At 41.8% G+C, this 72,089-nt stretch overlaps 3 protein-coding genes and 1 long non-coding RNA gene across 8 annotated transcripts; 2 read left to right on the top strand and 2 right to left on the bottom strand.

Moving 5' to 3' along the window:
• Window positions 1-1,004: 1,004 nt before the first annotated feature.
• LOC138972733 (uncharacterized) lies at window positions 1,005-9,160 on the top strand. Of its 2 annotated transcripts, XM_070345391.1 has the most exons (6): window positions 1,005-2,115; window positions 3,382-3,732; window positions 4,206-4,292; window positions 4,553-4,702; window positions 5,524-5,688; window positions 6,667-9,160. In XM_070345391.1, exons 1-6 carry the CDS (start codon window positions 2,034-2,036, stop codon window positions 6,939-6,941), a joined length of 1,110 nt encoding a protein of 369 aa, XP_070201492.1. In that variant the 5' UTR covers window positions 1,005-2,033; the 3' UTR covers window positions 6,942-9,160. The 2 variants fall into 2 exon arrangements, with proteins under 2 accessions (XP_070201492.1, XP_070201491.1); XM_070345390.1 differs by lacking the exon at window positions 1,005-2,115 and having other exon boundaries at window positions 3,205-3,732.
• Window positions 9,161-15,125: 5,965 nt separating this feature from the next.
• Window positions 15,126-26,937, top strand: LOC138972731 (uncharacterized). 3 transcript variants are annotated; one of them, XM_070345388.1, is made up of 6 exons: window positions 15,126-15,165; window positions 18,289-18,511; window positions 20,183-20,386; window positions 20,661-20,696; window positions 23,514-23,597; window positions 26,003-26,937. In XM_070345388.1, exons 1-5 carry the CDS (start codon window positions 15,145-15,147, stop codon window positions 23,573-23,575), a joined length of 546 nt encoding a protein of 181 aa, XP_070201489.1. In that variant the 5' UTR covers window positions 15,126-15,144; the 3' UTR covers window positions 23,576-23,597; window positions 26,003-26,937. The 3 variants fall into 3 exon arrangements, with proteins under 3 accessions (XP_070201489.1, XP_070201486.1, XP_070201487.1); XM_070345385.1 differs by having other exon boundaries at window positions 23,510-23,597; XM_070345386.1 differs by lacking the exon at window positions 15,126-15,165 and adding an exon at window positions 16,588-16,760 and having other exon boundaries at window positions 23,510-23,597.
• Window positions 26,938-28,779: 1,842 nt separating this feature from the next.
• LOC138972732 (uncharacterized) lies at window positions 28,780-55,370 on the bottom strand. Of its 2 annotated transcripts, XR_011457731.1 has the most exons (6): window positions 55,214-55,370; window positions 53,618-53,679; window positions 39,625-39,867; window positions 38,043-38,159; window positions 30,825-31,195; window positions 28,780-30,744 (listed from the first exon to the last, which is right to left on the bottom strand). XR_011457731.1 is itself a non-coding variant. In XM_070345389.1 (5 exons), the coding sequence occupies exons 1-5, from the start codon at window positions 55,241-55,243 to the stop codon at window positions 31,060-31,062; spliced, it is 588 nt and encodes a 195-aa protein (XP_070201490.1). In that variant the 5' UTR covers window positions 55,244-55,370; the 3' UTR covers window positions 28,780-31,059. The 2 variants fall into 2 exon arrangements, 1 of the variants encoding a protein (XP_070201490.1); XM_070345389.1 differs by having other exon boundaries at window positions 28,780-31,195.
• A 7,094-nt stretch (window positions 55,371-62,464) lies between these two features.
• On the bottom strand, window positions 62,465-66,995 carry LOC138972729 (uncharacterized). Its single transcript, XR_011457730.1, has 2 exons — window positions 65,099-66,995; window positions 62,465-62,637 (listed from the first exon to the last, which is right to left on the bottom strand). It is a non-coding gene; the product is annotated as an uncharacterized lncRNA (long non-coding RNA).
• Window positions 66,996-72,089: the final 5,094 nt, after the last annotated feature.

The raw sequence follows: 72,089 nt of genomic DNA, 5'->3' as shown, positions 1-72,089 counted from the left end.
AAAACGAAGACAAACCCAAATTATGAATTATATATCAGGCTGACTTCTTCTAACATAGCACATGTTTTAGTTTTGACATGTTAAAATACGGGAATGCCAATTTTGACGGCGGGGGTAGGTGCAGAAAATGGCAAGGCACCACTCATCTTCTCAGAATGCCGTGCTGTCCTGAGCTCGCTTGAAAATTGCATGGTTAAAATTCTGAAGAATCGATTGGAGTTACGCCACTCAATTTCCCTTCCTTACGTCATTTTCTTTCAGTCTAATGATTATCAGGGCCGGACTATCGGGGGGGTTATGGGGGTTGCGCAACCCCCCCCCCCCCCTAGCATAAACATGTACCTCACTTATTTAAAACATTTTTTATTTTTGTTTATTTTATGCCGTTTCATGCAAGGAGCGACCATTTTCCTATCTCAGAATATGACCTACCCATCAGCTTCAGGGGGCTTCGCCCCCTGACCCCCACAAGGGGCTCTGCCTCTTGACCCCGCCAAGAACATCCCCCTGGACCACCACTGGCAACCACCCCCCCCCCCTCCCTCCTCTTAGCCTAGTCCGGCCCTGATTATTATGAATATGTCCCTTTCTCTTGGATAAGAAACAAATGCATATTTATCGTGGTCGCCGGTGTGAGATTGTGATGTTGGGGAATTTCAGGTGTTACTATTCATGAGGTCAGTTGAGTAATTGGATGTATGAGGTCACGTGAAAGAGGTAACGTATGTCAGCCTTGGATGAATTCAGTCTCGATTGGGTTGTTCCATCTTATTAGCAGGATTGCTTCGAAGAATATTTTGCCCGAAACTAGCCGGTAATAAATCCGTTATTCATTCATCTGCCGGCTTATGTTAATATCCTTTTCCTCGACATGATTGTTATCATTTGCCAACAGTCAGCATATTAGAAAAAAACTCTGGAAACCCCGAACTATAAGCAGTTCACAATTCTTCTTTTTTTGTCAATAAGAGAGTATTACGAGACTTGTGCCTTGTTTCGATTTGCCGCTTCAACGTTAAGAACCTTGCTTTTTCTTGCGGGTGTTATGGTGGATTCTTTTGTTGTTTTTGTTGCTGTCCTTACACCTGTTCCATAATTATGCTGGTGTGCTCTTACGCCGCCCAGGCTCAACTGATCCACATCTGAATTTCGTTCCGCTGCCAGATTTAGTTATTTTACAGACGTTCCATGGAGGGATGTCGGGTCGCTGCGGTGGGCTACCCTCTGAAGATGACACTGCACTGCTACTTCGACTGTGTTCAGTGGTGGTTCTGTCCCGAGCCAAAGGTCGCAGCCCACGACCTAATATGCCCCCTACTAACGACATTGACTGTCAAGTCGCGGAGCCAGACTGAGTGAGCGTCCCCTCCAGAAAGAACAGACCGCAACTACGTCCCTCCGTCGACCCCCCAGAACGCCCCACGTTGAAGACTGACAGCAGAACTACTTTTCATGGAAGGAAGGTACAGGAACACTGACACCAGGGTCACCATGAGAGCCCCGGGCGTGAAGGGCCACAAGAGCTAGGACAATTTATAATGCTGGATTATTAATAAGATGATGATGATTATAATGATGAGGCTACGGATTTCCAATTTGGTTTGCATCTACGTGATAGGGCAGCACTCTTCGCTTACTTTCATTATATATCCTGGCGTCATCCAGGCCCGAGAACTGCTGCACCTGCCGTGTTGGTCAGGTAAACAGAAACTGAGCACCCTCCAAGTCGCATTCGTGAAGTGAATGACCCTCGGCTGTGTGATCCCAGCCTTCCCATAGGACTTTTCTGGTCACATGTTTTAGGACAATGATTTACAGGGTGATGTACGACCGAAAGGAAAACAGTTACAATATAAATCATACAAACAGCCGATCTTAACACCCCGATGTGAAATGGCTAGTGATCAGCGAAATATTTCCTTTTGTTTGTTAGTGAGGAAATATATCAAAGTCCAATCAATTGTATCTATATGTTGATATTCTCTGCATTATCTGATAAGTAGTTGCATGCTGTGCACTATTGTTTCACAAGAATGTCCAATGTGAAATATTTTTGGTGTTTTTCTATTTTTCTAATTTTGTCTGCATTGGAGGCAAACGGATCGAAGGATTCTTGTAAGTACGGTAGTACAGATACTCTTGTGTTATTTTTGTATGTCCCAATATGTGTATGTACCTGTGTCTCTGTGTGTGCATGTGTGTGTGTGTGTGTGTGTGCGTGCGTGCGCGTGTGTGTGTGTGTGTGTTTGTGTGTGTGTGTGTGTGTGTGTGTGTGTGTGCGTGCGTGCGCGTGTGTGTGTGTGTGTGTGTGTGTGTGTTTGTGTGTGTGCGTGCTCCCCGAGGAACAACACAAAATGCTGACCTGACAATAAGCCAACAAACATCGTTTTTGTCATTATTTCGTATGAGCAAAAGTACGCACAATAACAGACGGGATCCCCATTCTGAACGTATTTTTTAGAATGCAATTCCGTTACATTAGTTCGAGATAACATGTTATACGTGTCTGTGACGTCAAAGGCAACTTCTTCGTCACTTTTCTTCCAGTCTAATATTTGACAGAGCTGCCATCATATTTGCGAGTTCCGTAAAAATTGACATATTCCTTTTTTTCAAAGTGATTTATGACTTTTCGTTGTGCACTTTGCGATTACAGAGATGAGTTGAAATTTGACCATAAGTTGCTGCAATAATTATTAACATTGAATCAGTCTTTGAGTGTGAATGCTTACAATCATCCAAAGCCGCGATGGTTTTACAAATAATCAGCCTGATTGGCTTTTACTTTGACAATCCACGTTTCGCCTGAAAGCTCAAACCCATTCACCACCTCAATTTGTTACATGGGGAACAGTGTTCAATATATTTTGTTTTGGTAATTGATAATTGCAAAGACAAGAGGTTTGTAGTTGACATCAAATAAGGGCACTATTCTTCATTTAAGTGGTGTTCTCTTTGTTAGCATTCGAACTCTGTTTTAATACCTTGTAGATGGCAGCTGCAATTGATTTATTTTACTAAAACAATTAAATCCATCAACAGTTTTTAAAAGCTTGCCATGTCTACTTGGTACACTGGACAACTTATGTGGCGAAAATTCCATTCCACACTTCAATATGGTTGTCTTGCTATACGTAGTAAGGATAGCTGACTATCGCGGATATTGGAACTAATCTCAACGAGAATAATTTCTACTGAAATACCTTTCATATAAACAAAACAAAAAACACTGCCATCAAAACTAAGACATATGCCCCTTTATAATGCATATTCGTATCCTTACTAAGTACACACAAATCCAGGCACTAAATTCTGTGTTAAAATATGCCAAGCAGGTATTGGAATTACAAAGATCCACACATTATGCTGACATTGTTGCAGGTGCATCTTTCAAGACTTATGGTGAGCCGGTCACTGCCATTGACAACACAAGTGCAACGCTGTTTTTCTCCGTGACCAACGTATGCAAAAATGACAGTGCTACGAAAAACATCAAAGTTCAACAAAAGAACGAACAACCTCCACACCTTGTGATCTGCAACATAGACCTCAGCAATGGAGGATGTGATGCCTCGCCGGGTTGCACGTGTGGTAGTCGGTCACACAATTACTCTGTCACCAGTCTCATCGAGGGTCCATTGCCACAGCAGTGGGAGCTGGTTGGACAACTTCAGAATGGTGAAGAGTTTCAGACCAACGTTTGGGTAAATGTGACACCAACTGACACTCTTGGTAAGTTTCAGGACACTTAAGCTATACTTCTGTATTGAGGGTATGGTGGGGAGGGTGGTTGACTGGTACGTTTAAATCAAAAACAGTGAAGTGGAAAGTGCAAGTGGAGAGTCCATCACTTCAATCATATTGTGAAATATTACGTGCGATAAAACTAAGCCTCAAACGAGTTTTTTTTTAAGCTAGCAGTCAAATGTATCCACAATTGCAATCGTCATTCCATAATATCATCAGCAATGCAGTTTAATGCATTTGGTGGCTCGGTTCGAATAGTTGAGAATGAAGTCTTTTTTGTAGAAATGCCAGGCACCGGTTTGTGCCTGGAGCGATACATCCCAGCTAAGTTATCAGAAGTAAATATCTGTCTGGTGTGTTCAAAACACCGAATGTTCAAGGAACTGATATATTTCACAGGGAATGTAATATGTTAATGTGTATATGAATATGAAAAATGCATTTGATTTAATCTTTAGGTACACAGCCTCCAGATGACATCGTTATTGATGATGTGACAACTTCTGAAGAGGGTTTCATTTCAACAGATACAATCGACGACAACGGTATAAAACATAGGCTGTAACTGTCTGTCTGTCTGTCTGTCTGTCTGTCTGTCTGTCTGTATGTCTGTCTGTCTGTCTGTCTGTCTGTCTGTCTGTCTGTCTGTCTGTCTGTCTGTATGCCTGTCTGTCTATCTGGCTGTCTGGTTGTCTGATTATGCTAGCTATCTTTTTTCGCTGTAAAACTGTTGTTGCAGTGAATTTGTTTTGACACTGTGCCTCTATGTTTCTAGCATTCATCATCTAAATTGTGATTCTGCCAGAGTTGGGGACCAGTTCGCCTGAGATGGGCGATAAAACCCCCTTCTTCATGACATCAATGTTTGGATTCATGCTTCTGGCAATCATTGGTTGTGTGTTTCTGATGGTTCTTGTGGTGGCCATACTCGTCGGATTTCTCTTCAAAAGAAGAAGTAAGATGACTAGTCAAGTACGTTTCAGCCACGTAAGTTATGGATGTCATGTTTAAGATACATGTGTTGTTTGCTGATTTTTGCTTTTATACATTGTATATTCAAGATTATAAAATGTGTATTTTCTCATAATTATTTAATTTACAGATTAATAAACAAAGTAGTTTGCGGTAAAATACGTGTTATTCGCGCATGTGCCGTTCACGGGTCTGTGTTTTTGTTTGCTCAGGTCTCAAGTTTATAAGCCTGCTTTTTCAAATGTATTCATTCCTTCGCATAATTATTGGAATTGACTAGGCATCAAAATATCGGAAGGATATCTCCCGAGTATCTTCATATCACTTCTCCTGCTGGTCTCTCTATGTTATTATTTTTCCATTGTACTTAAAAATTCGAACGTAATTTAAAGTTTGTTTATAATGTGGATCTGTCCACACACAAAAATACACGTATTTTACAATTGAAAACAAAACTAAACTAACAACTGTGTACCTGACAGCAGCCCTGAAAGTTCAACAAATGATGTACTCGCCTTTGGCTAGTGATTCTGAAAATGTACTAGCCAGAGAGCAAACTTTATTTACTAGACAAATCAACCATTTGTTTCAGCAACTTTACTCGCATTTGGCGAGTAGATGAACATTTCTACTAGCCAGTTACATATTCTACTCGCCAGTAAAATACTCGCCACTTTCAGGCTTGTTCAGACAGTCGTCTCCAAAATATCACAGCGGAGACTATTATTACTAGTGCATCAAGCGGTTTTAGTTTCAATGCGAAATAATGCGCATGAATTAAAAACATTGTTCTAACATTTGCAGGCCGGACAGAAAGTCTCCCACCGCCTCCCGCTCCTCACGCGTTTAGACCTCCAGCCCTGGACGCGGTCATGTTCCATGTGTCGCCAGCAGTACAGGACCATAGGGACTCTTTCCTTAGCGTGCAGGGTCACATCTACCATGAAATCTCTGACGACAGTGAACCTTGTATGTTAACTAGAGAGAGAGACAGACAGACAGACAGAGAGAGAGAGCGTGTGTGTGTGTGTGTGTGTGTGTGTGTGTGTGTGTGTGTGTGTGTGTGTGTGTGTGTGTGAGAGAGAGAGAGAGAGAGAGAGAGAGAGAGAGAGAGAGACATAGGCCAAGCCATAGGCCTGTCAGACACACACAGAGACAGGGGATAAGACACGATTTTGTTTACAAGTGCTATGCCACAGATAAGTGTAGAGCCTATCCTCTTTTGGGGAAGAACTACTTGGAAGAGGGTTAATAAGTTGTTTTTTTCTAAAGAGTGAGAGAGAGAGAGTAACAGAGAATGTGAGTTTGTTGGTACGTACATGCTTTGCTTTATTGGTGTACTGATCCACAAGAATATGCGTATTGAAATGCTCAAGTGTCACACACTGTTCTTTGATATAGTATTTCCGCTACTCAAACACCAAAAGTAATGCAAACAAGTAGCGTACAGGACGATATGATTATGTCCACACTTTCACAAAGGGTCATGGTGGTTTTCGTACAGAATGGGATTGTTTGGCAAACATTCACCTTGAACGAACACTGTGGAAAGCGTTTTGTTTTACAGTCTCGATGACTAATTGCCATCTTCATTTTTTGCAGCTGTAGGACACACATTTTATATTCACTAGTTACTTCCTCGTATGTTTGTTTCGTTCGTTGTTGTTGTTGTTTGGTGGTGTGTGTTTTTTGGGGTGGGGGGGTGTCCATGATGTTTTTTTAGGTTCAGTTACTTCATTTTGGTGGTATGAGTTTTAAGCGCGAAGTTTTGAAATTAATGTCAAGTGCCTGTGGTTAATTTTTCGCGTGTATTGGGGGGTGTTCTTTTCGTGTATGGGGAGGGGGAGGGTCTGTGTCTTTGTTAATTGAAGTTACGCAGGTTGCTTCAGAAGCAACTCGTTGCTTTAACAACCAAGCCATGATATTAACTCTATGATTTGTTTCCAGCTACTACTCCAGTTCTGAGTGAGGTGTACTTCGACTCCTCCTCTTTTTCTGACGACACTGGCCCTGAAGGCTACCTGCATCCAGTAGCGTCGGATTCGGAAACAGCGACATCGTCAAGAATCGTCCCTCAAGCAGTAGCGGGTGGAATTAGTCAGGAGGCAACGCCAACTGTCGTGGTTAAGACGGAGACGGGTGGAGCCGAAGACTTGTCTACTGTCGACATGGTGACGCCGAAGAAAGACCCACCATATCAAAACATTGTGAATATGTCGTAGATCAACACCCATCAACCAGGATAACATATTGCGCAGTGAAAAAACGCGCAGATACTCAAAAATACAAAGGAGGTTTTGAGAATAATACACATTTGAAAAAAAGTACGGAAGAAACTGAGTCACGGTTGAATGTATGTATATTACAGGTTATTGACGCATTAATGGTCGACGATCCAAAGATTGAAACGAGGGTTGTTCTAGTCGGACTTCACGTGGGCACTAGTTGCATGCAAAAACTAGTCTGACACATTGACTGTGGGGAAGATCAATCAGTTTTAAGAGGAACTAATTTAGTTTGAAATGCTTGGTTCTGTGTTATTGTTTTACGTGAATGCTTACATTGATTAGCCCTATTAAACCTAATGGAGGTTTCACGCACTCTGATTATACCATATGTATACGGCTAACTGCATGATTCAATAAAATAAATGTTAGTGTGTTATGTGTGTTATGGTAACCACCGACTTTTAATTTACATGTGTTGAGAAACGTGCACTCTTTATCTCGCTCTTCAAAGTTGCTGGTTTGGTCGTGCAAGCCAGAGGGCCCACGTACCTGTTTCCTGAACTGAGAAGGTTCAAATCTAAAACTAAACCATGAATGTTTCGTCGAACAGAGCACTCTATTCAGCTTGATTGAAAAGAATATAATTGCTTTGACCTAGTTTATGTGTGCGCTGAAGGCGTTCGTCGATAGGCTTTTTAAAAAAAAGCAGCTGTGCGAGTTTTCGCGAATCTGTCTCGTTGCTCAGCTGTCTCGTTGACATTGTTGTCCTTGACATTCTGTATGGTTGAATACCACGGAACTATTGCGTGGGAGCTGAACGTATGTTCTAGTCAGCGATACAGGCACCTGCGGTCGCATGATAAGTTCACTGAAACCTGTAAGTGTAAAACGCTAAAATACGAGTACAGGAAAATGTATGCATCACAAAGGAAAGAAAATCAAAAGCAGCTTTGGAGTCACAGAGAGAGAACAAAATGTTATTAGTCGATATCCGATTGTTAGTTATCTCATTCTTAAATCAGTAACTTTATTTTGTGGGTATGAGTTTTAAGTGCGATTTTTTAAAATTAATGTCACGTGCCCGTGGTTAATTGTCCGCGTACATTGGGCTGGGAGAGATAGAGCGAGATGTAGCTCAGAGAGAGAGGGGGGGAGGAATGATTATAGATTCGACTACGATAGCAGTTCTAGTTTTCTAAAAATAAATATTAGTAAGAGTGTCGCAGTTTCTGAAAATTCAGGAGTTGAAAAGTGAAGAGTAGGAATCTAGTCATACTGCGCATTAATCTAAATAGGCCAACGTGCTCAGGTGCACCCATACAATACAAGAGAGTTGTCGATATAAAACAGTGTCTACATACCAAAAGACTGAGTATCTTAGTTTCTCTCTTCTTCTGTTCGACTTAAGACGCAGTGACCCACTCAAGATCAATTTGACACCTCTAGGACAGATAATTATGTCACCCTGACTTTCGATATTTACATTGACCTAGTTGAGAGCTAGTGGGTCTGTATTTTATCCATGTATGTCAACCCCAGTGACGGCCTTGATGATGGCCCAACCTAAGTTACCTTCACTTTGTTGTGTCCCCACTTGAATAAAGATCACACATGTGTGCCATATTGGTTGTGGTAACTTTAACTCAATTTGGCGCATTTTAACAGATGACCCCATTTCGGAAACCCATAGCATTGTACCTTTTGGTCAAGGTTAGGTAATTTTTGATGAAGACTAAAAAACAAACATAGCAAAAATGATTCGTCCCACTGTGAATGATCAACAAAACTGTATCTTCAGTAGCTATTCATGATTTGTGTAAATTCAGTAGAGGAAGCTCAGGTAAGGTACTATTCTGTATCATGTAGAACTAGCTTTGCTTGACTCCCCAAACAAAAGTACAATAACTCTACAATACGAAACGGCGTGAATTCTTCTGAATTAAGACGAATGTCGATCATCTTGGACACTCTATTCCTTTCCTTTTTTATCGCACCGTTTACCGAGAAATATTAATAACTCAGTGATTACATATCAAATTCAACACGTTGTCTTTAAACATGATCAGATTATTGAAGGTGATCCATTTTTCTTCTCTTTAAGAGAGACAGTGACAGAAAAAGAGAAGTTAAGCGGATGTTAATACTATGTACCTGCTTTTTTAGTTCATTGTCATTCATTTCTTAGTGTGTACAGATTACAATAAGGTGTTTGATACTATAGAGTTATAATCTCACTTTGCAGTATATTTTCAAGCAATAAAACAACAACATGCCTGTCTGTCTATTTGTTTTTCTGTCGTTCTGTTGGTCCCGTTTAGAAATCGCTTCTGCAGCTGTTTACATACTTGCGCATTACCACACTTACGACACCATTCAATCAGTTAATCAATAGACTGTCGGCTTGACATATCATAAGGGTGTCCACATGACTAATGCCCTGAATTGTTCTCGAACGCCGAAGGGAAAATATGTGACCCTCCACCACGAAATGAGTCGCATGTCACCTCGCGGGGTTCTGCGCTAGGCTTAATATAAGTCCGGGGTGTGTCTGGTAACAGTGTGAGGGTCACCTTAGTCACAGGCTTATAACTCAAACAGTTTTTGCTCGCTTCTAAAACGGTTTTCACCACTGGATAGAGCATAAAAAATCCTTTAGGAAAATGTAAAACTATGAAAATCATGCAAAGGTGACATGCGACTCATTCCGTGGTGGAGGGGCACAAATATTGTGTTTCGCTTTGCTTTCACATGCTCTAATCGACACATTTACAGCACACACACACACACACACACACACACACACACACACACATACAGTCACACACACACACAAACACACACACACACACTCACACACACAGTCACACACACACACACACACACACACACACACACACACACACACACATACAATGTCAAAAGTTATGTGGCCAAGATACGGACTGCAGTTCGGTTTACCACCAATGATCTTTAGACAGGCTTTAACAACGGTGCATACCTCCACTTGCACAAATACAAAAATGTAACAGTCTAGGTGCTCTTAGGCAGAGTAAGGCATTAATTTCTTCATGAGGGCGAACCAGTTTGTCACCATGGGTTTGGGTTCGAGGCGTAGATGGGTGATTTGTATTTTACGAAGTACCGTTCAGTGCAAACTCTAAACGGGCGAAATCGCAGTATCGTCTTCAAATTTACACAGAACGATTTGCTTTTAAAGACGCGGCGTTTTCAACGGAATCTAATGACTTGGAAACACCTAGATACCTAGAACGCATACCATCGAAGACATGACAGTACAAAATAAACCTCTCAGCATAAAAAATTTCTGAGAATAAAGTTTTCGGCAACGCAACAGACGAAGAAGGTACTTAATGAGACGCTATCTGTGAGATTAATGCATCAAAAATCCTCGCTCTGCACAGAAAAGGTTGATGTTGGTATGTTTCCAAGTGGAGGGTAATATAATCTTGTCGAATGTTAAAGCCTTGCTTGATCTGTAATAGTGAGCGAAACTGTATCAAATGTTTTCGTTGGAAGATCTGTGCCTTTTATGACAAAGATCAACATTTTTGCCAATTCTTTAAAATAAACTTTGCACTGATTAATGTTTATGCAAGAGTACGTATATGTGCATTCCTGGCAAAAATGTTTGTATGGAGGTATGAGAACAAAGCATAGTGCTATTAAGCTAAAGAAGATGCACTCTTACAAGTACTCAAAACATCTTTTGTCCTCGAGTAACTCTTGGTTTGGTAAAGAAAAGTTCACAACATATTTTGTCCGCAACTCTTTCTCTTCAAACTTCAGAACTTCTTGCCGTTGCTGTACACAGTATTGTGCTGAAGAATACATAGACTATAACTAAGCAGTAGATTCTAGTCTGTAATTAGTGGCCTATACATGTTTTGAAGTGTCCGCGAGTAAATCTGTCAAGAAATAAGACAAACCACGTATCTACTTATCTCACGGAACAGAAACATGACCCAGAGTAAATATGATACAGCATGATAATTGCATATCTGTTGAAACAGTTGTCAACTTATAAGTTTAAAGATTGCTTCTAGTCACAGCAGGTGCATGGTAATATATCTAAAACTACATACTACAGGTAAAGATATACAGTAAACTACCTTGTATACGCCCAGTATCGCGTAAACGCCCACCCCCTACTTTTGACTAAATTATCGTTATTCTAGCAAAGGAACCGCTCCTGCAAAGGATATAGTACATAGTAAACGTCCACCCTCAACTTTAGGGCAAAATTGGTGAATAGGGGGGAAGCGGGGGGCGTATACAAGGTAGTTTACGGTATATATAGATACGGTATATATATATAAGGACACTTACAAGCTGGGGTAGATCATACATGTATTAATACAAAGAGGAATGCGGATGACAATATTCATCTGTGTGAACACACACACACACACACACACACACACACACACACACACACGCACGCACACACACACACACACACACACACACACACACTATTTTTCTTAGTTTGACATCTCCTTTTTACCTTAACATCGGCGGTAGAAATACTAATCAAAAGTGATCTCGTTATCCTTCGTTTATTACTTCTTGTGAGAAAAATAATCGATTGGATTCTTATAAGACGTAGTTGTCGAATGTATGGATCGTCATGTATTTTATTGAAAATATGTACAAGTGATTTGATCATATAACGAGTCAAATAAGTTTGTACTTACTTTGTACATATTATTCCGTGGTATTATTGCATGGTTGTGTTTATATGACTATTCACACTGTTGTTCTTTCGTGTTGGTTAATTGTTTTCATTCATCAATATTGTTTTTCTCTTTAAAAAGAAATGTCCTGCTCATTCAGCCTTTCCCCTGTGTTAAAATTGTCCTTGAAGAAGGTACTTGTTTCTCGTTACAATGCTGTTCCTTGTCACAAATGTCTTCCTTGTCACAGTTTTTGACCTTATGCTGTGTTGTATTTCCCCCAGCTGGTGGTATTGAATACCTAATTGGGAACCAGGAACGCGTCAACAAGAAAGCTTGAAACCCCACGTTGTTTATGTACACACGGACGACGACCTTGACCCTGCATAGATTACATACCGTAAGCTTATCCGACATTGCTTATGGCTGCCTGCCGAAGCCACAATTTTATAAAATTAAAAAAATTTACTGTATAATCTATAGAACAAGAGGCGAAGCCTTCAAGGCTCCCGTAAGAAATCGACAAACAGTAACACAAACTCAATCACTCCGTCACACATACGCACACACAGTAAGCATAGACACAGTGCAAGAGTGGGAGACGCTAGATCTAGATCTGTCTGTCTGTAGTCTACTTACGGGGACACGACTGCCACTGAGATCGACACTGCCCTTTCGACAGCGCTTCCTCGCGCAGACACTGAAAACACGCTGTGCAGATCAACCTGTAGGAAATCTCCTTTGGTATCTTCTTTATTCTATTTTTTCTGGAGCCGCTACGAAACCGAACAATGTGAAATCGTCTTCCCCGAATCGGCGAATGCAGCTCGGTTAGAACTGAGAAGTGAATCTATACCACAATGCTTCACGCGATCTGACCTAACCTTGACCCCTGACCTGGTCTACATACCACACACAACACAAACCAGTCACCTATTTTTACCCCCCCCCCCCCCCCAAAAAAAACCCACCACCACCCGTTTTCTTTGGATACACACTTTATCTACCTACGTGCCGACGAAATGTTGATCATTGCTTCAATACTTTGAAGCTGTTGCTTGGATAATAACCCGGTAAAATTAGTATTTCGGTGTTCAGTCAAATGTTAAAGTTTCTATAACACACGCACGCACACACGCACGCACGCACGCACAGACAGACAAAAGTTAGCATCGCATAGGCTACACTTACGTGAGCCAAAAACAACCACTCATATGATATCAGCAAGTATTTTCAAAGGAATCACACCACACAACCAAATGGCCCTGATATAGCGCTTCACATCCTTTCATACGTCATCATGTAGCCCAGGCGTTTGTCTTGAGTACAAAAAGTCAATTACTGTTCTGAGACAAACAGTGCATAAAACCGCTTCACATACACACAATCACGCACAGACATTTCTATCATGTGCACTTCCACTCTGTCAATATTCATAATAAAGATTCTGTCTAACCTAAAAATGTATTATGCAGAATAACATACAACTTGCGTTGACTGACAAAATACACATCCGTATAATCATGGCGTGTCGGACATGAATACGTGTGATCATATCTAAATCACATAAAACACACAATGAAAATGAAAATAACGAAAGGTGAAAGCCACGCAACATCAAAAGCAGAAGAACAATTACCTTACCAGGTGAAGATTTACGTAAGTTTTACCCAAGCGTCTGTGAATTACTGAAACAGGTACACTTAAGTATGGCCGCCGCAGTCTACTAGTCATAACCCTTTCCGACAAAGTCGACAAAGCATACCGCTGTGGTTTCCCAAAAATATCTCTCGCACTATCATATTTCTTTCTCTCTCTCTCTCTCTCTCTCTCTCTCTCTCTCTCTCTCTCTCTCTCTCTCTCTCTCTCTCTCTCTCTGTCTGTGTGTGTGTGTGTGCGCGCGTGCATGCCTGCGTGTGTGCGTGCATGCCACCGTACGGGGTGTGTGGGGGAGGGGGTGATTTGTTGTTTTAACGTCCCTTCCATCAATCTCGGCTATCCAGGAACAATGGTTTGCGTGAAAGGAACAGAGTAAAGTTTAGGTCAGGCAATCGATAGCTCTGTCATGACAGGGTGTTGCATTCTGTTTGGTGTAACACGATAACTTGTCCCAACTCGCACTCGATTCATTTCGTCACACAGTCTAGTCATCTCAGTTGCTCTACATATTTGAACCTGCTGGCGTATCGTGCCGGTGTTATGATACAGGCGTGACGAGACTCCTCGTTTTCGGCTGCTCTTTTCATGCCAGTAGACTTCTAATTCTAACAGCAGTAATTACGAGCATTATGATTTTTTAAAAATCTGCCACTTGGATCTAGAGACACGAAAGATACCACAGTTGTGGCAACTTGGTATTACATTTTATTCCCCCCTCTGCTTCTTTACCTCTGTAAACTTGTAGGGGTAGTTATTTTTCGATAATGACCCAGCAACCAAACAAATAACGACCCAGCAACAGCCTGAATCCTCGATAGTGCAATGGGTTGAGAAGTTGTTCTGTTTCGGTACCACTTTTTGCGACTGAAAAGTTCCGAACGCTCTTACGTCAATCATTCAATCAATATGAAGCTTATATAGCGCGTATTCCGTGGGTACAGTTCTAAGCGCTTGTCGAAGTACGAAGTATACATCTCTGGAGCAAACAATACAAACATACCGCATTTAAATTAACAACTACAGGCCTGAACACATGAATCTTCATATAAAATCCATGAGTTCGGTTGTTTTCTGAATCTAGATTTGCCGTGCTCAAACGTTCATCACAAGCAATTTCCCGCAAGGCAAGTAACTCATACTTTGTCTAGCGACAAGAGTAGTTCCCCTTCTTTTCACTCAGTTTCTTCGACAACAGACTGCAATCCGACGGTCAGTTTTCAACAATATTTCATTTAATAAACAGATCACACGCAACCAAATGCACACATCTCATCAATTTAAACAACATAAAGCGGTTTCATACACTATTTTCCCCAGAAAACTAAACTTCATACAGTTTTTAACGTTGGAACACGGGTGCAAAAGTTCGTCTGCTAGTCACATTTGACGAAAGAACATTATCCTAAGCGATACCAAAACATATACAGAACACACAATATCTGCCTTCGCCGCCACAGCAGCATAACAGCATATCTGTGTACTTGATTTTAGTTCAAAATAGGAAAACTGACAAGAAGTGTTAACAGAATGGAATGATTTGCACGGAACTATACAACCGCGCATCAATCGATCCCCTGCGCAGGTTGACTGGTCGAGTGAATAGGATTCGATCAAACTTTCGCAAAAAAACTCCTCTTTTCTTTGAATAACTGAAGAAAGGAGGAATAAAGAGGTTACACACCTCGTCTCAGTGATTATAAAAAATAATGGTCTTAGTTCGCGGTCATGAAAAAGCTCGCTAAAGCTCGCATTTTTCATGATCCACTAACTTCGACCATTATTTTTAATAATCACTGAGACTCGGCGTGTAACCTCTACATATTCAGCAGCGCAAAAAGAACCAGATGACGAACTATCGACTAAAGGTATGTTTGGATTTCAGTACGAATCGCACTGGCAGTATGATCGCTCGACTTGTTGAAAGCCTTTTGTTGAAAGTTTCTACAGTGCGGTAAACTTACATTGTGGGTTTGTTTAGGTTTTATTGGCTGCGTTCTATCTGTGTAGTGGAGTTGGACTGTGGCTAAATTTACTTGCATAAATTACTCTGACAACTGTACCAAGCCTAGAATATAATGCCAGTAACTCCAGCACTAAGCAAGCTTGGATTACTTGTTTGACAATGTGAGAAAGAGAGAGAGAGAGAATATACGAATACGAAAGTTTAATTGCTAGGCCATCGGCCCCTTGCAATGGGGAAGGAGGGGAAGGGAAATCGGTGTACACATAGTTTCGAAAACATGAAACGTTTAACGATGCACCGATCAGAGAGAGAGAGAGAGAGAGAGAGAGAGAGAGAGAGAGAGAGAGAGAGAGAGAGAGAGAGAGAGAGAGAGAGATCAAATCAAATCACATCACATTTTATTTTTCGAGGGTTGTGGCATAAACAATACAACGAGCTTTGTTTCAACCAGCCCTCGCCCAGAGAGGGGACTACTCTTAATCACATATTTACACAGACATTCACGTAGAACTAAAGTCGAGAAAAACAACAACATATGAATATTTACACATTACATATTATACACAAATATACAGCGTCGTATATGTAGAGAGAGAGAGAGAGTCAGTGACTGTTGTGTTCGCGTGCCTATGTGTATGTGAGTGCGTGCGTGTGTGTGTGTGTGTGTGTGTGTACGTGTGAGTGTGTGTGTGCGCGCGTGCGTGAGTGCATGCATACGTGCGTGCGTGCTTGTGTACGTGTGTGGGTGCATGCATGAGTAAGGGGGAATGCTATCGGGAATGTGCGTGTGGGGGGGGGGGAGGGTGTGATTGGTTTCTGACTTTTAACGTCCCTTCAGCCGATTAGACTATCCGGGAATGATGGTTTGTGAAAGGAACAGACAAACGTTTAGTTCTGGCAATCGATAGCTCTGCCTGTCGTGACAGAGTGTGGCATACTGTTTGGTGTAACACGATAAGGCCAAAACAAAATAGGTCTGTTTACGGTAACCCGACCGACCCTATTTTTTTCGCGCGACCCTAGACTTTTTTTGGCATTTGGGGAAAAAAAAAAAATTCTTTTGTTTTTTTGGCAAAATAACGTAAAAATATGGTTTTTTGGAGAAAAAAAAAATCCCGACCTACCGACCCTATTTTTTTGGCCTATGTTACCGTAAACAGACCTATTTTCTTTTTTGGCCTAACTTGTCCTAACTCGCACTCGAGCACATTTCGTCACAGTCTATAGTAATTTCAGTTGCTCTACATGTATGCACCAGTTGGCTTATCGCACCGGATTCGATACAGGCGTGGCGAGACTGCTCGTTTCCGGCCGCTCATTTCAATGCGTTATGCCATTAGACTTCTAGTTCTAACATTGAGCAGTATAGTTACAAGCAGCAGAAATAGACTTTTTTACAATCTGACACTAGGATAGAGACACAAAAGATACCACAGTGGTGGTGAAACTTAGTATTATTATTCAGCAGCGCAAAAAGAACCTCATGACGAACGATCGGTATGTATGAATTTCAGTATGAATCGCACTGGCAGTATGATCGCTCTTTTCGCGACATTTGTTGAAAGTTTCTTTAGTGCGGGAAACTTACATTGTGGGTTTGCTAACGTTTTATCGTCTGCGTTCTGTCTGTGTAAGGAGTTAAACCAAGTTTACTTGACACGGTGGATTGCGTTGTAGCGTTTATGATTGTATACGAGACCTACTACGAGTAAAATGTTATATCTTTTACATATATTCAGCTGTTATGCGATCTTCGTGAAAATATTTCAAAATTCGTCACTGGTTGGTGGACGTAAGCTTACATCCCAAAAACATCTTGACCACTGCTGATAAGTTTTCTACAAAGTTTGTTAAGCTTTTTGTCATCGATTAAACGTTCCAGTTACTGCTTTATTTCATGTTTGTGCCTAGAGTTAAACATTAAAGCCAACAGAGGCAGTGTGCAAGAATTAAATGCAGTAGGCTGTTCGATGTATATATGTGTTTGATCTCCTACGCTCAATGTGGCTCTTTGTTGATCCTTTGTGGATGTTATGGCCTTAAAGCGCCACACGTCCGTCTCCAGGGCACAAAACCTTGTTATAGAAGAAGGCTACAGAACTGAATTTAGCAATGCTCGATGCAGTCAAAGACACACAGAAACATATCAAATAACCAAAGGGAAGTAAGCGCTCTAAGGCCTAAAAAAAAAAAAAGGTGTGGTTACGGTAACCCGACCTACCCTATTTTTAGGGGCCGACCCTATAACTTTTTATTACAATTGTAAAAAAAAAAATAAAAAAAACACCAAGAAAACGAGTGCAGAAAACGCAATGAAAGCGAAAGCGCTCGAGTCGCACACTTATTTCCCTGTCAAGTAGGTTTAATTTGTACACATTAGAAAAAAAAGTTTTTAAAAAAAAGTGATTGCCTACCTTCCTACCCTATTTTTTTGGGCTATGTTACCGTAACCACACCTATTTTTTTTTTGGGGGGGGGGGGCCTAAATGCATACGACACGTGTAATCGAGTAATCGAACCAGTCTCCTGGCACCTGAGAGAATAACAAGCATTGAAATGAACAAGCGACTTTCATCCCAGCTTACTCCATTACACATGTCGTATGCATTTAGAGCGCTTACTTCCCTTTGGTTATTTGATCTATTAATAGCGCCCTGCCTCATTTGGTTAAGACTTTCTCAAAGAAACATAGTTACATCTGTCGCACCCACATACATACCCGCCTTTGTTGGTATTTACACTTTTTTTAAATACATATATGTGACTCTCCACCACGGAATGAGTCGCATGTGTCACCTTTGCATGATTTTCATATTTGTACATTTTCTTAAAGAGTTTTAGAAAAGAACAAAAACTTTGAGTTTGAGTTATGAGCCTGTGACTGAGGTGACCCTCACACTGTTACCAGACACTCCCCGGACTTATATTAAGCCTAGCTCAGAACCGCGCGAGGTGACATGCGACTCATTTCGTCAGTGGTGGAGGGTCACATATATATACTGTACTTCTTTAACTGTTTTGACAGGGCTACAAAGTATCAACTATGGGCAACATTACGTGCCTCACAGCGTTGCTCATCACGCTGTTAGCCAGGGGGACATCTCAACAGCGGGTCACCTGCGATGCTGGACAGTTCAAAGTGGGGCAGAATGCGTCCGTGACCTGCAACTTCAATCACAGCGTGGAAAACACTGGACATCAAATTTCCGTCATGCATTATCCCTTCAATGCCTCAGATCGTTTCTCAGGTGAGTTTGTTTTTGTTTGTTTGTTTGTTTGTTTAACGCCCAGCCGACCACGAAGGGCCATATCAGGGCGGTGCTGCTTTGACATATAACGTGCGCCACACACAAGACAGAAGTCGCAGCACAGGCTTCATGTCTCACCCAGTCACATTATTCTGACACCGGACCCACCAGTCCTAGCACTAACCCTATAATGCCAGACGCCAGGCGGAGCAGCCACTAGATTGCCAATTTTAAAGTCTTAGGTATGACCCGGCCGGGGCTCGAACCCACGACCTCCCGATCACGGGGCGGACGCCTTACCACTAGGCCAACCGTGCCGGTCTTAAGTAAGTTAATTATTTTGATAATTCATCTGTAGTTAAGTGCGTTTAAGTTAAGCGTTTCATTTGTCTATAAATGAACATATGGATTGGTAAAGAGTACTCATTTGTGTTTGGTAAAACCTTTTGAAAATAATTCTGTCAACAGTTTTGCTTACAGCTTTGACAAATGCTGAAGGGTCAAACCTTGGAATTGAAAACTTTGCTTCACTTTTCATCTTATCACTATTTTAGTAACTTGTTGTAACTTCTCGCCAAGAATAAATAGCAAGGGTGGGTGTGGGGGGGGGGGGGGGGCAGATAAACAGTCGAGTTTCTTCTAAAAGCGCATATATTGTCGGGGAAAGTACAAACTCCAAACATTTATCAAAGCATTTGTCAAAACATTTGTCAAAACATTTATCAAAACATTTGTCAAAACATTTGTCAAAACATTTATCAAAACATTTGTCAAAACATTTGTCAAAACATTTATCAAAACATTTGTCAAAACATTTCTCAAAACATTTGTCAAAACATTTGTCAAAACATTTATCAAAACATTATGTAACTTAAGTAAAACCAAGGACTTAAATGTAAAAGGCAGACATACATGTTCACAACATTAACTGTATAACCCTCTTCTTCTCTGTCTTTGGGTTGCTTGTTGTTGGGGTTTTTGTTTTTTTATTAGGTGGTCAAATAGGTAACCACAAATTCTTAAAGGTACTGAACTTGTCAAATCCAGGTGCACGGAGCCCCTGGGGCTTTTAGTCATACCTCAGGCGGCTATCCGTTAGAAGAACTACCAAGTTTCATTGACTTGCACCCAAAGAGTCAAGAACTGCGATTTTTTTACGAATTAATTTCGTACTCGGACCCGGCTGGTCTCGACCTATTTTTGGATCTAAATTTAGATCAGGTAGATCACCACATCATGCACAAAAAGACAGTCACTAGCAAACTATGTCAGACGTCATCATGAGTTTGTGTAAAGCAAAATGGAGGCCGGAATCACTCAGTTGAATCGAACTCCGACCAAACACCACGTAATAACTAGGTTAAGTTATGCACCCGCGTGAACAAGAAACTGTCGAGCTTCACAGATCTCGTCGTTGGGTAGTTTTGGTTTTTTTTTACTACCATAGGAGGATTTGTGAACTGTAAATGCACTCAGCTGCAACAAAAACGCAAAACGAAGGCTGTGAGCTGCACTGAGCCTTTAAAACGTGGTAATGTAGTGAGCGTTTTTTTGTCAAGTAGCAATGGCAGCTACGCTTGCATGGTCCGGTTTAATCCGCCTTTTGTTGGCTACCGTGACTCTTGATTGCTTTCTTAGATAATTTGGTGTGTGTCCTCATTTTGTAAACAGAAAAACGCATTCTCAGGTGCCTTCGCTCCAATGACCTACAACCGATCTGCGAGGTGGCAGAAGGGGTTCTGTGGAACGGCAACATAACAGATCGCTTGACACTCGATATCCCTGACGTGACCGCAGACTTTGATGGACATTATTTGTGTCAACTGATGCCACCAGACGGCATGATCATGACTGTCTGCAGTCTGACTGTGGAAGGTAATTGTTTTAAGGACTTAAACAAATCAATCATCCTTTGAAAGTACCACTAATTTTGTGTTGCTTGTATTGTTTGCACTTCAGGTAAAGAACATGAACTGATAGTTAATGCGCAAGATGACCTTGAATCAAAGTTGGATGATGGTTAGTAACTTTCAACGGTTTGTTATGTTATCCATAATTCAAAAGTACATGTACCATATTTCCTGCTCACACGATCATGTTCATCTATCCCTGTGCTTTTTTTCATAATTGATGGCCGTCTTTATTTCAGAAACACCTGCGCAAAACAGCAGTATCGCACGGTCAGGTAAGTTCCTGCGACCTTTCTTTTATTATTTGCAGTTTTCAAAAAGTAGAAGAGTGATAAATCTACATTCACAACTGGCAGGCTGGAAATGGGAGAGAGGGAGAGATCAGACAGATATACAGGCAGACAGACAGACAGACAGACAGACAGTTAAACAGAGACAGACAGACAGACAGACAGACAGACAGTTAAACAGAGACAGACAGACAGTTAAACAGAGACAGACAGACAGATAAACAGAGACAGACAGACAGATAAACAGAGACAGACAGACAGTTAAACAGAGACAGACAGACAGTTAAACAGAGACAGACAGACAGACAGACAGTTAAACAGAGACAGACAGACAGATAAACAGAGACAGACAGACAGTTAGACAGTTAAACAGAGACAGACAGACAGATAAACAGAGACAGACAGACAGTTAGACAGTTAAACAGAGACAGACAGACAGATAAACAGAGACAGACAGACAGTTAGACAGTTAAACAGAGACAGACAGACAGATAAACAGAGACAGACAGACAGATAGACAGTTAAACAGAGACAGACAGACAGACAGACAGTTAAACAGAGACAGACAGTTAAACAGAGACAGACAGACAGATAGACAGTTAAACAGATAGACAGTTAAACAGAGACAGACAGTTAAACAGAGACAGACAGACAGTTAAACAGAGACAGACAGACAGACAGACAGACAGTTAAACAGAGACAGACAGACAGATAAACAGAGACAGACAGACAGACAGACAGTTAAACAGATAGACAGTTAAACAGAGACAGACAGTTAAACAGAGACAGACAGACAGTTAAACAGAGACAGACAGACAGATAAACAGAGACAGACAGACAGATAGACAGTTAAACAGAGACAGACAGTTAAACAGAGACAGACAGACAGACAGACAGTTAAACAGAGACAGACAGACAGACAGACAGACAGATAGACAGACAGACAGACAGACAGACAGACAGACAGATAGACAGTTAAACAGAGACAGACAGACAGACAGACAGACAGACAGTTAAACAGAGACAGACAGACAGACAGACAGACAGACAGATAGACAGACAGACAGACAGACAGACAGACAGTTAAACAGAGACAGACAGACAGTTAAACAGAGACAGACAGACAGACAGACAGTTAAACAGAGACAGACAGACAGATAAACAGAGACAGACAGACAGATAAACAGAGACAGACAGACAGATAAACAGAGACAGACAGACAGACAGACAGTTAAACAGAGACAGACAGTTAAACAGAGACAGATAGACAGACAGACAGACAGACAGTTAAACAGAGACAGACAGACAGATAGACAGACAGACAGACAGACAGTTAAACAGAGACAGACAGACAGACAGACAGACAGATAGACAGACAGACAGACAGACAGACAGACAGACAGACAGACAGTTAAACAGAGACAGATAGACAGACAGACAGACAGACAGTTAAACAGAGACAGACAGACAGACAGACAGACAGTTAAACAGAGACAGACAGACAGATAGACAGACAGACGGATAGACAGACAGACAGACAGACAGTTAAACAGAGACAGACAGACAGACAGACAGACAGCTAACGACGTTTAAAGGCATTCAAAATGTAAGTTACAACTTCTTTGAAGAAGAAGAACCAGGGCTGGGCAATGGGAAGTTACTCTGCAAACAGACAAATACTTTGTCACATCAATGGAGAGTCAGTTTTTGTTCCGTTGTGTCTTATAACATGCTTATAGCACGTTGCTGAAAGGAGAGGTAATCTTCATATTTGGTAACAACGATCACCACTCTTAAATGTTTCCGATACAGTTGTGTTCCTAACAAGGACGTTCTTTGGTATTTGTGACCCTCCACCACGAAATGAGTCGCATGTCACCTCGCGCGGTTCTGCGCTAGGCTTAATATTAGTCCGGGGAGTGTCTGGTAACAGTGTGAGGGTCAACTTAGTCACATGCTTATAACTCAAACAGTTTTCGCTCTTTTCTAAAACGGGTTTCACCACTGGATAGAGCATAAAAAACTCTTTAGGAAAATGTAAAAATATGAAAATCATGCAAAGGTGACATGTGACTCATTTCGTGGTGGAGGGTCACATTTGACAACAACTTGTAAATTCGTTAGGCCTATTTAATTTCATTATTATTATTATTATTATTATGATCATTTTTATGCGCCTAATCTAGATATAGCCCTAGGCGCTTACATATTAATTTCTGCCGTTTGAAATGGACTTTTTTACAGACAGACAGACAAACAGACATTTTTTACACACAATATATAACGCATTCACATCGGCCAGTAAAGCTCAGTAGCCTATTAGGCGAGCATTCACCTTTCACGGCCTTTATTCCAAGTCAAACGGGTATTTGGTGGACATTTTTATCTATGCCTATACAATTTTGCCAGGAAAGACCCTTTTGTCAATCGTGGGATCTTTAACGTGCACACCCCAACGAAGGGACCTCGGTTTTTCGTCTCATCCGAAAGACTAGCACTTGAACCCACCACCTAGGTTAGGAAAGGGGGGAGAAAATTGCGGCCTGACCCAGGGTCGAACACGCAACCTCTCGCTTCCGAGCGCAAGTGCGTTACCACTCGGCCACCCAGTCCGTTACCACTCGGCCACCCAGTCCGTTACCACTCGGCCACCCAGTCTCATACGGCGGGTTGAGGAGGGGGGGGGGAGAATACTGTTTTAATTTCAAAAGGCTGTGGGTGGAGGGGTGGGGGGGGTAAAATACTGTTGTGCTTTCTCAGGTATGTATTGTTTGTTATTTTTTCACTTTTGTTTTCAGGCAGTTGGACGGCCTTCATCATCGTTACGTCCACATTCTTTGGCTTGGTTGCCATACCGGCTTTGATCTTGTGCATCTACATTATCTGGTAAGCATGCCCAATACATACAAAAAAACCTTATTGGGTTGTTCACTTCCCTTCCAACGGACCGTCACATTGAACCCAACTCCCCTCACCCCCCTCGGGGGGTCTGCCATGATTCAGGTCTGCCATGATTAAGGTCTGCCATGATTCAGGTCTGCCATGATTAAGGTCTGCCATGATTCAGGTCTGTCATGATTAAGGTCTGCCATGATTAAGGTCTGCCATGATTAAGGTCTGCCATGATTAAGGTCTGCCATGATTAAGGTCTGCCATGATTAAGGTCTGCAAGCCTATCCAATTTGCTGTTGACATCCAGGTGTTTGCTGTGTGATCTTTTAGAAGATATAGACGTTGAGTTGGGGTACCCCTCTCAGGGGCGGATCACATCATTTTTAAGGGTTTCGATCTTCATCAAATTTCATTTAGGGAATATCGACGACGCGAAGCGCCCGAACCTTCAAGGGGGTACCAAGGGCATGCCCCCCCCCCCCCCCCAATGTCCATTTAGGGAAGATCGTCGAGGCGAAGCGCCCGAACCTTCAAGGGGGTACCAAGGGCATGCCCCCCCCCCCCCAATGTCCATTTAGGGAAGATCGACGACGCGAAGCGCCCGAACCTTCAAGGGGGTACCAAGGGCATGCCCCCCCCCCCCCCCAAATGTCCATTTAGGGAAGATCGACGACGCAAAGCGCCCGAACCTTCAAGGGGGTTACAAGAGCATCCCCCCCCCCCTAAATATACCTTCCAAAAAGTTAATCTAAGAAGACAAATGTATATCAAAACAACGAAAATTGACCGATCTAGTGCAACCTGAGCCAAAATATTACCCAACTACCTTCCAAAACCGTCATTTAGAGAACAAAGGCCGGCTCTGAGGGGGATCCGGGGGCATGCCCCCTCCCCTCCCCCCTGTAAATCTGAGCCATCAATGTTTCTTTATTTTCAAATTTATTTCTTTATTTTTATTTTAAATTGTGGTTTCACTTGGCAGGATCGTAAGAAAGCTACACGAGTTTACCTAAACCTGCTAAGTTCAGTTGCTACAAAGTAGACACATAGCTTATTGGAGAATACACTCCATTCAAAACAATTGCAAGTCCAAATCTTGGTTGGGTATGTATCAAAAACAAGTTTTTGAACAGAACCTTATGCTACATATCTGTAATTTGTTCACGTTCAATCAGTCATCAACCCCTAATCAAAATACAAATCACTAAGAGGAAAAAGCGTGCTAATTGTGGTCCATGGTGGCCAAAAGCACAACACTAGGAGGGGAAAACACATGCGTGTCCATTTAGAGCAAGCCTTTTTAACGAAAGTTTTTGATTTAGCGCTATATAAATGTTCTTATTATTATTATTATTATTATTATTATTATTATTATTATTATACCTATGTACCTTATAAGCTACTGCAAACTTATAAAACGTGTATTTACAATTTTCCGAAGGGTAGGGAGAGTTTCACTTCGCAACAAATGGCCTCAAACGCTTAGAAAAGGATGTCAGTCTTTCAATTACAACTATTCTTAAGCCCTAAACATAAACCAACGTTTTGAGGTGTGTGTGTGTGTGTGTGTGTGCGTGTGTGTGTGTGTGTGTGTGTGTGTGTATGTGTGTGTGTGTGTGTGCGTGCGTGCGTCCGTGCGTGTGTGTGTGTTTGTGCGTGTGTGTGTGTGAGTGTGTGTGAGTGTGTGTGTGTGTGTGTGTGTGTGTGTGTGTTTGTGTGTGTGTGTGTGTGTGTGTGTGTGTGTGTGTGTGTGTGTGAATAGAATATATAGAATAGAATACAATAGAATAATCTTTTATTGCCACGAAACCTTAAGGCTTATACGGCACAAACCAAACAACATAAATAAAAGAAAAATCATTATTTCTTCTTCAGAAAACAATCATGTATATATTTACCAAGCTGTAACTGAAGTGTTTCATCATGTATTAATTGACTAGGTAAATTGTACAAGTGTATTGAATTATTTATATGTTTCATTAATTCATTTCTGATATCATTATATGCAATGCATTTGTCTAAAAGATGCATTTCATCCTCCAATGTCCCACGCTTTAGACATATAGTCTGTTCTCTTTTGGTATGTTAGTATATCTCCCCGTTTCAATGTTCAAGTCATGAGCACTTATTCTAAGTTTACACAATGCTTGCTTGTATTTTGTATCTGCTATTGATAAGTATGCTGCGGTTTGATAACCTTTTACTGCATTTTTGTAAAATAATAATTTGGATGAGCTATTTACTTTTTCTTTCCAATATTCTATATATTTTGTTTCTAATTTGTACAATTGTTACAATGTGTGTGTGTGTGTGTGTGTGTGTGTGTGTGTGTGTGTGTGTGTGTGTGTGTGTGTGTGTGTGTGTGTGTGTGTGTGTGTGTGTGTTTCTTTCCCCGTTAGGAGGAGGCGCTACCGCGATGAAAAGCAAAGAAACAGACTTGGGTGTCCACTGAATTGCCGGACACGTCAGCCGACAGACGAACCCGAGAAGACACATAGCCTCCCCGTGCAGCAGTGAACATGAATATCGACAAAAAAGGAACTCAGATAGTTAGGTTCCATGAGATGACGAGTTTTCCAGCTAAATATCTAAGTATGAATCTCAAATGTGCTCAAAAATCACACAAAACATCAAACTTTCAGTAAGATGAACCAAATGGTCAAATGGGCAGTCGGGATACCGTCAACAAAGAAATAAATTAAACAAAACAATCATGAAAAAATGTTGTACAAGAACAGCAGCCACTTTGGGGGGAAATATTTGCTCAGCCTTTTATCACCTGGCGCATCCAGGCTTCTAGATAGTCTTTGTTTGTTTGTGTGTTTGCTTAACGCCCAGCCGACCACGAAGGGCCATATCAGGGCGGTGCTGCTTTGACATATAACGTGCGCCACACACAAGACAGAAGTCGCAGCACAGGCTTCATGTCTCTCCCAATCGCATTATTCTGACACCGGACCAACCAGTCCTAGCACTAACCTACATACTGCCAGACGCCAGGCGGAGCAGCCACTAGATTGCCAATTTTAAAGTCTTAGGTATGACCCGGCCGGGGTTCGAACCCACGACCTCCCGATCACGGGGCGGACGCCTTTACCACTAGGCCAACCGTGCCGGTTTCTAGATAGTCTGTCCACGTGGTTTTTGTTCTCTTGCATAGGAAATGAGCTACTTCTGATAAAACGTAATTAGGAATATGACGTAAAGAAGTGACGTGAGTAGTCTCCAATGGAGAAGAAGGAGATTCGTTACATTAGGCACAAAAAAGTCTGTTTACGGTAACATAGGCAAACAAAATAGGGTCGGTAGGTCGGGGTCTTTTTAATTTTTTTTTTTTTTTTTAAAAACCATATTATTTTTTAAGTTATTTTGCCAAAAAAAGCAAAGACTTTTTTTCTTTTTTTTTCCCAAATGCCAAAAAAAAGTATATGGTCGCGCGAAAAAATAGGGTCGGTCGGGATACCGTAAACAGACTTTTTTTTTTTTTGGGGGGGGGGGGGGGTTCCTCTCCTGGCATTATACGTATTACAAGCCCGCAATGACGTGTTGTATCACTTTATTCTTCTTCTTTGTTCATGGGTTGAAACTCCCACGATACTTTACGTGTATGACCGATTTACCCCGCCATTCACGCAACCATACGCCGTTTTCGGGTGATCGAAATCCAGTGGTCAGATTTTATTTCATCATGCCTCCACGCGTTGGGATGGTTGTAGCGACGCTCACTTGAACAAAAAGGGAATTGTTCTTCACTGTTGCACAACTAAACTTATCATGCCCGGTTCGCACACATCAACAGATCAAAAACTGAGTCGCTTATTTTTGTTCTCTCTCTCTCAAAGATCAGTTATTGTTAAATCAGGCTGAGTTAATGCTTTTAAAGTAAACCGTATCTTCTTCTTCTTCTTCTTCTTCGTTCGTGGGCTGAAACTCCCACGTACACTCGTGGTTTTGCACGAGTAGAATTTTACGTGTATGACCGATTGTACCCCGCCATTTAGGCAGCCATACGCCGCTTTCGGAGGAAGCATGCTGGGTATTTTCGTGTTTCTATAACCCACCGAACTCTGACATGGATTACAGGATCTTTTACGTGCGCACTTGGTCTTGTGCTTGCGTGTACACACGAAGGGGGATAAGCCCCTAGCAGGTCTGCACAAAAGTTGACCTGGGAGATCGGAAAAATCTCCCCACTTAACCCACCAGGCGGCCGCGGCCGGTAATCCACCAGGCGGCCGCGGCCGGGATTCGAACCCTCGACCTTCCGATAAAGAGGCCGACGTCTTACCACCCCGCCACTGCGCCCGTCTAAGCCACAGACTGCCATGGCTCAAACACCTGTAATCACCAACTATCCCGTATCGATTGATTTATACAATACCAGCCAAGCGTTTTGGGATCGACAATTTAGAATTCGCAGCCATGTGAGAGCGTTCAAACACGATGAGCAATGTGTTTGTGTATATGTGTGTGTGTGGGGGGGGGGTGTGGCGCGCACACGCGTGTGTGTGTATGCATGTATGTGTGAGTGTATGTGTGTGTGTGTGTGTTCTTTCTTTAGATGTACGCCCATATATGCATGGCTTTTTCACTTTCTTTATACTGACATGTAATTTTGAATGTTTTCGTCTTGATTAAAGTTTATATATCCTTACTGGTAATGTAGTACTGTGTAATATTGTATATTTGTGTTGACATCTATACATTTTCTTTGTGTCTGTTTACGGTTGTCTGTTTTTAGGTTGTCTCCATCTTTATGCCTTAGTTTTAGCTGGACACATTGCAAGACTCCATTATTGAGTAATAAAGCTCTCTCTCTCTCTCCCTCTCCTTTTGTCTTTGTCGAACAGACGCACAAACAAATCCACACTGTTTGTGTGTATGTTTTCCCCCTACCAACACAACCACACTCATTTCGACCCACCCTTTATTTCTCTCCTGAAAATAACATTCGTATGCACACATGCGCGTGCAAATACACACCTACATAGGCCTATATTCATTCACACACACACACACACACACACACACACACACACACACACACACACACACACACACACACACACACACATACACACACACACACACACACACACACACACACACACACACACACACACACACACACATTTAAGTTGTATTTCCGATTTCTTCTAGACAAGTAAAACACCAATTTTACTGTGGTATATATTTATTACAAAGCACTTGGATACGAGAAATATTGAAACATGTACATTTCGCTCCTTCCGGGTCAAGTCTAAATTCATGGCATCATCAATTAGTTATGCAAAACAGCTTGATAACTTGCGCATATGATTTTGATCAGAATAAGCATGCGAAACTAGTCAGGAAAAGCTGTACTGCATATTGATTGCAGTCTGTAGAGGTCATTGCTGGAACAGCAGACACGTCTCTGTGCGAAGAACGCATGTTCGACGAAACAAAAACTCTACAGCAGAAAAATAAAGAAGTTATATTAAAATGTAAGTAATATTTATACAAGGAAAAGCATGACAGGTGTAATCCTTTGTGAACTATCTGTGTAAATGGTTTTTAGTGCAATTCTTAATTCTTAGTAAATGTGATGTATTTTATGTCTGTAATCGCCTGACACTGCATGGCAATTTTCCTTGTTTTCATATGGACAGTAAAATCTTGAGTCTTGAGTCTTGAAATATACGACTTATATAACCTCAGGCGGCAGGAGATTAGTTCGGCATAACTCTGACTTACTCTTCTTGAACAGGTCGTCTATATTTAGAGCGCTTACGTCCCTTTTGATTTTCAGATCCATACTATCTTTGCTTTTAAAAACAAACCAGTTTCGGCTATTCTTAACACTTTGCATGTTTGACTTCACCTGCCGCAGGCATTATGTTACACTCTCCAAAAATCGACCGGATCAAAAACGGATCTCTTACCTTTAGAAGGGGCTATATGTTATTCTGGTTCTATTAAAACAACTCTGCATACCATTCTGTCCGTGACAATTAATTTTGTTTGCATATCTGATATACATGTACAACTTGTTTTTGTGTGACATATTTTGCGAGTCTGACAAACCAAAAAAAAAGTCGTGTAAGGCGAAATTACTACATTTAGTCAATCTGTCGAACTCACAGAATGAAACTGCACTGCATTATTTTTTCATCAGTCCCCCGCACGATGAAAACGCAGTGAAAATGACAGCCAGAATAGCGCAGTAGTGGTTGCACTGAGCAGGATGGCGAGCTTTTCTGTATCTATATTCTGTTTAACTTTATGAGCTTGGTTTTAATCCCAAAAAAACATATAATATATTGCTATTTCATATGTTACGTAGATTTCCATTGGTCCATTGGACCGCCCTGATATGGCCCTTTGTGGTCGGCTGGGCGTTAAGCAAACAAACAAACAAACAAACAAAATTGGTCCATTGGTCAATTCAAAACCAAGGACACTTCAATTTAAAAACAAACAAATATATATGAAAATGTAATTATCCCAGAATTTAGTTGAGCCAGTGACTAATTACTTTTTGAAAGAAAAGACATTTGGAAATACTGGACAGTACAAGAAAAGAGTGAACAAAAAGAAATAATCATCAGAGGGAGGGATATGGAACAGCCAAAACTGAGACAAATACTCTTGTAATTTCTTAACAGTGAACACAAAATGTCCAGAGAAATAGCAATATATCTAACATTGACGGACTGTGTGATAATATCTTCTGCTATTGGTCTGTTTCGATATCATCACACAGTCCGGCAATATTGGGTAATGTTTTTTTTAATCAGGAACTGACAAGGTAGAAGATGAAAATGTTTTAAAATCGATTTCTGACATTTTAATTTTAATTAGAATGTTCATATTTTTACTTTTTTGAGCTTGTTTTTAATCTAAATGTATCATAGGAATGTGTGTTTTTTGGATCAATTGCTAAAACTTTAATTTTAATTGCACAAACTCATTAATTGATATTTAAGCCACCCAACTGAAATGCAATACCAGTTATATTTCATTTCTCTTTGTACAACACCGGATTTTTTCCGTCTTCCATGCCCTAAATGGCTTTGATTGATTGATTGATTGATTGTTGCTTTTTGGGTCCAGCGGACCATATAGGCCAAATCAGGACCCCACAAGTTATACATTACACCTCGTCGCGATATAACCTTCGTGGTTGAAAACGACGTTAAACACCAAATAAAGAAAAAGAAAAGAAAGAATACATTACACATATTTAAATTAAACTAATTTCAATAAACAAAATCACTAAATGGCTTTGCCGTTAGGGGTGGGGGGGGGGGGCTTAAATTTCTTTAGGCCCCTGGATTTTTGGGACCCTCTACAACTCCGCCGACGGGGTCCATGGACCCTCTAAAAAGTCAAAGTGGGGGTCCCAGCTAGGAGGGGCGACCGTGGGGAGTCCTGATTCATAACTAATCGACTTATGAGTGGAGCTTTTCAGGATTCAATAATTAATGCATAGGCAGCTGCCTGGCACACGCACCCACTCGCCACTGTATCTGCCATTCATCTTCACGATAGCTGTTACCACGTAGTCGATCTGTTTGCACGTGCACTCTCTTTCGCAATCGGCCCATTGGCTGTAGACATAGAGAAGACACATTATTCCCCCCTCTGCTTCTTTCTCCTTGTAAACTTGTAGGGCTAGTTATTTTTTCGGTAACTTACCCAGCAACCAAAATCACTTACCCAACAACAAGCCTGAATCATCGATGGCTCACCGGTCCATGAGCTAGACATTGTGGGAACTACTTTATAAAAAATTCTGAACACTTTAATGTACGAAATATACATCTCTGGAGCAAACAATACAAACATACTGCATTGAAACTAGCAACTACGGGCTTGAACACATGAACCTCCATATAAAATCCTTGAGTTCGGTTATTTTCTAAATTCAAATCTAACGAACAGTACAGAGATACTCTCTTCAGATCTCTTATGAGTGCAAGCAAACTCCCAAAGCAAGTAACTCTCATACTTTGTCTAGCGACAAGAGTAGTTCCCCTTTCAAATTTTTGTGAGTCGCTTCGACAAAAGACTGCAATCTGACGGTTAGTTTTCGACAATATTTCATTTTATAAACAGATCACATGCAACCAAATGCACGCATCGCATCAATTTAAAGAACATCAAGCGGTTCCACACACTGTTTTGCCCCAGAAACCCGAACTTCATACACTTTAACGTTGGAACACGGGTGCAAAAGTTCGTCTGCTGCTAAATTAGACGAAACCAAATTACCTTAGCGATATCAAAACATAAACTGAACACACACTATCTGCCTTTACCGCCACACCAGAATACCAACATAACTGTGAACTTGATTTTAGTCCAAAACAGGGAAACTGACATGAAGTGTTAACAGAATTGAATGATTTGCACGGAACTACACAACCGCGCATTAATTCATCGCCTGCGCAAGGTAGACTGATTGAGTGAATAGGATTCGGTCAAACTTTAGAGAAAAAAAAACACCCTTTTTCCTTTAAAAACAGAAGAAAGGAGGAATAAAGAGGTCACATACCTCGTCTCAGTGAATATTAAAAATAATGGTCTCAGTTTGCGGTCATAAAAATGCTTGCTAAAGCTCGCATTTGTCATGATCCGCTAACTTCCACCATTATTTTTAATAATCACTGAGAATCAGCATGTAACCTCTACTAACACGCATTCAGTGAAAGTGTATGCAAGTGGCACAGCATGAAAGACAAGAATATAGCACAGCGGAGTTAGTGCTGTAAATAGAGACACCACTTAGTAAAAGAGAGAATATAGATAGGGGCTTGAATGCATAGCCCCTCCATACTTTTAGGATTTCATAGCGCTGTGGAGCGCATAGCTATGAAACGCACTATAGAACTCAGCGGTCCGCATGCATGGGGACAAATAGTGCCTGCAATAGGCCTAACTAAGAGCGGCTCTATTTTTAACACGTAGATAGTGGAAGGGATTCCCCGTCATCCTGTGTCTCTGCGCATGCGTCAAGCTTTGTGATGCTTCGCGGCGGGTCAGTTTTACACCATTTGCCGCAGACAGTTTGGCCGGAAAGCCCGTCCCGTGATAAAACTTGGCTTTCGTGGTTTGGAAACTATATCCATTCCGGTACCCTCGCCATAAAGGTATAAGTCACTCTCTTGCTGGTTATGCATGCTGTGTTTGATGTTATAAATTCCCGTATTATTATTATTATTATTATCATTGTCATTATGTGTCACGATTTAGTGACATGGTCACGATTTAGTGACATGGTTCGAGGAAGAGTAACTCTGTCGGGTGCCTTTCTCGAATTGCGACAGAAAGCGCCTGTGCGTGAGTCTGGGCTACGGCAGATTTTAGCTGACCATGCATAGCGAGCACGAGAATTTCGTGTCGCACGGATTTCACGGGGTTGATTTCTGCTGTCGAGGCAGAATTGTCGATAACTGAACTGGGGTAGTGACAAGGTGAGTCACGTGATTTTGTCAAGGTTGTCTGTCTGAGACATGTTAACTACACACTCGAAAACTCAGCGCTGGGGAGAACGGTCGGTGTCTTATATTTCCTGCTAGTTTGATGGACTTCATCGCTTTGAGTTCTGCATTGATATTCAACGCGCCGCTCTGCATGCACAGGGGGGCTTCAGGAAACTACAGCTTGAGACCACTTTCTCTCCGTTCACATGCGGTCTGACGTTGACGGGTCGTCAAATTCTCTGCGCCGTGCGTGAAAGGAATTTCACCGCATAAAGGTTTCGGCAAGAGGGTGAATGGGGTATCGCTGTTGACGAACAGGTGCCATTCAAAGGAGGAAGCGGTTTTCGCTTCAATGAGAGTGCTACCTACATAGGCTTTTGAGGTAATAAATCATTATTTAACGCTGTTGACGAGTCTGTGTTTGTGGAATAAAATACTCTCTGTTGTTCTTTCCAGGTTAGCGCATAATTTGCTCTTTGTGACGCTGAAATACTAATCTGTATATGGTTTTTGCAGATATGGAGAGAAGGAAGGAAATAGCTGATTTGTTGTTGTTAAAGTTCGTTTGTGCAGGCCCACGTGCTCGATGAAATATGTAAAGATGACATGTTTAAAGGTGGAGGTTGAGGGGTAGCTTGGCATGTTTAGTGCACAATGCTTTTTGTTGCAGCCTTTCTACTTTCGTCTTTTACAACGGAACGTTTCTGCTGCCTATCTGCGGGATGCTGTTATCTGCGGGACGCTACGACAAGTGATGTAACTAGCTAACCGGCTAACCAGCTAACCAGCGACTGGGTGTGGCTCCTGATGTCTCCACTGTTCACTGCTTCGTCGCCACGCTAACCTTCACTTCATTCGACGGAGCAGTTGTGGAGACTATGAACTAATTACGGGCCGCCCACTCAGTGGCAAAAAGCTAAGTTGCACCATGTCTTATGCACCCTTATTACCACCAAGTCATCTGTGATATTCATGATTATACTCGAGTGGTGACAGCGTGGGGTGTGTGACACCTGCATAAATTAGCACTTTTAGGCAGATCAGACATATTTTCCTAACTTTACACGGGATCAGCGTGTTACTATAATTTTCTACACTTAACTGACATTTGTTGTCAGTGATCAATTGTTTTTACGTTTTGAACGTAAAGAGAACATTATTTTGAGTGAAGTCTCGAGGGAGGTGGCGAGTTATTACATAAACAGGCGTCTGAAACTTATACTTTTGTTGATTCTATTTAATTGTATGACTGCGAGAGTGGATCGTGGTGTGGTTAGTTAGTTAGAAGTAACTAACCGTTTCATAATCACCTTATGTGATATAGTGAAACGTGACATTATGTACCGCGATCAGTTCGCCACACACATCTTGAAAAGATCCACATGCGTAAAAACTGACCCAAACACGACTACAAAGTCAAGATAACCCGCAGAACCGGCGGCAATGCACCCTTTCGATTCGGCAGTTCGAGTTGCTCTTACAGTTCATCCGTGATTGCAAGAATGTCCTGCCGACGAAAGCGGAATTTTCTGTACAGTTCCACGTCGTCGTAACGATTCAGTGGATGTAGGCGGTCAAGAAAGATCCGGTTGCTTCTCAAATTTCTTCTCATCCTGAATCGGCATGAAAGCAGCCGCCATTTTAAACGCTCCAATAGCCGGTTCCATAACTCTTATTGGAAGTAGGGGCCTGCTATAACTATATGGATGGCATAAGGCTCTATGCGCGGTCCATGCATTATGATTAGAAATAAGAGACTTTATGGAGTCCACAGACTTTATTGCAGTGATGTCATCAATTTAGGCTCCTATGGAGGGGCTATGCATTGGGCTCAAGTGCGCGTTCCTGCGTTCTATACGCACTAGAAGCCGAAATCACGAACTAGAAATTATTTGACGGGGTCCCGGGACGCACGTAACGTAGAATGAGTGGTAACGCACTTGCGCTCGGAAGCGAGAGGTTGCGAGTTCGACCCTGGGTCAGGGTGTTAGCAATTTTCTCCCCCCTTTCCTAACCTAGGTGGTGGGTTCAAGTGCTAGTCTTTCGGGTGAGACGAAAAACCGAGGTCCCTTCGTGTACACTACATTGGGGTGTGCACGTTAAAGATCCCACGATTGACAAAAGGGTCTTTCCTGGCAAAATTGTATAGGCATAGATAAAAATGTCCACCAAAATACCCGTGTGACTTGGAATAATAGGCCGTGAAAAGTAGGATATGCGCCGAAATGGCTGCGATCTGCTGGCCGATGTGAATGCGTGATGTATTGTGTAAAAACAAAATCCATCTCACACGGCATAAATATATCCCTGCGCCTTGAATATGTGCGCGATATAAATTGTATACAAAAAATAAAAATAAAAATCCCTGCGCTTAGAACTGTACCCACGGAATACGCGCGATATAAGCCTCATATTAACGGGGCGGGGATATAGCTCAGTTGGTAGCGCGCTGGATTTGTATTCAGTTGGCCGCTGTCAGCGTGAGTTCGATCCCAGGTTCGGCGGAAATTTATTTCAGAGTCAACTTTGTGTGCAGACTCTCTTCGGTGTCCGAACTCCCCCCCCCCCCCCCCCCCCCCCCCCCCCCCGTGTACACTACATTGGGTGTGCACGTTAAAGATCCCACGATTGACAAAAGGGTCTTTCCTGGCAAAATTGCTTAGGCACAGTTAATAATTGTCTACCTATACCCGTGTGACTTGGAATAATAGGCCGTGAAAGGTAAATATGCGCCGAAATGGCTGCGATTACTGGCCGTATAAAATTTCATCTCACACGGCATCACTGCAGAGCGCCTAGAACTGTACCCACGGAATATGCGCGATATAAGCCTCATTGATTGAATGATTGATATTGATTGATTGATAGAATGAGCGGTTCCCGGGACGCACTCGTAGAACGAGCGGGTCCCGGGACGCACTACACTTCTGCTATTGTGCGTACCGTAGGTTCTCTTTTCAGATTATAATCGTCAATCAAGTATAGAGGGCCCCAAAGGGTTTAAAATCGTGATCGTGATTGGCGTTTTTTGACCTTTCTGTGACCGTGATTGCCGAAATTTCCATTTCTGTGATCGTGATGGGACTTTGCCCGTGATCCGTGATGACAAAAAAATCAAGTCTCGTGATCGTGATCGTCATTTGTGTTCGTGATCGTGATGGGCATTATTGCAAAGCATTTTATTTTCAACGTACATTTTTCACAGCTGTATCACTCTATGATCCTCTATTCGTCAAGGTGTTTGTGATCGCGAAAACAAAAATCAAGGTAACTGTGATCGTGAAAGCTAAAATTTCCCTTCCCGTGATCGTGATGATACCCCCCCCCCCCTTTGGGGCCCTCAGTATAGTGCAAGAAAAACTGTCAATTTCACGCCGAACGACATGGAAAAGTGTGAGTGTGTTTCATTTAACAAGGTAGGGGAAGGGCTCCTAATATGGACCACTGTTTGTTTCATGCTGATAACTAGCTTGTTTTCTTGCGAAGAAGTTTCATTTTGTGTTTGGTAGTTCTTCTCTTTTAGGTTAACCGTTTGGCCTAATTAGAGTGAAATAGCTTTTATAGACATTCAGCAAAAATGGAATACCGAAAAAAATCACAAATGGTCCATATTAGGAGCCAGTGAAGCGGCCTTCACGAATCACTGTAAAAAGCCTCCTGTACTTCAAAATAACATGAAACAACTTAGTGTACAAGTCAGACTAACTAAAATATGCTTTAGATTTATCTGTTTCGGGTTGATGAGAGCATTATTTGAAGCACACCAGGAAACTAAAGAAGCTTATCAAAAACGGAGTGACGGGCGCTGTGGCGGGGTGGTAAGACGTCGGCCTCTTAATCGGAAGATCGATGGTTCGAATGCCGGCCGCGGCCGCCTGGTGTGGTGTGTATCTATGCCCATACAATTTTGCCAGGAAAGACTCTTTTGTCAATCGTGTGATCTTTAACGTGCACATCCCAATGTAGTGTACACGAAGGGACCTCGGTTTTTCGTCTCATCCGAAAGACTAGCACTTGAACCCACAACCTAGGTTAGGAAAGGGGGGAGAAAATTGTTAACGCCCTGACCAAGGGTCGAACTCGCAACCTCTCGCTTCCGAGCTTAAGTGCGTGTTCAGACACCGAGGAGAGTCTGCACAAAGTCAAGTTGACTCTGGGAAATAAATTCCTCGCTGAACGTGGGGATCGAACCCACGCCGGAAGCAACAACTGGTCTTGAAGCCAGCGCCGCTACCGACTGAGATATTTCCCCGCCGCAGAACCAGAATTGGCTGTAACCTGACACCTGGACACTAGAGAGGACAAGCAACTCGGTCATATCTGATAAACCAAGGTAGGTAAGCGCTCTCAAGACATAGGACGAGCAAAAGAGTATGTGAGAGTTATGCGGAAACAACCACTGAAATGATCAAGCGACTTTCATCCTTCTTTCAGTCATATCCGCCAACAACAAAAAGATGACAGTTGCATGTTCATTTAAATGCTTCTTAATATCTCAAGTGAAAAGAAAACTCGTTCCTTTTAAACTCATAAATGTGTGTCTGTATTTCGAGTGTTTACTCCCCTTTGTTATCAAACTTCAGATTAGAGAGAATTTTCAAGGGTCCAGGTACCCTAGTCAGGTTTAACGGTTTCAAGTTGCTTAGGATTAGTCATTTAAGATGACGAGCTTTGTACCACTTACTGCCTAGTCGTCATTTTCAGAAGAGTGGAGAGCGGCAACTCATGTAAATGTGGTACGACACAGCAAGCCATGTAGTATCCTCTATTTCACATCCTTTACATTACTTGTTATTTTAAGAGTGTTAACAGGGAATACTCATTTTGAATAAATCTGCCGCGACTGCAAGTTTGACAAATGGCAAGAAATCCTTGTTTTTAAAAGGTATGTTTCTACCTTGGATGATTCTCTAATCTCGTGTAAAATGTTGATAGATTTGGGATTACACAATCGCTCACATAATATACTCACCAGCATTCCTGGATGGAAAAATACTGCTTGTAGTTCACGAATTGAGCCACTTCAACATCTGCATTATGTCCAGGCACTGCCAAGGGCAATTTGTAATAATGCTTGAACACTGTGTGCCTGTAAAATAAACGCAAAAAGAAACAAGTCGCGTAAGGCGAAATTGCTACATTTAGTTAAGCTGTGGAACTCACAGAATGAAACTGAACGCACTGAATTTTTTCACAATGACCGTGGTTCGCCGCTCGTGAAAAACGCAGAGAAACTGACGAGCCTGTTTAGCGCGGTAGTGGTTTCGCTGTGCTGCATAGCACGCTTTTCTGTACCTCTCTTCGTTATAACTTTCTGAGCGTGTTTTTAATCCAAACATATTATATCTATATGTTTTTGGAATCAGGAACCGACAAGGAATAAGATGAAATTGTTTTTAAATCGATTTCGGAAATTTAATTTTGATCATAATTTTTATATTTTTAATTTACAGAGCTTGTGTTTAAATCGAATATAACATATTTATATGTTTTTGGAATCAGACAATGATGAAGAATAAGATGAACGTAATTTTGGATCGTTTTATAAAAAAAAATGTAATTACAATTTTCAGATTTTTAATGACCAAAGTCATTAATTAATTTTTAAGCCACCAAGCTGAAATGCAATACCAAAGTCCGGCCTTTGTCGAAGATTGGTTTACAAAAATTTCAATCAATTTAATTGAAAAATGAGGGTGTGACAGTGCCGCCTCAACTTTTACAAAAAGTCGGATATGACGTCATCAAAACTTTATCGAAAAAAAGAAAAAGATGTCCGGGAATATCATTCCCAAGAACTCTCATGTAACATTTCATAAAGATCGGTCCAGTAGTTTCGTCTGAATCGCTCTACACACGCACAGACACACACACACACACACACACACACACACACACACACACACACACACACACACACACACACGTACACACACGCACGCACACACACACAAACACAAACACACACACACGTATACACACACACACACACACACAAACACACACATACACCATGACTCTCGTCTCGATTCCCCCTCTATGTTAAAACATTTAGTCAAAACTTGACTAAATGTAAAAACGCCCTAAACCATAACGCAGTCAGGATCTTACACCTAACAAGACGCGTGAAGCGATATCAAAACATAAAATCAATCTGTTGGGCCGAGTGAAACTGAAAAATAAAAAAAATTAAATGTGAAGCGATGATGATCAGAATGGAGTTATCTTGAAATCGCTCTAAACGCACACACATACACATACATGACAACCCTTGTCTCAATTCCGAGTCTATGTTTCGACGAAATGTAAAATGGACAAGCACAAAATACATAACAGACAGACGAGCACACAAAACTCACGCATGACACCACCCCCACCCCCCACCCCGGCCGCCCTCCACACACACACACACACACACACACAGACATACACGTACACACATTTATACAAACGCATGCGCTCACTCAATCACGCACACCGCAAAGACGACTTTTCACACACACACACACACACACACCAGTTATGCTACAGCACCCAATCCCAAATCAACTCACGAACGACAACAGCCATTGTGAGTGTAGTAGTGCTTGTTATCCGTCTTGCAATACGGCACCTGGCTGTTGTTGCAGAAATGCGAAGTTTTTGCACAGCGGTCATCGTCAGGGAGGTTGGCTTGGTCTGGGACATTATTATATTCCCATTCGAACACTTCCTCTTCTATATCGTCTCTGAAGAAGCCCGGGAACCGGTTGATAACGCCCTCGTGCTCCAAGCTGGTGGTGTGAAGCGCAGAGACACTGCAAACAATGCCGTTTATGGTTACTGGGAAAGTGAGAAACAGAAGGTGTGAAAGAAAGAGCAGAAAAAGAAAAACCTTGAGGGGAGAAATAAAAGGGGAATAGAGTGGGCTAACTAACCAGCGCATCTGAACATTTGACCAACCAGGGCCCGTATTCTTGTAACAGCTGCAACTCATATACCGGCCTGTAAAACCACTTCCGCTCGAAAAAAAACTCAGGTCTTAATTGCCTATATTGGACATGAATGGACCTTTTTCACTTAAATTTTGGCGCATGCGCTGTGAAGTTTATTGTCAGATCTACCGGAACTAAGGGGCAAAAGGAAAAATCGACAACGAGGCTTGGTGCAAAGTCAAGTGCGGCGACGACGAGGCAAACTGTTGTGTTTGCAACTGCAAGTGCAACAGTGGAATGAAGAAAGAGAAATACGGTGGACAGAATTTGTCATTGTATGGCTTTCCGATGGGTGCAAGTGCGAAGGCGCAACAGCGAAGGACGCGATGGGTGCAAGCAATCCGACGACAGGGGTTTGTCGTGCCATTGAAAAGTCTGCTCGAGTCACTTCGTGTCTGGCAATGGGTCAAGATACTCTTCTCGTTGGTGTGTTTTATAGACCACCGAGTGCAACCGTCGACCATTGGCTTCTTATCAACGATTCCGTTCAACTTGCCATGAATACCCCACATAAGTTTATTATCTTTGGTGATCTCAACGCTGATTGTACTGTTAACCCCCCGTTTCATCTGCGGGAATTAATGAACACAAACAGTTTATCTCAGTTGATATCAGAACCCACTCGAATAACCGATACCTCGTCAACTATAATTGATCTGGTATTAACTCCGTGTCCTAACTTGGTAAAAAGAGTTGGTGTTCTACCACCTGTATGCAGTGACCACTCGTGTCCTTTTGTATATTTGAATTATGACTTACCGTCGGGTGGTTCATTCAAACGAACACTATATAATTATTCCAAAATCGATGTTGACAAGTTGTTGCAAGATATGGAAAGTGTAGATTGGAATAATATAGTCGATTTAGAATCCATTGATGACGCCGCTGAAATGTTTTCCGATAAGTTAATGATGATAGCTAAAGAATGTATGCCTGTAAAGGTAGTGACAATGAACGGACACGATGCTGTATGGATCACCGAGGAAATCAAAAAGTTGATTAGGAAAAAGCAATATATTCACGCATTAGCCAAACGTCTGGATACTGTATGGTGCTGGTCTCTTTTCCGACGGTTGAGAAATAATTTGACTGATGTTATAAGAAAAAGGAAAGAAGAGCACATTAGGGAACTAGAAAATAGAATATTGTCACCTCATAATTTTGGCAATAAAGACTGGTGGAAGGTAGTCAACTCTTTTTTGAAAAAGAAAGGAATGAGTACAAATGAGATTCCGCCGATTGAAAGCAATGGAATTGTGTATTACTCTGCAGAGGACAAAGCCGAGATTTTTAATGAAGCATTTCTACGACAGTCGCATTATACAAGGTCATGATGATGACGTTCCACCAGTTGAAGAAGAGCCCATTTCCATTAGTCCTCTCGTGATAACTACCGAAATGGTGTACGCTGTTCTAAACAACCTCGATGTTAGGAAAGCAGTAGGTCCTGATTTGGTTCACAATAAACTTCTTAAACTTGCTGCTTGTATTATTTCAAATCCGCTTGCAACCCTTTTCCAGAGATCGTTGGCTGAGGGAAAGTTTCCGAAAATTTGGAAAGTAGCTCATGTGAATCCCATTTATAAGAAAGGTGAAAAAGAACACTGCAGTAACTATCGTCCGATCTCATTACTTAGTTGCATTGGAAAAGTATTGGAAAAATGTGTTCAAGCCCATGTTTTTCGATATCTCACAGAGAATGATTTATTAACGGTTTCTCAGTCAGGGTTTATTCCTGGTGATTCAACTAGTTTTCAGTTGTTGAGTATGTATGACGATTTTTGTCAATCCTTAGATAAGCAGTTGATGACTCAGGCTGTTTTCTGTGATATATCAAAAGCCTTCGACAGAGTGTGGCACAAGGGTTTGTTGCATAAATTATATGCTATAGGCATAAGAGGTGTTTTATTAAAATGGTTTGAAGATTATTTGACAGGCAGGTTACAAGCCGTTGTTATCCAAGGCAGGAAATCGACATACGGACGTGTTTGTTCAGGTGTTCCCCAAGGTTCTGTTCTGGGGCCCTTGTTGTTCCTTGTGTACATTAACGATATTGTCATTAATATCGAATCTGTCATTAAACTTTTTGCTGATGATACCAGTTTGTATCTATCTCTAAATGATGCAAACACGCGGACACAGATCTTAAATGCAGACTTAGCCAAAATTGCACACTGGGCGGAAAAATGGAAAGTTAATTTCAATAATTTAAAAACAGATTTGATGACCTTTTCTGGAAATAGAATGCCTGAAACCCTTCCTCTTGTATTTGATGGAACAGTTCTGAGAGAAAACCACGTTCACAAACATCTTGGTGTACTGATTCAGAGCGACTGCAAATGGGAATCACATGTTCAGTCAATTATATTTAAAGTACGTGTTCTTCTCTCATGTTTTCGGTCCTATAAGTATCGCCTTAGCCGAAAGGCACTTGAACTTATGTATAAATCTTTTATTATTCCCCATTTTGATTTTTCTGACGTCATTTGGGATAACTGTTCTGACAGATTAGCTACTTTATTAGAAAACTTGCATCTTGATGCCATAAGAACCATTATAGGTGCAGTTCGTGGCACGAGTCACCAAAAATTGTACGATGATTCAGGATTTACAACACTGAAGGAGAGGCGAAAAAGACACAAATTGATTTTGTATTTCAAATTAGTTAATGCACGCGTGCCACCATACTTACTAGAAAGTCTGCCTCCTCTCGTTGCTTCTGTGAACCCTTACCATAGACGAAGACCACTTGACAGACAGACTCCCCACTCTCGAACTGAATTGTATAAAAAGTCATTTTTTCTGTCTTCGACTTCCCTGTGGAATGAGCTTCCAGATACTGTAAAACAACTTGATTCTATTGGGTTATTTAAAAAACGTATTAGTTCTGATGATTCTGTTGTTCCCTCGTATAGATACACATCTGATCGAAAATCAGAAATTATCCATTGCAGACTGAGATTGAGGATCAGCAATCTAAATAGTGATCTATTTGACAGACATTTAATTCCCGACCCGTCATGCACTTGTGGTTATCCTGTTGAAAATGCGGAGCACTATATTTTTCATTGCCCCTTATCTCTTCAAATACGTGAAGTCACCTTGTCAACACTGCCCAACTATGATTTGCTAACCGCTGATGATTTTTTGTATGGCAATAGAGACAAGTCAGACAGCGAAAATGCATTGATATTTGACCAGTTATTCAGGTTTATCTTATTAAGCAAACGTTTTGAATAATGAATGCATTTATCTCATCCACCATGTGCAGTACTGTTTACATTTCTTTGTTCTGGTAGTATTCTATTTTCAACCATGTGGAAGTCATTGTATGCGTGTGTGTGCGAGTGAGTGTGCGAGCGCGTGTGAGTACTGTTGTTAGTTTAGCATTGTTTTTTTGTTTGTTTTTTGTTGGTTTTGTTTTCACTTTTATTGTTACATGTTTGTCTACCATAATTTACCATTATTATTTTGACATTATTTCAAATTTGTTATATTAAAATCGTCCGCCAAATTTCATTTGCTTTTAAGAGTACGCTCATAAGCTTAGCTTGTTGTGCTCCATGTTCCTTATTTCATGTATGCAGTAATAGTACCAATGGAATTTACTGAATAAACTTGTTTAAACCAATGGCACGGCTATCAGCGATGCCAACTACGTTGACTTCGTACCCACCCTTAATCTTGGATTTCCCCCTCCCCACTCTCTACCTCTCTCTCTCTCTCTCTCTCTCTCTCTCTCTCTCTCTCTCTCTCTCTCTCTCTCTCTCTCTCTCTCTCTCTCTCTCTCTCTCTCTCTCTCTCTCTCTCTCTCGCATGATACCGTATATACATACACGGATGTTTTTCTGTGTGTGAGTTTGTGTGTACGATACCGTGTGTACGTGTGTGTGTGTGTGTGTGTGTGTGTGTGTGTGTGTGTGTGTGTGTGTGTGTGTGTGTGTGTGTGTGTGTGTGTGTGTGTGTGCGGTGTGTGTGTGTGTGTGTGTGTGTGTGTGTAATGAAGAGAGAGAGAGAATAGAGAGAGAGAGAGAGCGGTAATTGAATTTGGCTTTTACCGAATGAAAACTATTGTCAAAAACAGTGCATTAAGAACTAAAACCAACCAACCATAAAATAAAAAGCACCCTCCATCCTTTTTAACTGTCTCTCTCTTCCGCTTTCTCGCGCTTTTTCTGTCTGTCAATCCCCCCCCCCCCCCCCCCTCTCTCTCTCTCCCCCCCTCTCATTTCATAAAAGAATTTGGGAGAGAAGAAAAGGTTTCAATATCCTCGGTTATACCTTGTGTCAATATTTCCATTTACAAATATATGCCATAACACTGTCTAACAATTAGTCAAAAACAAAGCCCTTTTTTCTAAAAATATCAAAATCCGAAAGAAACAACTGAAAATCATGCAGAGACTTTCTTCCGAAAATTACAAATCTCTGGCAAATTGAAAGGAACAACAAAATATTCCTTCAGAGAGAGCGAGAGAGAGAGAGAGAGAGAGAGAGAGAGAGAGAGAGAGAGAGAGAACTCAGAACTCGGAATGGTTTATTATTAAGGCCACAGAGAGAGAGAGAGAGAGAGAGAGAGAGAGAGAGAGAGAGAGAGAGAGGGAAAGAGAGAGAGAGAGAGAGGCAGAGACAGAGAGAGAGAGCTCTAGAGAGAGACAGAGAAAGAGGCAGAGAGAGAGAGGCAGAGAGAGAGAGACAGAGTGAGTGAGCGAGCGAGTGAGCAAGAGAGAGATAGAGAGAGATAGAGAGAGTCACACACACACAAACACACACACACACACACACACAGACACACACACACACACACACACTGAAACAGACAGACACACGCACACATACGCACACACATACATACACACTGAGACATACATATACACACACAAACCACGAGTGAGAGCGAGAGACTGAAAAAATGATAAAGAGAGAGTCGTCAGTAAGTAGTGGTATTGACACGTAGCGATAATGACACGTCGCGCTAAAAGATGTAGTGCTGTCGACACGTAGTGATAATGAACGAATGATAGCGACTCATCGACGAATTATTTGTAGCACTAATCAACGTAGCGATAGCAGCACGTAGCACAAATGACACGGAGGACAAATGACACTCAGCACAAATGACAAATGACACGTAGCGCTAGCGATATGCACCCTCGCTTATGCAAGGGAAGTTCGCCAAGTCTTTCGTCCATATACCACCAATAGCCGTTTCAAACCATACCTTCGTGCATGTCCTTGACTTTTTGTTCATGTTGAACAAGATAATCCGTTTTCTTGCAGAATTTCTCAAAGTAATCCTCTGGCAAAGTTATCTTTGAGCATCGAAAGTGAAAGAGGTATTTCAGGCCGGGCACCTATTGCCCCCTTGTTCCGGTTATCAGAGAGAGGCTGCCGTGCCCTAAAATCTGATTGGTCGAAACGCTGGGGGCAAAGGTTATACGAAAAAGGTCTATTGGTTTATACGATTCGAGTTTTTACGCCCTCACGGCTTTTGATGTATGCGTGTTTAGGTGGTATCAGCCATCTGCACTTATGGCAGAATGACCAAGATCTTTAACGTGCCATTGTGGTGACACGGGGGTGGGAGATTGATACCGTCTCTGGGTCTGCACATGAAGTTGACGCGTGTCCGTCCCGGCCCGGATTTGAACCAGCGACCTTTCGATCACAAGTCCAGCGCTCTACCACCTGAGCTGGGCCTTCCGCTCGATAAGTCCGCTAAGTGTTATTTATAAAACTCCGGTAAGGACTTACCCGGGTGTCTCCGAGCTGTAAAGTTAGAGGACCCATACCCCTCCTCTAAAACCGTCAATTTTGAATAAATCTTGACAAAATATTGTTTGTAGATCTATGTCCCTCATGGACACACATTGGTGTTATTTAAGCACCAATGCATTGCGGACAAATACGAGATACCGCTCGCGAAAGATTTCAACCTATGCTCGATCATACCGGCTTGTGGTGAAAGCGTGCTAGCGTCTTGTTTAATTAATGCATTACAGTATCAATTTATTTTTTTACTGATTCCGTGGCCGAACGGTTCTCTCGTTCGCCTGATGCGTGATTGAGTCGTGTACAAATCTCCATCTGCCCGTAGTTTTTTTTTATTTTTACTCTTTGGCATTTTTATTTTTGTTTATTTTCTTCATGTGCAAAAGAGTACGTTATAATAGCAAAATTGATTAAAAAAAAATAATTTTAGGCAGGAATGTTTTTGTTTAATCTTTGGTTAACATATTAGTTTATTGATAAAGTTTGTTAAATCGTTTTTTGACAAAAAGAGGTTGAATTCACTTCGGGACTCACTAAGTTTTATGTTGTCTGGTAAAGAATTCCAGAGATGTGTTGAAGATGGGAGAAATGAGTTTCTGTTTTATTCAGTGTTAAACGATGGAACTTTCCTATCTTAAGGTCTGCGCTGGCGATATGGGTTATTAGTTGATATTAATGGTGGTAATATTGCAAGTAAGTAGCTTGGCACCTTACGGTGTACAATCTTGTGAAATAATATAAATTTTTGACGTGTACGCCTCTCTAAGAGTGAAATAAAGCCTGACTCGTCGTACAGTTGTTGATGGTTTGTACCGCGGACTGCTCCAACAATGGTCTTCATCTTCAAAGCTTCATCTTTGGCGGGAAGTGATGTCTGAAGAGGTTGATTCACGGGTGTGTGTGTGTGTGTGCGTGTGTGTGTGTGTGTGTGTGTGTGTGTGTGTGTGTGTGTGTGTGTGTGTGTGTGTGTGTGTGTGTGTGTGTGTGTGAGAGAGAGAGGGGGGGAGTTTTGTGCATTAACGCATCCTTTGAACACTTCTATGGCAAATGACCAAAATATCGTTTTTCTAGCTAAGGAACCGCTCCTGCCAAGGGTATAGTACCTATTAACCGCCCATCCCCCACTGTTGGGCAAAATTGGTGCATAGGGTGGGTGGGCGTATGTACAAGGTAGATAACAGTAATATCATGTTAACCAAAAATGTTAAAATGTTAATTTTTAAAATCCATTTTGATATTACAACGTACTCTCTTGCACACGAAGAAAATAAACAAAAACAAACAAAATTAATGACAAAAAGTAAGGCCTGATGGTGATTTGATCTCGACTCAATCGCGCATCAGGCGAATTCGATAACCGTTCGGCTACGGAATCAGACAACAAATTCTCGACACTGTATTGCATTAAACAAGACGCTAGCACGCTTTCGCAACACGCCGTTATAATCGAGCATCGGTTGAAATCTTTCGCGAGCAGAATCTCGTATTTGACCGCAATGCTTAAATGACACCAATGTGTGTCCATGAGGGACATAAATCTACGAACAATATTTGAACAAGATTTATTCAAACTTGACGGTTTTAATGGACAGTGTTGGTGAAGTTACTGACAGGTAGCGACTTTACAGGAGGGGGGTGGGTCCTCTAACTTTACAGCTCGGAGACAACCCGGTAAGGACTTACTGGTGTTTCATAAATAACACTTAGCAGTTGGCGGACTTATTGAGCGTAAGTGGTTTTACAGGCCAGTATATGAGTTGCAGCTTTTTCAAGAATAATTTTTTTTCAAATATTGTTTGTAGAGAGGAGCTAGCATGAGAAATCTCCTATTCTAAAAATAACCAATTCTGGTAGCTGGCGACCTTCCGCCAGACACACGTTAATACCGGGGGAAAATAAATAATTACTGGGCAGTAAAAATAAATACTGGGCGGTAGTTAAACGACAGTTTGACTTTAAAGGACAAAATGTTGCAGCTTTTTCAAGAATACGGGCCCAGCTGTACAACGTTCTACTCGGGAATATGGTCCTGCGTTCAACGTGAGATAGGCTACACTTCCGACGAATTCGTGGCCGTGTCATCAAGAAATAAATGTTCTATGTATATTAAAGGTGAGAGGACAGACACAGATAAGGATTTTTCTCAGAACTGTGTACCAGTGGAAACGAACTTGACATTGCTTTACTTAACTAATAATAATAATAATAATACGAGAATTTATATTGCGCACACATATCTCACCACACAAGACGACTCAAGGCGCTGCCGTGTGAGATGGAATTGTTTTACACAATATATCACGCATTCACATCGGCCAGTAGATTGACTGCCATTTCGGCGCTGTATCCACTTTTCACGGCCTATTATTCCAAGTCACACGGGTATTTTGGTGGACATTTTTTTATCTGCGCCTATACAATTTTGGCAGGAAAGACCCTTTTGTCAATCGTGGGATCTTTAACGTGCACACCGCAATGTAGTGTACACGAAGGGACCTCGGTTTTTCGTCTCATCCGAAAGACTAGCACTTGAACCCACCACCTAGGTTAGGAAAGGGGGGAGAAAATTGCTAACGCCCTGACCCAGGGTCGAACTCGCAACCTCTCGCTTCCGAGCGAAAGTGCGTTACCACTCGGCCACCCAGTTGCAGTAACGTGACTTTTATTTTAAAGATACTGGAAGTGGAGCCTCCTCCTCCTCCTCCTCCTCTTCTTCTTCTTCTTCTTCTTCTTCTTCTTCTTCTTCTTCTTCTTCTTCTTCTTCTTCTTCTTCTTCTTCTTCTTCTTCTTCTTCTTCTTCTTCTTCTTCTTCTTCTTCTTCTTCTTCTTCTTCTTCTTCTTCTTCTTCTTCTTCTACATCTGAAGGTACTCGCTCTATATGCATACGACATGTGTAACGGTGTGAGTGAGAATTATACGGAACCTTTCTCATGACACCTGAGAGAATAACAAGCATATAAATAAACAAGCGACTTTGTCGTATGCATATAGAGCGCTTACTTCCCTTTGGTTATTTGATCTCGAAACATCGCTCTGCCTCATTTCGTTTCATAATCTAAAGGTACGCCGTAGTGCTTTGTTAAGCCGATGAATTAAGATTTTAACATATCACTGAATATACGAAGTAGAACCTAATACATGTCCTTTGGGTGCGAGGATAAAAGGAGAAATTATTTACGTTCGCTGAACAGAGTGAGGGAAACCAGAGACTGTAGAGAACACTGACACACAAAAAATCCTATCATGCCCCTTCAGCAGAAATTTGAAAGCAGTCAACCAGCGAGCTGGAAAGGTGCCGGTACAAACGAACTGCCTTAAATTGCGTAGCCAGTTTCGGGCACAATGTCGGCATTTCTTGGGACTAAATACCCCGGGTATTCTACGAATTCTGCTATGGGGATTGTCCTGATCCTGGCTGTTATTGCTGTCATCAGGTTACCGACGGTCATGGTTTATTGTATACTCGGGCCTTCATATAACTTTTGGGTGCTAATCTGACCCCCCAAAAGTTGCCACCCACTTAAATGCTTATTACTCCCGTATCTGTTCCGCGAATTGCGTCATATTTGGTATACATAAGCTTGAGACATGTGATTATCAGTGCACAGTGTGTAAATGAAGTAGTTTTTTTAAATTTTTTTTTTTAATCTTTTTCAGATTCGGATATTGACTCAAAAGTAACAGGTTTGACACTGAGCAGCGACCACATTCATCCGACTTTAACCCTCGTTTATTCCCCCCTCTGCTTCTTTACCTCTGTAAACTTGTAGAGCTAGTTATTTTTCGATAATGACCCAGCAACCAAACAAATAACGACCCAGCAACAGCCTGAATCCTCGATAGTGCAATGGGTTGAGAAGTTGTTCTGTTTCGGTACTACTTTTTGCGACTGAAAAGTTCCGAACGCTCTAATGTACGAAGTATACATCTCTGGAGCAAACAATACAAACATACCGCATTTAAATTAACAACTACAGGCCTGAACACATGAATCTCCATATAAAATCCATGAGTTCGGTTGTTTTCTGAATCTAGATCTGCCGTGCTCAAACGTTCATCAGAAGCAATTTCCCAAGCAAGTAACTCATACTTTGTCTAGCGACAAGAGTAGTTCCCCTTCTTTTCACTCAGTTTCTTCGACAACAGACTGCAATCTTACGGTCAGTTTTCAACAATATTTCATTTAATAAACAGATCACACGCAACCAAATGCACACATCTCATCAATTTAAACAACATAAAGCGGTTTCATACACTATTTTCCCCAGAAAACTGAACTTCATACAGTTTTTAACGTTGGAACACGGGTGCAAAAGTTCGTCTGCTAGTCCCATTTGACGAAAGAACATTATCCTAAGCGATACCAAAACATACACAGAACACACAATATCTGCCTTTGCCGCCACAGCAGAATAACAGCATATCTGTGTACTTGATTTTAGTCCAAAATAGGAAAACTGACAAGATGTGTTAACAGAATGGAATGATTTGCACGGAACTATACAACCGCGCATTAATCGATCGCCTGCGCAGGTTGACTGGTTGAGTGAATAGGATTCGATCAAACTTTTGCAAAAACCCTCCTCTTTTTTTTGAATAACTGAAGAAAGGAGGAATAAAGAGGTTACACACCTCGTCTCAGTGATTATAAAAAATATTGTCATCATTTTCACGAGTTTTCATTCACAAGCACCTGGGAAATAAATCTCATGTTCCCCGGGGAATAAATCCCCGGTTACCATAGTTGCAGGAAGCCCTATTACATGGATAATCAAAAGCAAACCCAATAGAAACGCTCGAGGATTCTTCGGCTCTTTTCATTGGCGTTTCCCCAGACCTAAACAGACAACACTGCTTCGCCAAGTTCCAAATACGAACTGGCAAACTGGCAAATGTAAACAAAAAACAAAACTACCTCATCAAAGGTCATACATTTATGCTTTATCGCAAACAAATGAAACCTATCGATATGTTTTATCTTCTCTCAAAGTCATGAAGTGCGTGTATCTCTGTTTGGAGAGAACGTCAAGTTTAAGTCAAACCAATTGACCCCTGACACACACATTTTGACCCGTGCACAAGACGTTGTATCGATAAACTAAGCGCAAATAAAAAAATAATAACAAAAAAAGCAAAGAACATAGCAACAAGAAATGAAGACATCTGACAAAGCCGAGCAAGCAGAATGACAAGTCTAATCAAAAACAGAGAGGCAATGAGAAACAAGATCGCGATTATCTTTGCTTCGCGGCACGACGCAAATCGTTTGTGTCCTTTGACCCAATTCGTGCAGTGCTGCACGATGCAAATCTTCTGTGACCTTTGACTCAACGTAGCTTCAATATTCGATTACTAATATTTACCACTGAAAACCGAGTCGTGGAATACCAAGAGGGGCAGGGTGGTAGGGCGATGGTGAAACGTAATGAAGAGACACGTGTAGCAATAAGAGATAACCGATTCTGCAATAACACAAACACGAACAAAAAACCCAACACTGACCTATATGAATATTTAATCAATAATATGATCGTCTGCGTTGCAGGTGTGCAAGTGAAGGGTTGGGGGGGGGGGGGGGTAACTTGATCATTTATTTGTGTGTGACAGTGTTTGTGTTCATGGACCGCTGATTGTGAGGGAGGGGGGGGGGTGGGGTGGAGTGTGTTTCAGGTTTTGGTGTGGGTATGAAACGAGCAAAACAATACCCACACCACAAAATCTTGGAGGCAAAAAACACTCGCCGTCGCATCATTTTGTCCGCACAATATTATTATGCACCAACAACCGGAAAGAAAGGTGACAATGGAAAAAGACTCATCTTTGCTTCCTGCGATTCCTTGCCCCCGACTCGAACGTCGCACGATAATCCACATAACAGATCTGTTGTGAGATGGTCAACGCTGACTGTGCAAGCAAATCACCTCGTTTGAAATACGACAATACCATCGCTCGAATGCAACATGTGGGCACTATCGTTTCAAAGGCGCTTACTGTTGGTTTCACACACCACTCTGTAGTCGGAACCTACAGAACTTCGCATCCTCAAACCTGACATACTTGTCTCAACATTATAAACTCAAATCACACACAGTAAGTTGCTTTCGCACGCCAGCTTTGAACAACGTGCTGGGGCCCCGAACATGCATTATAATAACAGAACTCGCGTTTCAAACCATGGCTCCCTGTGTTAATTTTTCACTTAATGTTGAACCACCAAAATGATGACAAAAACGATGTTTGATGGTTTGTTGCCAGACCAGCTTTTTTGTCGGTCCTCGGTGGGCATATCGACTTTTGTTTCATATTTATTGACCGCGGCCTTCGGCCTTGGTCAATAAATATGAAACAAAAGACGATATGCTCCCCCTCGGACCGACAAAAAAGCTGGTCTGTCAACAACCCATCAAACATCTTATAATGGTCTCAGTTCGCGGTCATGAAAAAGCTTGCTAAAGCTCGCATTTTTCATGATCCGCTAACTTCGACCATTATTTTTGATAATCACTGAGACTCGGCATGTAACCTCTACGTAATTGCTCAGTGTTTCTAATCATATATTGTATGAGGATGGTTTTTGCCTTGCAGAAAAACCAGCAGGTAAACATTTAGAGGGCTAAAATCGGGTCAGCGTGGCAATCGCTAAGTGCCAAATCTCATACTGTTGAGTCAATCCCCGAATTTGAAATTGTTTTCTCTAATTGTTTTCTCGAAAGCGCATAAAATTCGGACCATTTCACGCACTAACTTTAAACTGTTTTAACTTATCTGACCATACCTCAAGGCAATGTACACCAAATATGAAGTGAATTGCTGAAGCAAATTAGAAGTCATTAGCGTTTTACTGGCCACCATTTTTGGGTCACCCTGTAGAATGATCATGTATCTGCATGAGTTTTAAATCAATTATCAGATAATTCGCTGAACTTATGTACACATCGTTTGCATCTTAGTGGGTGGAATTGTGTTGGTAACCCTGTAAGATTAGAGACAGACAAACAGAGATAGAGAGAGAGAGAGACCGAGAGAGAGAACTCGAACTCGAAAACTGTATTACCAAGGGATGATAGCATTAGGTCCATATGGTCCTTTCTTACAGCTAATCCCTACTATAATACACACATGAAACGAAGAACAAGTATGAATAATAACAAAAAATCAAATACAACACAATCATGTAGGGAAAAGTATAACAAAACATACACACACACAAATTCAAAAGTGAGCTTATTAATGGAAGCATACTATACACTTTCTCTTTCACGCATCCTCGCACACACTCGCACAAATTGAGAGAGAGAGAGACCAAGAGAGAGAGAGAGAGAGAGAGAGAGAGAGAGAGAGAGAGAGCAAGACCGAGAGAGAGAGAGAGAGAGAGAGAGAGACCAAGACCGAGAGAGAGAGAGAGAGACCCCGAGAGAGAGAGAGAGAGACCGAGAGAGAGAGAGAGAGAGAGAGAGACAAGACCGAGAGATAGAGAGAGAGAGACCAAGACAGAGAGAGAGAGACCGAGAGAGAGGGAGAGAGAGAGAGAGAGACCGAGAGAGAGAGAGAGAGAGACGAGAGAGAGAGAGAGAGAGACCGAGAGAGAGACCGAGAGAGAGAGAGAGAGACAAGACCGAGAGATAGAGAGAGAGAGAGAGACCAAGACCGAGAGAGAGAGAGAGAGAGTGAGAGAGAGAGAGACAAGACCGAGAGAGAGAGAGAGAGACCAAGACCGAGAGAGTGAGAGAGAGAGAGAGAGAGAGAGAGACAGACAGACAGACAGACAGACAGACAAACAAACAAACAGACAGAGACTTACCTATTAGGCCCACATTGACTGAAGGCAATTGAGCACAGTCCTACAACGCCGGAGAACACAGCCTAAAATGAAAAGAAAATTAAAAAAATCTACGAATAAAGCTACGACACAGAATTGTCAGTATTAAAAGTTGACGCGTACGTATTAATCATCAATTCCATGATCTTTGACCTCATCAATACTATCATCGACGTACACATAAACAATGGACATTTTGAATTGTGATGACCCATATTGATGTTTTTATATTTAGTCAAGTTTTGACTAAATATTTTAACATCGAGGGGGAATCGAAACGAGGGTCGTGGTGTATGTGCGTGTGTGTGTGTGTGTGTCTGTGTGTGTGTGTAGAGCGATTCAGACTAAACTACTGGACCGATCTTTATGAAATTTGACATGAGAGTTCCTGGGTATGAAATCCCCGAACGTTTTTTTCATTTTTTTGATAAATGTCTTTGATGACGTCATATCCGGCTTTTCGTGAAACTTGAGGCGGCACTGTCACGCCCTCATTTTTCAACCAAATTGGTTGAAATTTTGGTCAAGTAATCTTCGACAAAGCCCGGACTTCGGTATTGCATTTCAGCTTGGTGGCTTAAAAATTAATTGATGACTTTGGTCATTCAAAATCTGAAAATTGTAAAAAAAACAAAAAAATGTATAAAACGATCCAAATTTACGTTTATCTTATTCTCCATCATTTGCTGATTCCAAAAACATATAAATATGTTATATTCGGATTAAAAACAAGCTCTGAAAATTAAATATATAAAAATTATTATCAACATTAAATTGTCCAAATCAATTTAAAAACACTTTCATCTTATTTCTTGTCGGTTCCTGATTCCAAAAACATATAGATATGATATGTTTGGATTAAAAACACGCTCAGAAAGTTAAAACAAAGAGAGGTACAGAAAAGCGTGCTATCCTTCTTAGCGCAACTACTACCCCGCTCTTCTTGTCAATTTCACTGCCTTTGCCATGAGCGGTGGACTGACGATGCTACGAGTATACGGTCTTGCTGAAAAATGGCATTGCGTTCAGTTTCATTCTGTGAGTTCGACAGCTACTTGACTAAATATTGTATTTTCGCCTTACGCGACTTGTTATTATTCATGCAGCGCAATCTAAACTAATCTTGAAATGCACAAAGTACCGACTGGAGTACCATTATATTCTAACACGTCGTTGCTACCATGAAAATGACTGTCATCAACATGATGCACAAAATCATTCGACATTCCAGACGCTTTTTAAACATCTATTCTTATATCTATTCTATGTAACTTGTTCTTCTTTTTCCCGAAACGCATTCCCTTCATATAGAGAATTGCATTATGCTATAGAGTCTGACTTCTTTTTCTTAAATCCATGATCTCTGTCACGAAATAATATGGTATAAAGAAAAACTGCAAGGTTTAGGCAACTAATTTCGCCCTGTACCGGAGCTGAATGTTAAGCAAAATAATGTGAAACCACCTGGAGAAAAGACACAATGCCATGATTGCTTCTGATTCAGCCCAAAAACGTTTTAATAAACTATGTGTGTTATCAACGGAGAACAAAGAAACGGTTATGCGAACCATTACTCACCAGGATAACAACATCACGGATCGTAGACATCTTGCCTGATATAGTGAAGCTAAATAGTTCTGTGTTAATGGGCGAGCAGCAACTTCAGAGTGGCACGCAATTTCAGACAGTGAACAGACTTTATACCCGAGTTTGTATCCTGTTTTGGGTAATGATTATAAACCAAGTCAAGGTGGTGGGGGGTGATTGTGACCGGAGCTGTGCAGTTTCAAAAGGAGTAAAAAGAAACTATTCCGGAACTAAACAAGTACAAAAGTTACACGAGGCGATGAAGCTTAACACTATTGTGACTAGCACTGCCACGGCGTTAACGTCCTGCCTGCCCAAGCTTGCCACCAAGAAACTTCCCAAAAATCAGTAACTGTAAAGAAATCTGTCTAGCCAGCTTGAATTAAGTCCAATCACCACCAAATTTTGTGTACTAATTCAAAAATGGATGCCCAGTTCAGTCGTGCTATTTATAAGTTTGTCACGCGATTTGTTTTAGCAAAGGGGGGTGAAAGGGGGGTGAAAGGGGGATAATTTGTGTTTTTTAACGTTTTTTTGTGTGTGTTTTATTTTCCACTGCTTTTTTTAAAAGTTATTTTTTGACAGAAAGTATTATAAATAATGTTATAACCAAACAAGGTGTAAAACCTATGAATTAGCTGAAATATTGTTAACATTGTACACAGAAATAAGGAGACAGTACAAAGAAAAAAACAAGCAAATCACGCATTCACTCACAGCATCCTGACTCAAATGAAACAAAACTGTAACACTCACCAAATGATGTCTAGGTAATCCATATTGAATATAAGTCACATTTTCACAACAAAGTACCAACTGTACACCTATGAACAATTCCAAAAGGATTTGAAGGCTCCAGCCATCCATTGTTATCAGTGCTGCCACGCCCCCATAGCTCCTGCACGATTCCGAGATACATGTTCGTCTAGCAGTATCACCCCATACCACGTGTAGTTGCCGACTCGTACTAGCAACAACGGGACTGTTTCTTCCTCAATATCACTGCTATTATCGCTTTCTTGAGGCTAAAACGACACGATGTATCATGATCTACAGGATCCTCAAGATCCAACATCCGGAGAATCTCCTCCCGTGACAAGGCTCGCCTTCGATTCATTTTTTTTGTTCGAAAACACCACGCAAATCTGCACTAATTTGATCAAGCCGGAAGAGAAAACCACGTGTATCAAGGGAAACAACTCAATTTACTGCAAGCTTCAAAAACCGGGAAGCAATCACGAGTCGTGTACCTTGTATGTCTAATACTAAAATAGTCGCTTCCCGTCCGTGGGCGTTGCAGCGCTATTACTAATATAGTCGCATCCCGTCACGAAAGTGTTAACCGAGTTTCACGGAAACCCAAGTGTCAAAAATGCAGATTTTGGTATTTATACTGTAAGCAGTATCCATTCAGTAAAACGGATATGGCCATTGTGGTAACTGTAGATTGCACCCTGGATTAGGGGCAACTACTCTTGCATAACGGTAGCATGCAAGGGGACTGTACTATGCTGAATACAAATGGCTGTTAACCTAACGGTGTTCCATGTGTCTACTTATTCCTAAACTGTCCTCTACTTCATTTGGCGACGAGGATGCCGTCTTTTGGAAGACTACAGGAGTTCGGATTGGAGGGCGGAGAAGAATGGGGTCAGTATATGGAAAGAATGGAACATTATTTTGTGGCAAACGACATTGATGATGTCGACAAGAGGAACTGAAGCAATATTACTGAGCGCGTGTGGTGGGGCCACATATAGGTTGATGTGCGACCTTCTGGCGCCAGCCAATCCCGGGGACAAAACGTTTGATGAACTTAAAGAATCAGTGCAAAATCATCTTCGCCCAAAGCCTTCAGAAATTGTGCAGCGTTTCAAATTCCACACGCGCGTACGTCATAACGACGAATCTGTCTCGACATACGTGTCACAGTTACGTCATCTTTCTCTTGACTGCAATTTTGGTGCGTCACTGGATCTAATGTTGAGGGACAGATTGGTTTGTGGAATCAACAATGATCGTATCCAGAGGCGACTGCTGGCAGAAAAAGAGCTGACTTTTGCCAAATCGTTAGAGGTGGCGATAGCCATGGAACTGGCCGAGAAGAGTGCCGCAGCGCTACAGGAAGGTGGTTCCAGCGGGGCTATTTCTATGCCGGATAGTACAGCCAGGGTGGACAAAGTCGACAGTGGGCCAACTGCTGTTTCTCGTGACGTCCAGTTCGTGAAGAAGTCACAAAGAACCATGGAGTGCTGGTTCTGTAAGAGAAATCACATGCAGAGACAGTGCCCGCAATATCATGCTGAAAAAGCGAAAGGTAAGCAGACGAGAGGTCATCGCCGATTACGTGACACCGTGAAAACTGTGGAGGATTCGGACAGCGACGTGGAAGTATTCACTGTATTCCGAACGCAGAGTAAGGAGAAACCTTTTCTGGTCACAGTCGAGATGGACGGAGTTCCTGTGGAAATGGAGCTAGACACAGGCGCCTCACTGACGGTGGTTAATGAAAAGACATGGAGAACCATAAGAGGTGGGGCGTACTTGCCTCTTCAAAAATGCAGCAGGCGGCTGAAAACGTACACAGGTGATGAAATTCCTGTCTTGGGCGAGAGTGAGTCGGCCGTGGGATACAAAGGTAGGGTGCCAGTAACACTGAAGATGATCGTGGTGAAAGGAGATGGTCCTAGTCGGATAAGGCATCAAAAGAGTTTACCACCATCAACACACATCAAGGACTCTACCGCTACAATAGGTTGCCCTTTGGGATTTCGTCAGCTCCAGGCATTTTTCAGCGAACAATGGAGAATCTCCTACGGGGAATTCCAAAGGTGTATGTTCGCATTGATGACATTTTGGTGGCAGGAACGACACGTGATGAACATTTGCAGACGCTGCGAACAGTAATGCAAAGACTGAAATCAGCTGGAGCTAAGTTGAAGAAGAAAAAGTGTGTTTTGCTGGCCACAGAGGTGGTATATCTTGGGTTGAAGATCGACCAGAGTGGCATTCAGCCTGTACCTGAGAAAGTGGAGGCTATTCAGGAGATGCCTCGGCCCACGGATGTGAAGCAGCTTCAGGCCTACCTCGGAATGGTTAACTACTATTCCCGGTTCCTGCCAAACTTGTCTACTGTGTTAGCGCCCCTGTACGTCTTGCTGAAGAAAGGGGTGGCGTGGGCATGGAGTGACCAGCAAGAAGAAGCCTGGGTCCGCTCGAAGAACCTGTTACTGTCGCCAAAGGTCCTCGTTCATTTTGATTCAAAGAAACAGATTCTGCTGTCATGTGACGCCTCCAGTTATGGACTTGGTGCTGTGATTTCGCACAAGATGGAGGATGGCAGTGAGAGGCCTGTGGCGTTCGCCTCCAGAACAATGAATAGTGCTGAACAGAACTACAGTCAGGTGGAAAAGGAGGCCCTGGCGGTGATTTTCGGGGTGAAGAAGTTCCATCAGTATCTGTATGGTCAGAAGTTTGAGATCCATACAGATCACAAACCTCTCCTGGGTCTGTTCTGTGAACATAAACAAATTCCAGCCATGGCCGCTGCAAGAATTCAAAGGTGGGCACTCACACTCGCCGCCTACGAATACACCATGAAGTTTAAAGAGGGCAAGAGGCACAGCAACGCAGATGGTCTAAGCAGACTACCTCGTGAGGTGACTGTGAGTGTGAAACCTGAGCAGGGAGAAACAATACTGTTGATGGAGCAAATCGAGACCATGCCGGTCACTGCCAAGCAGATTAGTCAGTGGACAAGCAGAGACCCAGTGCTGTCTAGGGTGAAGGACTATGTGTTGAAGGGTTGGCCCGAAAGCAACCAAGACAAACGCCTTCAACCCTACTTTGTCAGGAGGACTGAGCTAAGTGTCCTCGATGGTTGTGTGCTTTGGGGTACACGGGTGGTAGTCCCACCGAAAGGCCAGAAGAGCTTGTTGAGCGACCTGCATGAAGCGCACCCTGGCATGAGCAGAATGAAAAGTCTGGCACGGTCGTACATTTGGTGGCCGAACATGGACAGTGAAATTGAAGCCACAGTGCGAAGCTGTCACGTGTGCCAAACTCAAAGAAATATGCCGAGTGCGGCACCTCTTCATCCCTGGGAATGGCCAAATCGTCCTTGGAGCCGACTGCATGTGGATTATGCAGGGCCGTTCATGGGCAAGATGTTCCTGGTGGTCATAGATGCTCACTCTAAGTGGATGGATGCCTACCCCATGAATTCATCGAAATCAGCAGCCACCATCGAGAAACTAAGACAGGCATTCGCTATCCATGGGCTGTCAGAGACATTAGTGTCGGACAATGGACCATGTTTCACTAGCGAGGAGTTTGAAGAGTTCATGCAGAGGAACGGCATCAAACACATCAAGCCAGCGCCGTATCATCCCTCTACTAATGGACTGGCTGAACGAGCGGTGCAGACGCTCAAGCAGGGCCTGAGGAAGATGATGTCAGGCTCTATCGAAACGCGGGTGTCGCGTCTCTTGTCCAAGTATAGAGTCACCCCTCAGTCAACCACAGGATTGTCCACTTCTGAGTTGCTTTTCAATCGGAAGGTGAGAACACGACTGGATCTGGTTCAGCCGTGTATTGAGAGACATGTGGTGCAGAGGCAGCTGCAGCAAAAACTGAACCATGACCATGCTGACGTGAAAAGTTACGAAGAGGGAGATCGAGTCTACATGAAGACCTTTTCCACCGGTCCCAAATGGCTGTCGGGAGTCGTCGTGCAGATGACTGGTCCCTTGTGATACATGATCAAATTACACGATGGTCGGGTGTTGAAAAGACACATAGATCACATTCTGCCTTGTACCAGCGAGCCTGAAACGCCTGGTGATCAGCATCGCAGCAGTCCCGAGATTTCCCAGGCTGTGCCTAGCAGTGGTGGACCTCTGCTGCAACCGGCTGACCTCTTACCTGTTCCACCAGAGCCGCACATAACCTCGTCAAATTCCGCGCTTCCCGCGCCGATGTCGCACGAGCCAGAGCTGCCTGGGAACGACGTTGCAGACCCAGGCGACCAAGCGCCGCCGCTGTCGCCTCTGGCTATGCCTACCATGCGGCCGCCTCCATCGCCTATTCCGGAGGGTCGTCCTGAACGCCAGAAGCGAGTGCCGGATCGTTTCAAGGACTTTGTGCTCCTCTGGTACAGAGATGTCGGAAAGTGATGTAACACTGAGGCCAAAGAACAAAACTGTTTGTTTTTATTTTCTTTATCATCGTGCTCTTTTTGGCAGATAGCGAATACATTACATTTAAGTTTTGTTTTTAACCATTTCCAGTTAATCAAAGTTATTCTAGTTCTAATAACACTTGGAAGGGGGAAGGAAGCCAACAGATGTTGCAGAGACATTGACATTTTAGTTTCAACTTGTGGATTATTAAGTTCAAAGAATATTGACATTTCTGTGTCGGATAAACGTTAACATCTCGTTGTGAGATTCACGTTCCTTATTGTGGCTAATGGCCAACTTAAAGGTGGTTGGGGTATGTGGTAACTGTAGATTGCACCCTGGATTAGGGGCAACTACTCTTGCATAACGGTAGCATGCAAGGGGACTGTACTGTGCTGAATACAAATGGCTGTTAACCTAACGGTGTTCCTTGTGTCTACTTATTCCTAAACTGTCCTCTACTTCAGCCATGATGGGTACCCGGTAAATGCGTGGTGTCTGGTATTCTCCTGCGCTTGTTACTCTGCAGGAGGTCTGCCCGCTGGCTTCAGTCAACACGCTCCGACTTCTGGGCAGCTCATGGAGTGTATGTGACCCATACCTGGGGGTTTGGTTTATGGGCACCAGGGCGTGTCCACACACCGGTGGGTCTGCGTGCTGCATGTTCGGGGCCAAACCTCCTCCGCGCCCTTGCAATTCTGCCTGGGAACATAAGGCCCCAAGTTACCACCCAACACCTCATAGCGGATTGCTAGCTTGCATTGGACTTATTGTGGAGAGGATAACTGGCAGGAGAGACTTACTCATTGCTCTCTTTTCCAGAACGGAAATGAAATGTGCATGCTCCATGACCTAATTAGTGTCAGAAGGATCTTGTAAAAAATCGAGACATATTGTTGCTGCGTGTCGGTAAACGTTCATGGGGCAGTAGTCAGCCTCGTTCTAATGCCGATTAGCAAATACGGATTTTATCACTGCTAGAGTCAATAAACTACTGCTAGTCGACGCTGTTATTAAAGGATTTGCGTTTAATAGTGTCAAGGCCTGCGTTTATTCTCGTTGACGGCCATTACAGACTATATGAATGTAATGTCACTATTGTCAAATTCTTGCAGACTGTTTGAGAATGGAGAGGAGGTGTGTTTGTGTGTGTGTGTGTGTGTGTGCGTACGTGCGTGCGTGCTTTCGTGCGTGTGTGCGTACGTGCCTGCGTTCGTATGTGATGCAGGTTTTTTCTTTGTCTCATGTTTCTTTTCAAATCCTACTGGTACAGTATACAAACGAAGTCTGCAAATCAGCAAATATATTTCCTTTTTTCGTGAGGCTGGATACAGGAAAAGGTTTTCTATGAAATGTGGTAGTCTTTATGAAGACCTAACTAATATGTTTATACAAGAAAAAAAACTTCATCTAAAACATGGTTTGTTTGCTTAACGCCCAGCCGACCACGAAGGGCCATATCAGGGCGGTGCTGCTTTCCCAGCAAACAATTTTACGTTGTATTCACGTTATATTCACGTTGGGTTACGTTGGGTTTACGTTGCGTTTCAACGTTTTTTTACGTAGATTTGTATGGACGAAATCACGTGGGAATAACGTTGGAAAACAACGTTGCATTTTACGTGACACCAACGTGAATGCAACGTGAATTATTGGTGGAGGTGGATTGTTCGTAAAAACATTACGTGAATTTTACGTTGTCACAACGTGAATTTTTGGTTGTGGTTGTGGTTTGGTTGAAATTGCGTTGCATTTTTACGTAATGTCCACGTGAATGGAACGTAAATTTTAGGTCAAAATTTAGCTCAAAAATTACGTGAATTCTACGTTGACACAACGTAAAAGTTGTGTTTTGGTGCATTTTTCCTGATAAAATTGACGTGAATTACACGTCGACACAACGTGAATTTTTGGTTGTGGTTGTGGTTTGGTTTGATTTCGACGTGAATGCAACGTTGAGAGTGAATGTAGGTTTTGGTAAATGTATCCACGCACACACACCAACTTTCACACTCAGTCACAGATCATAAGGACTATTACATGTAACACCATAAACTCAAGATACGATCAACAATTTTATTTCATAACAAAAACATGCATATTATGTTGCGGAGAAATTAAAAATGCACGCAGCTTAGCAGGGCAACAGCACAGCATATTCAATCGATTTCATTCTTTGTCCTGGTGGTCCTCTTCTCCCAGGCAGTCCTCGATGCGCCTCTTTGATGCTGGTCGCTAAACAAAGCAAAGACAGCACATTGAAATTAGTGACACCAGAGCCTCCATATATAATGTCTGGAGTAGAAATACACATCTTTTCAACTTAGGTCACTTTTTAGTAACTTTCCACTGCCTACTATGTCTCTGGCCTACTGCCAACTGAGTGTTGACACTACATGTATTTCTTTTTAATATATGAAATAAAGCATTATGTCCCTTCTTCGAGCCTTGTTGTGTCAGATTTAGGCCGCAAGCCAAGACAACAAAAGACTGTGTGCCAGTGTGTATTCCTTACATAAGAAATGAAGTATTTCAAACGAAAATTGATCGTTTCAGAACAGTTTGAGGGTATTTTATTTGTATTTGCATCATTAATACATTTGACCTGGAAGTGAAACTGTCTTTAATCTGTGTACAAGAATTAAATGTTTGTAATTGTCCAAACACAAATAACATCCGTTACTGCTATATATATATATACGAATCACACACACACACACACACACACTCACACACAAACTCACACTAGCGCGTCACCTTATTCCCACTACTATGAGTTATACACAACTACAATAAGCGATAAACGTTTCATATGCTGATCAGGATGCAATGAACTTTGACACGCTCCAATTAAAGCCCATTATAGGGGCCGGTGTCCGTCTCTCTCCTTGAGGATAAAAGGGCTCACAGCCTTTTCAACATTGTTATCAAAATCAAAGTCTTTCGGTAACCTGGAAAGCTCCTCGGAGCTAGTACTGTCTCAATTATCCACCGATCGCCGTAGGTCGAAGTTGAAGACTATCAAGTGTATGCATGTTGTAGAGGTGGGAGGGAGGTGCACAGAAAATGGAAGCAATCATTACAATCAAACTTTGTTTGTTAAATACACTACACCTTGTCATCGGAAACTAAAAGTTATTTGGTTTTGGCCTTTTTTTTCACAGATTATACATTGTAAATGAAAAAAAAGCAAAATGAAGCAATACCAAATAAAAACAAAATGTTCAGAAACATACATGATACATGGGTAGTATCAAAACGGTTGGTTGGTTGGTTAACCTAAGCTTAACGTCCTCACAGAAACTAGTGCCAATTAGGGACATGAAGTGGTTATATGCTGGGACAAAACGGTTGGGAAAAAGGAGAACTTTAAAGTTGCCATCAAGCAAGAGAGGGATGGGTGGTTTCAACTTGCAAGGGTAATAAGAAAGCAGTGAGAGAGACAATTAAGGGCGACATGTGCGATCAAGTTGAATTTGAAAGTCCAGCACCTATAATTACAAGTTTTCCACGTTATATTTCCAGTGTTATCCATGCCAAGAAGGTTCCTTTTTTTCCAACCTTCATCTGTCCGACACGTGCGATCTCACTTTTTCAGTGAGTTATTTTTTCCCTTTAACATCTGGTTGCCAGACTTCCGTCAACCTCTTGTCAAATTTCACACTGTGATTCTCACGTATCTGATCGCTTCTTTAAGAGCACTTGACAGTGTCCAGTCAATCACTTCTTTCAGACGGGTCATAAAATTGCAAAGGCTCCTAAATGCCCCGCTCCTGTACAAACTGTGGGGGGAGGATCTATGGGGGGGGGGGGGGGGAGGGGGATCTTAGATTGAGAGGAAACGGAATGCATGGAACGGAATTTTTATGAATCGTTTTGTAGTTTTTGTGTCTGGGGCATGTAAACAAAACAAAAATGAGCAAAATTCTGAGAGAAAAACGGGAGCTTTATCAAAGCAAATTTGTTTTACAGTTGTTGTGATTATTTAACGACAAGAGGAGACACAATACAATATATACTTTTGATTTCTAAGAGTTGAAATCAATTACGCAGATATATTATAAGTCTACAAAGCCATGACGGTGCCAAAATAGCATGATAGCATTTTTGAATATTTCACTAATCAGAGCAGCAGAATTCTAACTTCATTAACAAAATCAATCTAATCAAAGAATTTAGTAAGCACTGAAGGCATCGTGATCATTAAAAAATCTCACAACTTAAGAACATCATACCTCTGCATAAATTACGCTTATGCAGTATGTTTCTTCCGATTAATGCAAACACTTTTTTTTTCGCAGAGCAGGGACCCGGCATTGATACCGTCACCTGAAAATCAGTGGCTGTGTTGTAAGACCTACATTTTGTAATTGACAATGACTTGAAAAGGCACGTGTCCTAAGCATAAAGGAAAGGTAATACATGTACACTCAACGGTGTCTTTTGCACACTGCTATCTGACAAATTATTTAGAGCGGTCATCAGAAGCAGGCGACGATAGTCGAGTGATTTATTACCCACGGGGGGTTGAGGCTGCAGACAAGTAACTGTGAACTGAGAAGGGGTAAGCGGTGGGGGCGGAGGGGGTTAAAAGGGGGAGGGAGTGGGGTGGCAGACATAAAATAATGAAAACTTGTTACGGTCCGACTTTGGGTTTGGTGTGTGTTGGCTAGGCTGATGTCTCAAGTAGACTCACGTTCATAAGGGGGTGGGTAAATCAACATGGTCGGCAACTTTATGATCCAGGTCGACAAAAGACAGTCAAGTGTGTAATTAGCCAATCAGTCAGATGACATCAAGGTGTCAAGTTCTGAATTCTTCTCATACCACCGTTCCGACCTCATCTCTCGGACAAAAGTTGGACAACCAAGTTTTGGAAGAAATTTTCAAGGAAGAATGACATCACAGGTTTCTGGAAAGCAAGGATTCGGGACAAAAGAAAGAATAACTGACACTATAACACACACACACACACACACACACACACACACACACACACACACACACACACACAGGCACGAACTCAAACAAACACACTGGCACACCACACACACACTGACACCACACACACACACCGACACCACACACACACACTCACACTCACACACTCACGCACGAACACACACATACAAACTTGCGCGCGCGCGCACTGATTTCTAAACAACAACAACAGTAAGCAGTGAACGATGCATATGCTAATCATGAGGCAAGAAATGAATGTGGCAAGTTTGATTCAACTTTGACCCGCTCTAAGTCCCACGTTGTACACAGTCTGTCTCCCTGAGGATAAAAGGGCTCACAGTTTCCAAAACTTGTGATCAAAATCAAAGTCTTTCAGTAACCTGGAAAGCTACTTAGAGTGCTGTCTCAATTATCCCCTTATCGCCGTAGGTCGAAGTTGAGGACTATCAAGTGTATAGGGAGGGGTAGGGGGAGGGAGGAAGGGAATTGTTACGACACGACTTTGTCGTGTAAAAGGAAATGATGGGTGGAACGCGGATATCCGTGGGATGTTCAGACATGGAAATTGCTCAAAATAACGATTATCTATTAAACTCATAGCTCAAGGATTTCCATTAAGTACTTTTACCCCGCGTTGTACTTGAAGTCCGACACCTAGTGTGAAAACGATCGTTCAATAGTCCAATTACATATTTCTGCCCCTTTTCCCGTTTAACCTCCAAATAACAACAACTACAACAAAGACAGCAAGAGCGACGACGACGACAACAAAATGTTGGAACCAAATTGAAATCATTGCAAACAAGACACCAGCAAATGTCGGACACCTACATGGTGGTTTTCAAGTTCCTCATTTTGTTACATGTCCCCATACAACACTTTACCTATTGATTTTGTTATTTGGTTAGTTAATTTGAAATTAATGTTAAAGTTCCTAATTTGTTATCTAAATTTCGCCATAACGCATTTATTAACTCATTCATTTATGAACTTATTTATGTATCATTTCCCTATTCGTCTATTTGTTTATTTTTTTTATTTCAGTTATTTCGGCATGTAGGTATTTCGGTTGTAAGCAATTCAGTTATAATAAAACAAATTCACCCATTATTAGAAAGGAGAAAACAATTTGGAATGTCGGGTGCACATTCCAAGTTGATCCCTTTTTTAACTAAAAATAGCGCGCGTTATTACTAACAATGCTCTTTTTCAAGCTTATAAAATATAAAGCCCACATGTTAAAATACCTTGACAACTACAAAGTGGGAAATTACAACGACGGTCAACAGTCAGAGTTATATATTGCTTGCAAGCCTGTCCGCCCTGTATCCAAGATATCCCCCATGCACTGGCATGGTCCTAAGAGGACATACTTATTACTCAACAGTAAATTCCAGTAAGCCTTTAGTCGGACTCTGTCATTTGTATGTTTGTGAATGTCACAGAAAAAACCCACAACTCCCAAGATCACGGAAGCATGATTAACCATTCAGTCAATTCAAGGGAATGCACGCTGAAAACGTCCGCTTTCATTTCACCTAAGAGGGGGAGGAAGGTGTTTTGTTAATTTTCTATTGCTGGTACTCGCACGTGTCCAAAGTGTGTGGGAAAAAGAACAAGTCGCGTAAGGCGAAATTACTACATTTAGTCAAGCTGTGGAACTCACAGAATGAAACTGAACGCACTGCATTTTTTCCCAATGACCGTAGTCCGCCGCTCGTACAAAGGGCGGTGAAATTAACGACCCTGTTTAGCGCGGAAGTGGTTGCGCTCTGTTGCATAGCACGCTTTTCTGTACCTCTCTTCGTTTTAACTTTCTGAGCGTGTTTTTAATCCAAACATATCATATCTACATGTATATGTTTTTGGAATCAGGAATCGACAGGGAATACGATGAAATTGTTTTTAGATCGATTTCGGAAAATTAATTTTAATCATAATTTTTATATTTTTAATGTTTAGAGCTTGTTTGTAATCCAAATATAACATATGTATACGTTTTTGGAATCAGAAAATGACGAAAAATAAGATGAAAATGTTTTTGGATCGTTTGATAAAAAAATAATTTCAATTACAAGTTTCCGATTTTTAATGACCAAAGTCATTAATTAGTTTTTAAGCCATCAAGCTGAAATGCAATACCAAAGTCCGGCCTTCGTCGAAAATTGCTTTGCCAAAATTTCAATCAATTTGATTGAAAAATAGTGGTTTCGCAGTGCTGCATAGCACGCTTTTCTGTACCTCTCTTCGTTTGGTTTAAACTGTTTTATTCAACGTTTGTGCATTATTTACAAATAAAAAACACATATAGAGTAAAAAACACAAGCATAATGCTTATAGTGGTGTTTACAGTATTCTAAAAAAAATACATATAAATGGCGGCTATTGTACAGTTTAAATGAAGAGCAAGCAAACATGAAAAGAAAATTGAATGAAAAATGTACATCAAAACAAAAATCCGTTTTAGAATACATATATTATATTTTTCGTTTTAACTTTGTGAGCGTGTTTTTAATCCAAACATATCATATCTATATGTTTTTTTGAATCAGGAACCGACAAGGAATAAGACGAAATTGTTTTTAAATCGATTTCGGAAATTTGATTTTGATAATAATTTTTATATTTTTAATTTTCAGAGCTTGTTTTTAATCCAAATATAACATATTTATATGTTTTTTGAATCAGATAATGACGCAGAATAAGATGGAATTGTTTTTGGAACGTTTGATAAAAAAAATAATTTTAATTACAAGTTTCCGATTTTTAACGACCAAACTCACTCATTAGTTTTTAAGCCACCAAGCTGAAATGCAATACCGAAGTCCGGCCTTTGTCGAAGATTGCGTGGCCAAAATTTCAATCAATTTGATTGAAAAATGAGGGTGTGACAGTGCCGCCTCAACTTTTACAAAAAGCCGGATATAACGTCATCAAAGGTATTAATTGAAAAAAAGGAAAAACAAAATCCGGGGATATCATTCCCAGGAACTCTCATGTAAAATTTCATAAAGATCGGTCCAGTAGTTTAGTCTGAATCGCTCTACACACACACGCACAGACACACACAGACACACAGACACACACACACACACACACACACACACACACATCACGACCCTCGTCTCGATTCCCCCTCTATGGACATTCTGTGAGTTCGACAGCTTGACTAAATGTTGTATTTTCGGCTTACGCGACTTGTTTTTTGCTGTTTGTTTCTCTCTTTTTCTTTATTTTGTCTTATATGTCTGTAATGAACACTTTAAAATGAAGAGGAAAAACACTACCCACGATCCTCTCAACGAAACAGTATATTAAAAAACCTGCGCACGCGCACACACACACAAACACAACTTTTCGAGAAAACATTGGCTGCATTTTTTTTTTTACTGGTGAGCGTACCCTAAGAAGAAATCCAACATGTGTTGTCCATATGATTTGCCCGTTCGGTTTGGTTTTTTTTCTCATACGCGAGATGTCTCAAGAGGACCCATTTTGGCAAAGTTTAGAGGAGGGGGGGAGCATGTCCGTAATTTTATTATCCAAGTGAACAAACGATCGACAAAAGCCCGACAAAAGACTGCCAAGTGCCGTAAATGAGTCAGGTAAGATCAAGGTGCGATTTTTGACTTGTACTTCATACCAGTTTTCCTCGCCTCTTCTCTCCTTAACAAAGGTCTAGCAACAAAGTTTGGGGGGTGTAATCTCATAAGGAGTGACATAATATCACATGCGAATATGAGGGAACGAGACAGAAGAATGAATAAAACAGCCGATATTACGCTATCTGTGTTGTGGCTGGAAGAAAAAAGAAAAAGAAAGAATACCGTCCAACTAACACGAAGAAGAATGGGAAAAAATCTTAAATAAAGGGAGAGGTACAAAGGTTGCGATTCCTCTCGGCTAGATATTATTCACGATTTTTGTAAACATACATGTAGTAAGCCTATACTCGCATCAGACACATACAGGCATGGGAATTGAAAATTGTAAAAAAGGCGGAAAATGTATAACTGAAGACGCGAAGCGTCAAGTCGATGGCGCAAAGCGCCTAGCCTTACTAGGGGGGTCCGGGGGCATGCCCCCCCGGAAAAAAATTCTCCAAAGAACCCAGATGGTGCAATCAGGGCCCGTATGTATTAACGAGAAGTAAGAAACACTGGAAGTAGAGGCCTCTTTCTGAAGTGGGAACTCCCGAAGTTAACTTCTTAACTTTTCACTATGCATGAACTGACTTCAACGCCGAAGTAGTGACATCGAGAGTATTAAGGTCAAGGTCGCGGAAATTGAGGGAATCCCTAGTAATACGCATGCGCACGTTTCTGTAAACATGGTGGTCAACAGAAAAGGCAAGGCACGTGTGCCCAAAATGAAAGTAGCTACGGAGGGACGTTCTGCATCATTTACTGACAGTGAAATTGCTGTGCTGTTGACAGAAGTTTTTAACGAAAGAAATATTATTCTGAGCAAATGTCAGAGCAGCCTTACTATAAAACATAAAAACACTGTCCGGGCATATATAGCAGACCAAGTGCGCGTGAAATGGCGCGACCTAAAAAAAACCGTACCAGGACTTATCAGCGACGGCGACAGGGGGTGGGCCACCATCTCTCTCTCTCTCTCTCTCTCTCTCTCTCTCTCTCTCTCTCTCTCTCTCTCTCTTTCTCTCTCTCTCTTTCAGTCTCTCTCTCTCTCAGTCTCAGTCTCTCTCTCTTTCAGTCTCTCTCTCCCTCTCTCTCTCTCTCTCTCTTACATACACCGTGGTACACACACCATGCACCCACACACACACACACACACCGTACACACACACACACACACACTCACACACCCACAAACACACACACACACACACACATACACACATACACACACACACTCAGTGACACACGCATGCACAGGCGCGTACATTTGAAAGTCAAGACATGATTTGATTTTTTTTTTCAAAGCATAGGAAGGTTTCTTTGGCAAATAACAAAAAATAACACAGAGGCAAAAACCGGTCGTTGCAGCCTGAATGCAACTGCAGGGACCTAAAAGGAAAAAGATTAATAAAACAAAATATAATAGAAAAAAAGTTGTTTAAGGCGGCATTTGAACCCAGAGCGACAGAACAAAAGTCCGACACCCTAACCACTGCACTATGTTACCCGTGTATTAAATGGTATGATGAAAACATGTGTTATAAGTTATTCAGTCGTGATAGTTTGAAAGCTCGCCATCTTCGCTGTATGACTTGAGCACGTTTATTTCGGTCAGTAACTGATGGAACTGTCGGTTTTGAGCCATTCTGTTTCAAGCATCTCACCTAAATTAAACAAGAATGTCACAGTTCGTGTCCAATTTGCAAGGTAGGCGACCATCTCATTGTAGCCAAGTTACGACAGTTGCTCGATTGACGCATTTCACGTCTTCGATATTCTGTCTGAGCTCATTTCCCAATGAGCTGCCTTAAAAACAGAAATGTCTTGCAATTGTAGTATGCGTTGGAGGTTTCTTTTGGATGGGTAAGGACCCTTAAGAAGCGATATCGTCGTATAATGATGTCAAGTGAGAGACCCTGCAAATTAACATTGAAAGTGGGAACTTCGGCAGCAAAGTTGCCAGCTACTCGGTATGCAAGAGCTAAATTGAAAGCCGAAGTAGTGGCTTCGAGAGTTCTGAGGTCAAGGTCGAGGAAATTGGGGGAATCCCAATTAGTGCGCATGCGTTTGTAAACGGTAGGCTTGGTGACCAGAGGAAACAAATCTCATCGCGAGTTCGTAAATGGGCGAACGTTGATCGCGCTGTAACTTTTACTATACAGGCATGAGACCAAGGGTAGGGCGGATGGTGGCGAGAGAGTCGAAGGGACGGGGAATGTTTACAGTGCCGTGTGTCGGGCTGTGAGCAATGCCCACCAATGTTTAGCTCAGGCACCGTCGCGGCAGACGCGCCTTAGTTCTATGCGGGAAAATGCAGCGCGCTATTCTGGCCATCTGGCCAACTGTCGTCCTCATCTCTAAGGCAGACTGATACTAAGAGGTGTAAGTTACACCCACCTTCAGGCTCAGGCATTTTCAAACGCTCGACTCAAGACTATATAGTTGTTGCTTCTGACTGGTTGAACGAACGGGTCGGTTCAAAGCTGTGATGATTGTCTTGAAATTGAAGTACTGTCTATAATAATGATTTTGTTGACCAGAATGTTGGGGAGAATAAAACATTTTTTGTTTATGTGGTTGCGAAGTCGGTTATGTTAAACCTCTTCTTTTTTTAATGATTGTGTATCGGTAAAACTGTTTTGGACAAAATAGGTTGGTTTGAGCGAACGTTTTGGTTACTGGTAAATTTGAAAAGGCAGAAATCAATCAGCGTTTGGGGAATCAAGATATAAGGTGTAGTAAAAAGAAGTTAAGTTCAGTGACTTTCATATTAATTGGGAAAATGTGTGTCCGAATTTTTACAAAAGATAAATTGTTGTACTTGAGTATTAAATTATGTTTGTCCTCGTTAATTGTGAACAGGATGTATGTTTATATAACGTTGAAAGTCAAGATTGGATTTGTTTAGCCTACGCGCTTGTGTGCATGTGTGTTAGACATAGACATAGACATAGAACACTGTATTATCTCAATTACGAGAAACTCGGGTGTGGTGAATCATAATAAACAACATAAAACGTAAGAACATAAATAAAATATCGAGGCACAAATACTCAGCTCATAATAGTGTGTGGTAGGGGG

This window comes from Littorina saxatilis, linkage group LG8 (genome assembly GCF_037325665.1).
Source record: "Littorina saxatilis isolate snail1 linkage group LG8, US_GU_Lsax_2.0, whole genome shotgun sequence".
NCBI lineage: Eukaryota > Metazoa > Mollusca > Gastropoda > Littorinimorpha > Littorinidae > Littorina > Littorina saxatilis.
The sequence above is the reverse complement of the archived record's forward strand: the minus strand, read 5'-3'. Positions and strand labels throughout refer to the sequence as shown.

Excerpts from the sequence above, each read along its gene's own strand:
- LOC138972733 (XM_070345390.1), top strand. The coding sequence starts at position 3,264 with ATGCATATTCGTATCCTTACTAAGTACACACAAATCCAGGCACTAAAT. Across the intron at positions 4,293-4,552 it reads AGATACAATCGACGACAACG|AGTTGGGGACCAGTTCGCCT; the intron begins GTATAAAACATA and ends TGATTCTGCCAG. Across the intron at positions 4,703-5,523 it reads ATTTCTCTTCAAAAGAAGAA|GCCGGACAGAAAGTCTCCCA; the intron begins GTAAGATGACTA and ends TAACATTTGCAG.
- LOC138972731 (XM_070345385.1), top strand. The coding sequence starts at position 15,145 with ATGACGAACTATCGACTAAAG. Across the intron at positions 20,387-20,660 it reads CTGCAGTCTGACTGTGGAAG|AAACACCTGCGCAAAACAGC; the intron begins GTAATTGTTTTA and ends TCTTTATTTCAG. Across the intron at positions 20,697-23,509 it reads CAGCAGTATCGCACGGTCAG|GCAGTTGGACGGCCTTCATC; the intron begins GTAAGTTCCTGC and ends TTTTGTTTTCAG.
- LOC138972732 (XM_070345389.1), bottom strand. The coding sequence starts at position 55,243 with ATGTCTACGATCCGTGATGTTGTTATCCTG. Across the intron at positions 53,680-55,213 it reads TCCGTGATGTTGTTATCCTG|GCTGTGTTCTCCGGCGTTGT; the intron begins GTGAGTAATGGT and ends TTTTCATTTTAG. Across the intron at positions 39,868-53,617 it reads AGTCAATGTGGGCCTAATAG|TGTCTCTGCGCTTCACACCA; the intron begins GTAAGTCTCTGT and ends CATTGTTTGCAG.